A 72,089-nucleotide genomic window follows, 5' to 3' on the forward strand; every position below is an offset into this window, starting at 1 on the left:
AGTTCTAGGTACCCGAAAGATAAGGACGTAGAATATGGGGTACTGACAGAGATCAGGCTGGGATAAAAAAAGTGGGAAAACTTGAACATATTTACAATTTTATCAATATTAAATTGTAACCACTTAAAGTTTGCCATGTGGATGAAAGTCTCCCCTGCTTTCCTCCTCAATATTCACCAAGCCACATATCTAACACCTGCTATGAATTTCTAAAAGCTTCAGGATGGGAGTTCTATGTTGGTGGGCCTCATAAAATTAGTCGGGGCAGGGCCACCCTACTGTTGACTGTATACACCACCTTGATTTAAAATGTTGGTGCTCATTCAAAAGACAGGGAAGTTCTTTAAATAACAACTTTTTTTAACAAAGAGGGAAGGCTGAAAGTATGCTGTAAAGAAATGCATCTAATATCCCTCCTTCCCACAACATATTACATTTCTTTACAAAATATCTACATTTTCCAAAAAAAACCCAAAACCAAAAAAACCCAACAACCTCCCAAAACAAAAACAAAATTTGGAACATTTGGAAATTAGCAGCTAAAGAATTCAGCAGCCTCTTCTCTGTTGTCTTGTAATTCTATATCACTCTTCCTCACCCCCCTCTAACTCAGGTTACAACACAATATTTTCATTTTCTTTTCTATATTCAATCTCTCATATTCACTTGGTAGTGCTTTTTCTGGGGACAAAGAAAACTTGTAAAGTTCCTGCCCACCTTTGTAAGGTAATAGAATTTTGATGGGAGTTTTGTCTGAGTAAGGAATTCAGGATAGGGCCCAGGGCCAGTATAGTGCAGAAAAACCCTCCAAACACTCCTGGGAAACTAGTTTAGGGAACGTGTGCTGTTTGTAAGTTTCAACATTTTAAAGATTTGATCAGTTTTCTCCAGGCTGTGGGTGATCTGTTCCCTTTATCCAGCTGGCATTTTCTATTGGGAAACTAAATGTAATTAACCTTAAAACACAACTTCGTTGTTCTGGCTAATTTCAGTGAATTTAATTTGTTCTCTTGTTGTTCAAACACAAATAACTAGGTTAGTAAAAAAAAAAAAAGTGCCTGGCAGTTTTAAGGATATTGAGTTTACAGTTACCTTGGTGCCATAGCAATCGCACAACAAGATCAGGAGAAATATCCTATAAATGAGACCTATTAGATGCTAGCAGAGTGTCCCAGGGGAAGGAATATAAATGCATCAATTTGCTAAATGCATCAATTCACTAAATTCAAAACAGACTGGCAAGTATGCCTGTAGGACACAATGCTATACAACCCCTGGGGACAGGAGCAGATAATTCCAGGTCAAATGTCTATTATTCATTATCAGCGTTCAAAAGATTTAACAAACACATTTACTGCACGTATACACACCTAGTTTAGGTTATAAAATATACTTCTTCTAAAAGGACGGTCTAGTTGTCTCTGAAACAGCTTTCCAAGGGAAATAGTGGAAGCTCTATCCCTTCTGATATTTAAAACACAATGATGCATGACTCTAAAAAACCTCATCCTTTATTTCTACGTATTTTTTTAAAAAGATGACCACAGATTTCTCTCTGACACCTCATATAACCATGTCCATCTACCTGTGTGTCATGGGAACGGGCAGCTGCGCCCCCCCCCTTGTTGGTGTCAGTAATGCTGGGGGATACCCAACTTGCTGCCACAGCATTTCCTGAGGTGAGACGGCAGCAGAGAGGCAGTGGGGGCTTTACAGAGGGTTTCAAGAAGTGACAACAGCTGTCACGGGTGCACAGGACTCAACCTGCCTTTCACACACATCTTTGCTACAGTGTCCCCAGTCTGAATAGGACCAGATTTTACTATCTTTGCCTGTGCCTCTTAGTGCCCCACTCAACACAGTGATCTCTCCCAAATTCCCCGCAACCAAGCACTAATGACTCCTCCCAATTAACCCCCCGAAATAAGCCAATCAAATCCCCATAATGAATTAAACACTGATCCCCCCCCAACAAAAATCAAATCAACATCCCTCCCCAATGCAAAATATATCCTCCTGCCATTCTCCTTTACACATTCTTCTTTATAGAGAGCCTGCTGCTCAGCTTCCTGAACTCAGTGCCAACTGCAGAGACAGACTCCTTTTCACCCTCACCAGCGATCTGCCTACCTACCAGACACGCGTCTTCCCAGCAAAGGCAGAAGGTGGCTGTTATTGCCCCTGCTCACCTCCTCGGTCCTTCACTAATGCCTATATGCCTCAGCATTGCTGGCACCAGCAGAGGGAGTCAAGTAGCTGCCAGTTCCTATGCCACACAGGTAGATGTGGGATGTACCTGCCATGTGACAGGATATGAGCATTTTTTAGTTAGGCCCTGAGGAGCTTATTAAGGGGACATATAAACACTGGGGGCCTGACTTATTTCAGTAGGGTTACACCAGCATGAAATCAGAAATCTTCTTTGTTTTGGGAGGAAGTCTATATTTTTAATGGCACAGGTCAGCAATTGTAGGCTTTGCAGATATCCTGAGTTCCGAGACAGAGTTGGAAGTAAGGAAGGCAGGTGTCTGGCACACTGCAGGAAGGAGGGGTTCCCAAGAGTACTGAAGAAGTAAGTAGCAAACTGTGATTCTAGTAACTGAAAAAGCAAAAGAAAGAGACTTATATCATGATTAAAAGTACGGAAGCACTGTGTATGGTTCCTATTGTGGACTCTACTGAAATGAAGGACACTTTCACACAGTAGGCTGAACGTAAGTGCAGTGAATTAGAGCTTTATTCAACATTAGTCTAGACAGTTGCAGTTTTGCTGTAGCTTTGTTACAATGTAGCATAGATCTCCCTTTCTCGCACACATGCACAGGCCAGTGTTTTAACCCACCTTTTTCTCTACTTACCAAAGGGAGCAATTCTCAAAATTATATACACATTTCAGCTACAGATCTAATCTCCTATCATGTTTCATGGTTTAGTGGATTCCCTGTTCATGTGCATACTTGAAATGCCTAATACCATAGGGCTAAACAAACAAAACAATACAGCACAAAGGTAAATAAATATAAAACAAATGCCACAGACCTTAAAATAGAAAATTTTAAAACTATATCCTTCATAACAAAACTTTTAGAAAAGTTGTCTAAATAACTGAACTTATTACCAATACAACGTACACTGTGTTAACTTTAGTGTTATCTGTAATGTAAAATGAGAATAAAAATTAGATAGGAATAAAAAAGAACCTGTTAGGTCATTTATTCTACACAGTGCAGGACAGTTCTCTACAGTAGATTCTCCAGAGAGCCTTGTTCAGTTATTACTAAGTAATCCACTTGTTGATCCATGCACCCAAAGGTTCTCAGGAATACATACAGTGGAGGAATTAAATAAATCTATAGCATTCCTTTATATTCACTTGTGACAGAGCCAGAGTCAAAGTCTATGGCTGAATAGATCATAATCACTAAGGGCTACACTGTGACTTTGCCACAAGCCCTGAGTTATTAGCAGTGTGTAGTTATCTGGTCCCTAGTTGCCCCTTGTTCTAGACCAGAGGTAGGCAAACTGCAGCCCGCGGGCCACATCCGGCCTGCGGGACCGTTCTGCCCGCCCCCTGAGCTCCTGGCCTGGGAGGCTAGTCCCCGGCCCCTCCCCTGCAGCCTCAGCTCACTGTGCCACCAGTGCAATGGTCTGGGCGGTGGGGCTGTGAGCTCCTGGGGCAGAGCAGCTGCAGAGTCCGGCCTGACCTGGTGCTCTGTGCTGCGTGGTATGTGGCTGCCTGTCCTGGTGCAGCCGCGCCACCAGCCACCAGTGCTCCAGGCAGTGTGGTAAAGGGACAGGGAGTGTGTGTGTGTGTGGGGGGGGTGGTTGGATAGAGGGCAGGGGAGTTTGGGGCATAGTCAGGGGCCAGGGGTGTGGATAGGGGGTGGGGCGGTCAGAGGACGGGGAACAGGGGGGTTGAATGGGGGCAGAGGTTCCAGAGGGGGGCAGTCAGGAAGGAGAGGAGGGGTTGGATGGGGAGGTGGGGGGCAGTCAGGGGCGGAGGTTCCGGGGGTGGTCAGGGAGCATGGGGGGTGGATGGAGCACGGGTCCTGCGGAGGGAGTCAGGGGTCGAGAAGGGGCGGGGGGTCGGATAGGGCCACGGCTGGCTGTTTGGGGCGGCACAGCCTCCCCTAACCGGCCCTCCATACAATTTCTGAAACCCGATGCGGCCCTCAGGCCAGAAAGTTTGCTCACCCCTGTTCTAGACAGTGAGCAGGGAGTAATCTGTGCCAGTCCTATACACTGTGCAGAATCCTTCCCTCTTTGCACCAGCTCAGCTGTGCTGGCTGGCACAGTGGGGAGCAAGAGGGTGGAAGGGGGAGTCCAGGCTCTACCCATCTGCACCAGAGGAGGAGTAAGGGCTCCACAGAACAGTCTACACTATAAAGGTAACCAGTACCAGAGAGTAATGCCCTTCATGATCTTTTACTCCACTGCATGGACACATAGGATGAATTACACTATTCCTCTAAACTCGAGATGTCAAATGCAATGTAAAAAGGGGAGAGTGAAGGGAAGCTGCACAGATGTGTTTACTAAACCAAAGCGAAGTGAGTGATAGAAACCAATAAAAGGTGCAAGCATCCAAACAACACTTCCTACTAAGTACTAATGTGGCTTGACAGAAAACAAAAAAAAGCTGTATTCTAGGATAATTTTTGACTGCCACGAGTAGCTACGAAGTTTCACACACACTGTGATGAAGAAAGCTTGGAGCCAAAGGCTCTTCTGGAGCTCCTGCCTCTGTATTCTGCTCTCTTTAACTAATGACAAAAGAATGCTATATTTATAGGGCCTAAGACCCATCAAAGGAGCCTATGAAAGCAAAGGTAAACCTTAATCTTAGTCCACTCTGCTGCAGCCCAGAAGGCATATGAAGCCCCAATACCACTCTGCTAGAAAACAAACGGGGGGGCGGGGGGGGAGGAGGACAAAAAAGATACAGTTAAGAAGGATGCATACGGTGACTCTCAAGCCCTATGAAACGATGAGATCTCTTGTCTAAAGGGAGTTCCATTAAAAAAAAGGTTGAGCTTTCATTAATCTAGATACCTCCAGTAACTGCAGTATCTTCCTATCCTTAGGACAGGAGGTGCCATAATACATTAAACTAACATGGAGTAGCAAATGTAACATTTTTTAATGGTGCCCACTATGGCAGCACAAAATTGATCCCATTTCAAAGTGCAGCATCAGTTATCACAAGTCCTTGCCAAGCCGTTCAATTTCTTCAAGGAGGAAGTCAACGTCTGATTTCCTAGTAGCTGGGTTAGAAAAGACCATTCTGAAAAAATTCACTTTGTCCCCATGTGGCTGGTAGCTAACCATTGTCATTCCTTCTTCTATCATCCGTGCTTTTATTTTTGGAGCAACCTGTATACAAAAAGTCAGCCATCACAATTATTTTCCTTTTACATTTGGAAACTTTATACCCCTCTCATTACAGCCAGTCTTTGCAAGTCACAGTATAACAAAAAAGCTAGCATGATTAAAACTTCATAAGACTGTTGTCATTGACATCAGTGAGAGTTCTGCTTGAATAAGACAGAATTTCAGGATTTGTCCTTTTGTTTTTAATTTTAACATAAGATAGAATGTTAACATTACATACAGTAGGACAAATCCTGAAGTCCTTACTCAGCTTTTACTCACTCCCTACACAGGAAAAACTCTTATTGATTTCTGTGACAACATCCTTATAAAATTGCAATCCTGCTCCTTCATTTGTTATCCCTAATTTTGTGCACTTAAAATTTTAGGTGCTTCTATTCTGGGGCTTGTAGATTTTGGTTGGTAATATCTCTGAGATAATGGATGAGCAAACATTTTGATTTGCACGCAAACATGTAGCACAGTGTTGACTTGTTACTTGCTTGATTTGTGGATGTTATCAGAGATTCTCAGCACCCAAATGGTGGGAACCCAAAATCAGAGGTTAGATTACTTGGAAAATCAGGCCCATTCAGCAAAGTTTCAATTTGCAATAAATAGTGAGTTTTGCACGTGAGCTCTTCTACATCACTTTTTATACCTTAAGTGGAGTTTACTAAAGTTGCCTCCTACTCCTTTTTTCCTTATCAACTTTCATCACTTTTTAAATATGTTGCGATGAGAAAATCAAGGTGGGTTTTTTTTCTGCATCTTCATTATAGTTGGCTGTCTGATTTATGAGTTCCAACTTTCTTCTATTTGCCATCATTGCAGGACTCCTACCATAATATTGGGAAGGCAAAACAACTTTTCAAGGCCACTATCAGTGGCACTTCCTGGAAATCCTGATCATCTAGGAAAGATGAGCCCTGCACACTAACTCTGGATGCTAACATGCCCCCTCCTTATTATAATACATGTGATCTCTGGGAGTGGGAATTCTGACTCCAAATCATGTTTTGCATGGCTCCCTGCTGCTGCCACAGGGCCAGGCGTTATTTTAGCTGTGTGTAATATACATGTATATGCTACATTGTGCATTTTTATTAAGAGCTGTTGGTAGATTGTACATTTACAGAATTGAAAGCAAACATACAGAATCCTTCCATTGGGATTAAAAATGCTTGTTACCTGGACAACATTTCTGAACAGCCCTGCAGCCCAGATGAATGCGATTTGAAAACTGGAATTTGGTAGGAAAATAATCCTTACTGAGGAAGAGTGCAGAACCTTGCTTTGGATGACTGTTTGATTTGACCAAGATATGAGCATTTTAAAAGCATGTAATGATTGTGCACAGTAGATATTTTTCCCTTTTAAGTGTTCACCTAGGGCAAGTTGTCCTGTGTATCTAGGTGCAATAAAGTTAGCTTTGCTGTCATTAAACACCATAAAATAGGTCAATCGCTCCCTACACTAGTGCCTCAACTCCCAGGAATTCTGTAAGCTAAGAAAAGTCAGAGGAGGGCTGACTGACTAGACCTAGGTAAACTATATAAAGTGAACACTTCTTCATGCATCTGAAGAAGTGGTTTTTTACCCTCGAAAGCTTATGCCCAAATAAACCTGTTAGTCTTTAACGGGCCACCGGACTCCTCGTTGTTTTTGTGGATACAGACTAACATGGCTACCCCTCTGATAAAGTGAACAAGTTATTCAATTAATGTAGCCCTTTTCTCTGCTTACAGAGGGACTTGAGCCAAGATTTTGAAGAGTGATAAGTCACTTCGGTGCTTTAGAACCCACCCTCTGAAAAGTTAGGCCCTTTACACTGTCTCAAGTTGGGCACCAAAATATTTAGGTCCACTAGATTATTCGTCATTTTAAAAAAAATCTCAGCCTTCTATTTTTGCATATTTGAAATGATCTGATGAATGGTTTTTGCAGACATGTCTCGGACTGGGGATTCTTTGAAAACTATTCACTACGACTATTGATTTAGGTTCCATAATTTAACATTAGTGCTCTATGACTGGTCACTTAAGTCTCATGTCATTGTTTCTGTTTCCTGATTGCGTGATTTCCAAGCCCAAAGAGAACATTTAAGGGGGCTGCAGATACACTTGGAATAATGGTCTGTACTCATTCTTGTGAGTGGTGAGTCACTCCTACAAATGGTCAGAGAAAACTTTTCTCAAACACATTCAAAGGACTCTTTTTATTTGAATGAATGTTCATAATTTTACGAGCTTGCTGTACTCTAATTCTGACACTAAGGAGATGTCCATGACATTAAGTTTTTTCTTGTTTGGATGGAACACAAACTGTAGTATTTGAGTCCTGATTAAACAACAAGGTTGTATGAAAATATGGAATACATGAAGGCTGAGAACTATCAACAGAGACCTTATTAGTCACAACACCCTCTGAATGTCAATACTAGAAATCTTACCTGATGAAGTAATTTCTCTCGTTCTGGCCCATTTGGTATTCTTCTAAGATTTGGTGGAATGTACCAGAAACACACATTGGTGAGTTCAGGCTTTAAAACAAAGATATTTATTTCTCAGTAAACGATAATCATGATTCTGCTATTGGGTCTGAGGTCAACGAGTTTAATACCAATAGTATCTAAATGACCTAGGCATAAGCCCATTGAACATCAGTCCAATGCTTCTAAGTCACTTTTGAAAATCCTACCTTTTACTTTTAGGTCACTTATTCAAAACTGGCCCAGGTTGATAATTATCACAAAAGGTGTTACTCTGTGATGATTGTCCAGCAGTCAATGCAATATAATTTAGGGCTCACTCCTGCAAGGTGTTGAGCACCCTGGCCTTGATCTAGCAGAGCACTTATTCATGAGCTTAACAGTAAGTACAAGAATAGTTCCATGATTAAGTGCAGTATTGCCACTCCCACAATTTTTCGTGAGTGCCAGGATTTCAGGGGGCCTGGAGCTCATAGCGCGATGACATGAGAAGTCCAGATCCCTCGTGAAATTAAGCCAGCAGAGTTTCCCCCTCTGATCGCTTTTCCTCACAGGACGGGAGAGGACAGAGCAAAAAGCTCAGCAGATCACTGTAGCTCCACTTCCTTCTCCCAATTTTCCTCCTGTGCACAACGGAGCAGGATGGGACCTCTGCTCCTTCCCCTTTCCCCTGCATTAGATGACCTGGGAAAGGAGGGTGAGGGGTGAAGAACTCCTGGAACTGCATCTCCCACCCAAATCCTGGAAAGGGGGAGAGCCCTGCTGCAGCCCTCTGAGGCTTGGGAGAGAGAGACAGATGTGAGGCTGGGGGGAGGGGAGTGGAACTGATGGAGATGGGGCTGATGGGACCTATTGGGGACAAGATCAATTGCTGGGCAGGCAATAGGCAGATGTAGGGGTGAGAACTCTTGGAGCCAATACATTTTGGAGAGTAGGCAACACTAATTGGTCACGGACACTGTGGGTGGACAGAGGGAGGACAATACTCAAGAGAGAGACCAAAAAAAAACCTCCAGTAGAAAAAAAATGTTCAGTCAATTGAGTCACAAATTTTACACCCAGCTCTACTCTGCATCTTGTAGAATCAAGTCCCTAATTGCCCAGTTCATTGCTTACAACCGTCCATGCTGTCGCAAAAGAAAACCATCACCTAAATTTGGTTTGCCACCTTTGTCTGTTATCCCAGAGGCTGGATGAACACCACAGAGGATTTAAAAATACTCTGTTCATTCAGGAAATGGCTACCATGGCTAGACTCATTTCTACTGTACAATATGAATATACCTGATCTGTGAAGTGCCCATTTCAATTCGACAGGGAAAGTGACAACAGGACAATATGTTAGCTTTTTATATGGAACATCAAATTAAATGTAAAGTAGAAGGGAATACATACTGAGGAAGAGAACAGAGGGATATTTTTATACTTACTTCGGCATCAAATACAAGCTGAAAGTTCTCTCTTGAATTCAGTTCCTTGTAAAGATACTCTGCAAGTTCAAGGAATTTGTTGATAAGAATCTCAAAGCCTCGAGTGCCCTGTGGAATATCAATGGAAAACATATAGAAAGTGAGCTAAAGAGTGCTTGAGCCGCTTTAGAAAAAACAAACAACAACTTTATTGTACAGGAATGAGCTTGAAGGGGAGAATCTAGGGTACTGTCCTGAGGAACGGTATTTTATTGTTTTGGGGCACAGAACTTATCGATGCTCATTCTATATAACATACAGAACCTCATTCTAAAAAAGGTATGCTTTTAGAAGTATGAATCTACATAACTATTGAGCTTAAACCAACACCACATCAAATGAAGTCTCATTTGTCTGAGTTTTTGCATGCATGGTAGGGACTGCATTTTGACAGATCTCTAAGACCAGTTTAGTTGATAAATTATGCTCCCCCTGCCCTTTTTCCCCTTTACCTTGCCATTGGTAACGTATTTCCTATTTAGGCAATAATGGGGTTTACTCCAGTTGCTAATATAGCACCGTTTCAAAGGTTTCAGAATTTGGCTATATTTCTTGACCTGATCTTTGTTCCATTATTGTTGCAATTCTAACTTGTTTTTGTAAATTATAAATCATAAAATCAGAATTGTATATCACATCACACTATGGTTTCATGTCTCTTCTACACAAAAAAGACTGAGCATTAGGCACTGATGCTCCTATTTATCATTTAATATTTACTTTTGCTTGCAAGAACAGCTATTGTTTATGTGCTTTGTTGTTGATGTTGCAAAACATTTTTATTTTTCTGGTTAAAGCTGCATTTCTGTAGACCTTTCCTACCTTAGCTTTCCACATTAGCCAAAGTTTGAAGACATCAACATGCCGGCCACACTGAATGGTCTTGTCCCCTGTGTCGTAAGTTGTATCATACTGTTTGTCTGGTTGGAACAGATACCCAGCACGCATCTGATTACAGGCTTGCAGAAGATTCTAGAGCAGGAATACAACCATCAATATGCATGCTATATTTATGAACAAGATTCATTTTGGAATGTCCACTTCAGCTACTGAACTTGGGCTAGAATTGAGCAAATACTAGGATAATTACACTGAAATACAAACACTGTCCCATTGAAAATAATGCTACATTTAGGGCTTGTCTATATGAACAAGCACATAGTGAGCAATCGGGAGTGTAAATCTCTCTCTCTCTAGTCTGCCATGCACTAATCATCCATGTGGACCCTGCTGCTGAGCACTAAAAGTTCATAATCACTTTGATCCACACTTGTGTCAAAGTGGGGTAGATCAAAGTGCCCTAGGGAACTGTTAGTGTAATGTGGCAAGATCCACACAGAGAGCTAGTGTGTAGCAGGATAGTGCAAGGTAGATTGACACCCCGGCTTGCCGTGCACTGTGTGTACAGACAAATTCTTAGTCTTGATCTATACAATTTATTAAATAGGTCCTTTATCAGGCATATGATACTGAGCCCCATATCCTGCACATATGCAAAAAAATACAGAATGAAAAATTGAGTATGTAAAATTTCATCTAATTGCCTCTTTTATTATGCAAGAGTCATAATATTTGTGTGTTTTATGGATACTGTGTGAGCTACCAATGGTTACAACCATTGTTCATAGATTATGGAGTGAGCAAGTATATTGAGAGTACTACATTCATCTGAAGGGGAGAGGTCGTTTACATCTTGGTAATAGACACCCATATGATAGTGATTTCTCCATAAGACATCAAGCCCATTTTCCACCTGTTTTTCTTCAAAAAACGCCTTTTCCATTTTTTTTTAAAGCACTTGACAGTTTCTTCAGACTTTGTGGTAAAGATCTCTGCACAAAGCACGGCAGAATTTGATTTGTGTGCGTCTGACGAAGCAATACACTTTTTGTTCTGAATTTGCAGGCAGACAACTCATGGTGCTGCTGAAAGCTATTTCTGCTATGAAAAGAGAATCTACTACAGAGTGAGGAGATAAAAGAAACAACATAATGAAGAAAAATAGAATAAGGGCCTTTAGGTCTTAGAATGAAGGTATCCTACCAAATACCAACCAAATAAATGCTTAGAAAACTGTGTGTAAATTATACAGTGGTCTATGTTAAACATTTACTTTTTCAATGTATTTGATTTTACTGATGAAATCATGGGGTTTCCTAAGTTGCCATGGAATGGGAAATAAGGCAAATGGGAAATTTAACTGCCAGTTGGTAAATGCTGACTTTTTTATAAAGCTTCCAGTGTGTGTCTGTGAATGTACATACCATGGAAAAACCTTAACACCACAATGTTAAGAGTACAAAAAGGTAAAACTCGAGACCAAGAAAACTCAGTGGTTAAGGTTCCCACAATAACATCAACTCAGACACATCGCATAGTATTGTATGCTGAATTAGGGTATACATTTAACACAAATGGTAATTAGTATTCTATTTATTTGCAAAGATAAATTCCACTTGTCAGTCATTAGTGTGACAGATAACCTTTGATATCAAAAGATGGGTTGCCTCCAGAGAAGATATTTTTATGGGAAACAGGAATGAGTGAATTATCTGCTATTCTGATTCAAATATGTGGATAGAGGATGTTCAGAGGAACAGCTCACCAAGGGATGTGATATGATACTTCTCCATTGCTTGAAGTCTTTAAATTCAATACTTTTTTTCTAAAAAGCTATGCTCTAGCTCAACAAGAAGTTTGGGGCTTACCAAAGAAATGACTGAGTGAAATGCTATGACCTATGTTATGCAGGAGTACCAATGAGATGGTAAGAATGTCCCCTTCTGCCTCCAAAATCTATGTCTATGTATTTATAAATCCAGATCTGGATATCAGCCAGACTTACCCTTCCCAAAGGGCTATATACTCTTTTCTGGACCCCAGAAAATCCTTCTCCAAAGCTGGCCCAGACACTCTCTTACTTGTGAAGGCACCTACATGACTATCAGCCAAATAAATACTTAAGATAATGGGCATCATTAAAAAAAAAAAGTCCTTGCTATCGCCTGCTGTCTTTGGGCCCGGATGACCATTAGCCATCTCCTGACACCTTTAGGTGTGGTGGTGTGGCCACTTTCTTCCCACATCTTGCCTCTTTAGAGTGTATATGCCTGGAAGTCATATTGCCATATGATCTTGAAGAGGTTTTATGGGAGTCTGTTTCCTTACTAAGCACCAACAGGATAGGAAAGCTCTTCTTCTGGTGGTTCCATGGTCCTGCGGTCTTAGGATGTGACCTAGAACTACCTGACTGGTAGCTGGGAAACACAGACCCTACAATACAGGGCAAGTCAGGATTTTCAGATCATCAGAAAATTCAAAGGTAAGAGGGGTACAGCAACTGTTGAGGATTGCTGTGCTCTGAGGTTTCTGCTCTTTGCCTTTGTCAACTTTTACAATCACATCAGTTGGCCTTCATGCTAGCACTTTAAGTCATTACCTAAAGCCTGTTTTGACATATGAAAGACATCATTTACGGTACCTTTTCACAGACCAGGAAGGCAGAACACTGAAGTGGAACGCCCATCAATTTGTGTGGATTCCAGGTGACAGAATTGGCCCTAGGTGATAAACCAAACTATAAGGTAAGGAACATGGCAGGTGTTAAATGTAATAGGTATAAGTCTCCCCAAAGGCCCCTGCACACACATACATATCACTTTCCAGACATAATATGTGTGTCTACCTCTGCTGCTCAAAAGAGCTTACATTCTTACAGGACAATGGCTTAAGATAATAGTTCAGGGTAGGGAAAGTGAAGGAATTATTAATAAAAAGGAGAGGAGAGCTTTTAAGGAAAGATTTAGAGGAAGAAAGAGAAGGTAGATTGCGGGGGGGAGGAAAGAAAGGCTGTTCCTTGTGAAGGGAGCCATGTGATAAAGGAATGAAGCTCAGAGTGAGAAAAGGAGATTCAGGAAGAGGAAGACAAAAAAGAAATGGGGAGTGTATAAAGTAAAGGAGGAGAGAAGATCAGAAATGGAGGTGGTGGGGCAAGATTATTTAGGGATTTGTAGATGGGGCTGTGTGTTGTGTGGTAATGGAAGGATCAAGGTGTGTAAGGGGTAACATGGCAAGAACAACAGAGAGGGGAGGATGATGATTTACTCTGAATAAAAACACAGAATGCATTATGCTCACCTTTCAATGCCATTAAGTTTAAAGGAATGTTTCCTAGACATCAGCAGCCCACCTCCCCATGCTGCCTGTAAGAAATGAGACAATGACATTATAAAATAAAAACAAGAGAAGAAAAGTTCAATCCTGCATAAGAGAGTTACTAAAATATTTTTCTTCTAAAATATACAAGCTGTTAAATGAATTCAGGCATTAAATGTTACAAGAAATCTAATCTATAAAGGGAAAAACAGAGCAACACCCAGCCACACCACACAGACAATGGAGGAACAAAGTGCGTATATTCAAGAAGGTTTTCTGCTCATTGGTTGGCGTATAATAGAGTATTGTAAAGTGCTGTGCCGCAGCTGTAGTTTTATATAGCATTCTGCAAATAAGAAGTATGGATAAAAATAAGCCATATTCACTGTGCCTTATTAAACAAATAGTCCATTGGCTTTAATGTGATTTCATGCATGAATAAGAGAATAATCACAGCATTTAATAAAGACAAAGGGTAAATTTCTGTCATGCTGAAGTCCATTCGAGCTGCTGTGTGGCAGTCAGGACCTGAGCACTACCTGTGGGCTCAGGTTCAAGGTCTGTGATCCATCACATTTAATTCATTGCATGCTCTTTTAAATGCCTGGACCATCTTCTTTCTTTAGAGTAGTAAACTGAAGCCAGCAATTAGCTTGATCCACAGTGCACACTAACTGCAAGAAGAATTTCTATGAAAATCCTCTTTATGTTCACTAGAGATTAGACTGCATGAGTAAGGTTCAATATACTGAAACAACTGCATTTATATTTAACCTGGTTATAGTGGCACAGCATTGTACCTACTGAAAAAGCAAACACTTCAAAATTCAACTTATTTTTAACCAAAAATTTCCAACAAAGGTTGCCTAAAGTCAGGCCTCAATTAATATTTAGGCATCTTGATAGAACTGGTTTGATTTTAGGAAGTGCTAAGAAATCACAGCTCTGATCAATTTAAAAATCAGGCCACCAATTTAATGTGCACTTAGATGCCAACCTAAAGTTAGGCAATCGCTACTGAGAATTTGGGCTAAAATTCACACATTTTACTTCAGAGTAAAAAAAAATAATATGACTAGCTACTTATTCATTCAACTATATCAGAGACAAGAATTTGGCCTAGTGATTTAAATTCGGCTTATCTTGCCAGGAGCTGTACTTATCCCAGTGACTCTGTACTACTAAGGTGGTATTATATGCAGAAGAACTTATTAGTCATAAAAAGAAAAATATTCTTCAAAACGATCATTCATTGTATGCCAGAGAGGTGTATTATGGTATTTTGAGTTGCTCTAGTCTGACATAAAGCGAATGCATTTTGAAGCAGTATTTGTTGTATTATTCCAAGACTTGAATGAACGCTAACAAATGCCATTTACTTAGTTTCCTTTCTAAACAGGCACACCCTTCACTGCAAGATTGTATCTTGTTTGAGTATGTCTATTCATCACAATCCATTCATACACATTAGTTGTATTGGAACCCTTCAAAACAGGTGCTCTTTTCTGTGGTAAAGAAACACGTTCCAGACTTTAATCCTATAAAAAAATAATTGTGAGCAATATTTCTGAAAAGCATTACATCCACATGCATCCAGAGTCCATACTTCTCGCAGATGTCAGCAATGTTGTCAAGAGGATCAAAGGCTCCATACACTGTTGTACCAGCTGTGGCACTGACATAGAGTGGGATATGATCCTGAAAATAATACAAGATAATTCAGGCCATATTAGCTGAAGGGATAACTCAGAGAACGTGTTCTTCTTTCTTCTCATATCAGTCACCATTTCTATAATTAATGTTGCAATACATTTCCATCATCACCCCTTTTCTTCCCATTAACAACTTTCCCCAAATCCCTATTTGAGACTGAAATTTTTCATGTTTAGTTTTTGCCTGAAGGTGGTGAATGTTATGGAAAGTTTGGTCAGTATCTTCATATGAACCCAGAAAAGATGTACCTTTAGGAAGAGATATTTGTTCACTGACTCATCAAATTAGTGAAAAGTGATTTGAACGAGGTTCAAAAGGAGCAGGTGACATAAGTCCACAGGTAAGTATCAAAAAAGTGATCTAAACAGAAGGCTGAATGTTGGATGGGGGAGGGGCACAGCATGGAAAATTATAATAGATTCATAGGAACAATAAGAGGAAAATCAGTGGGGGAATTTGCTCAACATGTCTATGCTATACTCAGATGCAAGTAGTATGGGGAATAAACAGGAAGAACTGAAAGTATTAGTACATAAGATAAATTATGACTTAATTGGCATCACAGAGACTTGATGGAATAAATCTTATCACTGGAATATTGATATAGAGGGGTACAGCTTGTTCAGGAAGAACAGGCAGGGCAGAAAGAGAGGAGGTGTTGCATTCTACATCAAATTATATATACTTGTTTTGAGGTCCCGAAGGAGATGAAAAGCAGACCAGTTGAAAGCCTCCGGATAAAATAGAAGGGGTAATGTCATGGTAAGGATCTAGTATAGACCACCAAATCAGTAAGAGGAGGTGGAGGATGCATTTCTAGAACATATAAGAGAAATATCCAAAACACAAGAGCTGGTAGTAATGGGGGACTTTAACTACACAGACATCTGTTGGAAAAGTAATGCAGCAAAACACAAAATTTCCAATAAGTTCTTGGAATGTAATGGGAACAACTTCTTGTTTCAGAAAGTAGAGGACATAGCCAGGGGAACAGCCATTTTAAACTTGATTCTGACTAATAGGGAGGAATTGATAGCAAATCTGAAAGTGGAAGGCAATTTGAGTGAAAGTGACCAAGAAATGATAGATTTCATGAGTCTAAGAAAAGGAAAGAGTGGGAATAGAAGAATAAGGAGAATGGACTTCAAGAAATGCAGACTTCAACAATCTCAGAGAACTGATAGATAAGGTCCATGGGAAGAAAATCAAAGGCAAAAAGGAGTTCAGAGGTACTTGAAGTTTCTCAAGGAGGCAATATCAAAGGCACGACTGTAAGCTATCCCGATGCAAAGGAAAGATAGGAAGAGGTCAATACGGCTCCGTCAAGAGTTCTCTGATGACCTGAGAATCAAAAAGGAATCCTACAAAAAGTGGAAACAAGTTGCTAAGGACAAGTGTAATGCCAACAGACCCCGGTCATCAATGGGTGGGATTGAATCTGGAGCTTAGTGCATGAGCCTCTACCGCATTAGCTAAAAGCTAACTGGCTGTTAGCTCAGGCTATGGAGCAGACTCATTTTATCTCTCTCACTCAGTGGTCTCAGTGCCACTAGATGGGACACAACACCCCACCCAGAAGGCGTGTGGGTTACACAAGCACAAAGGACTAGCCTAAGCATGTAGGGACAAAATCAGAAAGGCTAAGACACAAAATCAGTTACACTTCACAAGGGACATAAAAGTTAATAAGAAGACGTTCTCTAAATATATTAGGAGCAAGAGAAAGACAAAGGAAAGTATAGGTCCGCTACACAGGAGGGAAGGAGAGCTAATAACTGATGACATGTAGAAGGCTGAAGTGTTTAATACCTATTTTGCTTCAGTTAATAGTGACCAGACATTCAATACAATTAATATTAACAATAAGGGGGAAGGAAGCCAAGCCAAAACAGGGAAAGAACAGGTTCAAGAGTATTTAAAAAACTTAGATGTATTCAAGTTGGCAGGGCATGATGAAATCCACCCTACGGTACTCAGAAAACTAGCTGGATCTCAGAGAACTCATGGAGGACAGGTGAGGTCCCAGAGGACTGGAAAAGGGCAAACACAGTACCTATTTTTAACAAGGGGAACAAAGATGTCACAGGGAATTATAAACCAGTCAGCCTAAATTTGATATCTGGAAAGATACTGGAACAAATTATTAAACAATCAGTTTGTAAGCACCTAGGATATTAGGGTTGTAAGGAATAGCCAGTGTGTATTTGTCAAAAAAAAGAAAATCGTCATGTGAAACCAACCTAATTTCTTTCTTTGACAGGATTACTGGCCTAATGGATGGTGGGGAAGCAGTAGATGTGCTATGTCATGATTTTAGTAAGTCTTTTGATACATTTTCACATGACAGTCTCATAAACAAACTAGGGAAACATGGTCTAGAGGAAATTGCTCTAATGCAGGTGCACAACTGACTGAAAGAACACACTCAAAGTAATTATCAGTGATTCACTGTCAAACTGGGAGACTGTATTTGTGGGGTCCCACAGAGACTAGTCCTGGGTCAGATACTATTCAATATTTTCATTAATGGCTTGGATAATGGAGTGGAGAGCATCCTTATAAAATCTGTAGATGACGCTAAGTTGGGAAGGGTTGCAATCATTTTGGAGGGCAGGATTAGAATTCATAACAATCTTGACAAATCAGAGAATTGGTCTGAAATCAACAAAATGAAATTCAATAAAGACAAGTGCAAAATACTACACTTGGGGGAAAAAATCAAATGCACAACTACAAAAGGGGTAATAATTGGCTCGGTAGAAATACTGTTGGAAAGGATCTGTAGGTTATAGTGGATCAAAAATTGCATATGAATGAATGTGATGCAGTTGGGGAAAAAGGCTAATGTCATTCTGGGGTTTATTAATGGGAATGTTGTATGTAAGACATGGGAAGTAATTGTCCAGTTCTATTTGGTACTGATGAGGCCTCAGCTGGAGTATCATGTCCAACTGTGAGCACTGTACTTTAGGAAAGAGGTGGATAAATTAGAGAGAGAGTCCAGAGGAGAGTAACAAAAATGATAAAAGGTGTAGAAAACCTGACCTGTGAGCAAAGGTTAAAAGAACTGGGCACGTTCAGGCTTAAGAAAAGAAGACCGATAGCCATCTTCAGATACGTGAAAGGCTGTTATAAAGAAGACAGGGATCCATTGTTCTCCGTGTCCACAGAAGGTAGGACAAGAAGTAATGGGCTTAATCTGAAGCAAGGAAGATTTAGCTTAGATAGTAGGAAATGCTTTCTAACTCTAAGGTTGGTTAAACTCTGGAATAGGCTTCCAAGGGAGGTTGAGGCATTTCCATCACTGGAGGTCTCTAAGAACAGGTTGGACAAACACCTGTCAGGGATAGTTTAGGTTTACTTGGTTCCACCTCAGTGCAGGGGGCTGGATTTAATGACCATTCAAGGTTCCTTCCAGCCCTACATGTCCATGATACTATGACTCTCTACTTTTAATTGTAAGACAATTTTGTAACTTAAAAGATGTCTTCTCTATAATCCAGGCAAATACTGCAGTCCTCACTCTGCCAAAACTCCCATTAATTTAAATGAGATTGCATTTGGAGCTCTGGGTGCTAAATACTTTTGAAAACGTGGTTCCTACTATTAACTTCCTTGGGAATTTCACATGAGTGAGGACTGCCAGACTTAGCTCAATATTAATATCACAAGGCTACAAACAAACAAACAAACAAACCTGTCTCTTGACTTTGAGTATTTTTGCCTCCAAATCTGATGGAATCATCTTCCCCCTAGATGATTGTAGAATGTTGGGAGGGAAAAAAAGGGGAAAATTTAAGTTATTTGTCCTGCTACTCTTGAGAATATGCAGTAGATCAAAGCCCAGTTGGGGGGAGGAGTCTTTCCTTGACATTTACCATACTGTTCAGTTGACTCTCTCCAGTGAGGTTTACTTATATTTTGCTGCAAAATATTTTCAGCCTATATAAAACAGTGGCCAAAAGACAAGGAGCCTTATTTCCCACTACCCTGCATCTTTGCAAGGTCTGTGTAAAGTGGTGTAAAGCCTTGGCAAATGAGAATGGTAGCATTTTAGACCTACTTTGCACAAAGTAAATGGCAGCATAAGGTGCAGGGCAGTTGTGGATCACTCCCAATGCTCTAACTGATGCATTTGTGGCCCTTATCACATCCAAATAAAGCGATCATTAATGTAAACAAACTCATTGAAGATTAATGTTATGATATGGGGCCATGAGTAAGAAAACTGACAATAGCAGTTTCTACCCACTTCTCACCATGTGTATGATGGCAGGATTTGGCCCATTACATTTTGAAAAATTTGGTAATACACATATTGTATGTGAGCATAATACATGCCAATTTTAATCTGTTAATAGTTTTCCCCCCTCACATACTAACCATATTTCTATTGTGCTGCTAATGTGTTATCCTCTTTCGTATCCATCTTATTGCACTGCATACTAATATACTGAAATGCTGGCTTTTTCTACCTGAATTGTTGCAAGCTTTTCTCTTCCTGTACTGCAAAATATTTCCTTTTACTCTTGCAGATTTTGCATTTCAAGTCTACAGAAATGAAGGAAGTCCTTGTAACACTGTACTCCATGAAAGAATTAGGACCAATTTTCAAACTTGGGTGCCCACTGTTAGGCTCTTAAATGCATACTTATGTTCCTAAAGAAAAGTGGCCTAATATGCAGAGGTATTGAGTAGATCAGGTCACGAAATGGGGATTTTTGCCTTACAAAATTGTGACCCAACTGGCAAGGGAGTTACAAGAATAACCGTACCCTGGTATGTACATTCTGGTCCACCAAAGACTGTCATGTGAGGTTTTACATAAGAGCTAGGGTCACAACATTAATACTATTGATTGCATAAAGAGCTATCTGAAGTCTGTATCAAGGCAGACTTGGCAAACAGGTTTTTTGTCAGACGAATGGATGTTTATTCACCTGTATCTCTGCCAGCATATAATTAAACATTGTAAGCCAACACAATGGAAGCCTCATTTTCATACATAGTCAACAGGGTGGGGAATGTGAAGTCATCAAACCACAAGAGAACAAACTATAGGGGCAGGGAGTGTTATCCTGACTCTGCGTACAAACAAAGTACTTGGGGATATTAAGGAGAAGGCAAGGAAGACACTCCTTTATCCTGCACCTAGGAATTGACTGGTCAGTGCGATTACATTCATGACAATGGATCACAACCTGCCCTGGTTGAAATGCTGCAAAGGACATTTGGGGTGAGATGATCCTCTTTAGACAGAAGGCTAGCCAGTTAAGTTATGTTTAATCTCTAGAAATCATGTTATGCTTTTATGTGTAATACTGTTGTTTCCATTATCCTCTCTCTTGAGGATATCCTAACCTCTTGAATCTTTGATAATAAAAAGGTTGTTTTCACTACAAATCTATCTAAGTGCCATGGGACTATACAAGGAGCTGACCCAGAGTTGAATCATTCAAGCAGAAGTAAAAGCGACAAAGAGTCCTGTGGCACCTTATAGACTAACAGATGTATTGGAGCATAAGCTTTTGTGGGTGAAAGCTTTCGTGGGTATAAGCATAAGCTTCCATGGGTATTCGTGGGTGAATACCCAATCTTCCGATGCATGATGACATGGTGCCACAGGACTCTTTGCCGCTTTTACAGATCCAGACTAACACGGCTACCCCTGATACTCAAGCAGAAGTGTACACTGTTCCCTGGAGAACAGAAGACCTGGTATTCCTGTGAGCGTTCAATGAAAAACTATAAAGGGGGATGCTTCAAAGTGGCTTTGAGCCTGGGGCTCACCTATTGTTAACCTGCAAGGCACAGTAAGGGCTGGCATAGTGCAAAGAAGACTGTTTGGGTGGCTAACAGACTGGTGGTGTCAGGAAGCTGACAGAGAAAACAGGCAAGTCTCCCTCTCACTGGAGGGGTGTGGGAGTAGGGCTGGGGGAGGGGGGTTAACAAGGTGACTCACAGTCCTTGATACCCTGAGAAGCATACCAAAAAAAAATTTAAAACCAAAAAAAAAATCATTTTTGTCAAAATTTTCTTGTTTTTGCCAAAAATGAAAGGGAAAAAATGTTCTTGAAAAAGGACAGATCCCATGAAAATATCTTCAAAATGTCTATAAAAAAATTTCATTTGGTTCTAGTAGTGAGGACCTGTAGCTCCCAGTGATTTTAGCTGGAGTAGTCACAAATACTCAGTATCTCTGGAAATCAGCCCACTTTTATTTAGGCTTTTACATTTCTGTGTATACTCCTAACTTTAGGCAACCCGATTTGAGAATCTTGGCCTTTACATACTTTTTGTTCAGGGAAATAAAAACACTTTTCTGTTTTTGAATCTGCCACAGTCATTGAATTATGACTACATCTGTATTCGGATATACGTGTGCAAATCACACTGAACTCAGTGAGCTGTAGCTCACGAAAGCTTATGCTCAAATAAATTTGTTAGTCTCTAAGGTGCCACAAGTCCTCCTTTTCTTTTTTCAGTAGGAACTGTGGTTTTAGCTAAGGATCCATCTGGATTTATAGCATCATAGAAAGGAAGCTACAGAGATCTAAATGGGTCTTCTACAGATTTTCTGAACAGACAAACAATTTTCAGAGAAAGGCATCAAACCAATTTAGACAGTGATGTAATTTTTGTGGAGTTGTCATGGGTTACCTATTGCCTGTAACAACAACAACAACAAAAACAGGTGTGTTTTAAAGACTTATACGAACAACATATAGATTTCTGAAAATCAGGTACTTTCAGAGATATGCTATTATATAATCATGCACTTTTATGTGCCTTGACACATTTCCTTTGAACTCACTTAACATCTCATTATCACATGTATATTGTTTACTGTTTTAAATTTCTCAATCTTTAAACTATGTAGAATAATCTTCCGCTGTATAAAAAGAAAGATTACAGCTTGGGTGCCTGTGGCTTTTAGGAGACACTGCAATAACCAGTAAAAGAAACATGAAAACAACAACAACTCCCCCCCCCACAACACTGAAGCTTAAACTTAACTCTCCCTTTGCATCCATTATGTAACAGATATCTTTTAAAAACTCCATTACCAATCTGATACTATAGTACATCAATTATTACACAGCATTATTACAGTAAAGATAATGGGTTTTCTCTTCCACATCACCATACTACAATGTTACAGTACTCCTAAGTAATAAAGAAATCAATTTTAATTTCTCAACACCAATACCTGAGGCCCAGAGGCCTCTTAACAAGAATGTATCAGACACAGAATTACAGAAATGCCCTCATACATGCCTTCATTTAGTCCCAGAGCAAAATATGGAAAAGAAACATAACTACAAACTCCTACATAGTCCTCTTCCCAAACACTAGCAAAAAAAAAAAAAAAAATTTCAACAGCCTTGCTCCCCAAGTAAACAAATAAAATGAAAGCTATTCAGGTGAAGAGATGATGGCATTAGAAAGAATAAGTTTAAAGGTGGACCAAGTTGTGGTCTAGGCCAGGGCTTCTCAACCTTTTTCTCTCTGAGGCCCCCTTGACATACTATAAAAGCTCCAGAGCCCAGTGTGGGAAGAGGGGCCTTGGGGTGGGGCCTTTGGCATAGGTGTAGTTTGACTTCTATTGCCCCGAGGGGGGGGGTGGGAATAGGGGCCAGCGGGTCTTGAGCCACGTCTGCATGGTGGGGTCCAGGGAGGGAGTGCCACCTCCATCTCAGCTCACCTCAACAGGCCACCCAGACTGTCTGGGTTGGGGCGAGGGGGGGGGGTGTTCAACCAAAAATAGTAACTCAAAGGTGGGGGGCTTAGCTCAGAAAGTTAAAAAACAGGTCAGTGTGCAGGGAGGGGGATAGCTAGGGGCTGTGTTCAGACAGGAGGTAGCCCAATGTGCAGGGAGGGGGTAGCTGGGTGCAGGCAGTGGGTGGCTAGGGGCTATGTGCCAGGCAGGGGGCAGCTCAGGGTGTAGGGAGGGGGTATTGGGGCTGTGCGTAGGGAGGGAGGTAGTTCAGGGTGCAGGGAGAGGGCTACTATGAGCTGTGTGCAGGCAGGGGATAGCTAGGGGCTGTGTGCAGGCCGGGGGGTAGCTCAGGGTGCAGGGAGAGGGGGGGTTCTTACTGGCTGCCTCTGAGAGAACAAATGGGGCTGAGCAGCAGCTTCAATCTGGGGCACCAGCAGGAGAGGAGGGAACGCTGCTGCTGCTAACTGCTCCATTGCACCAGCCAGAGCAGCAGCTACCCCGCACTGCCAGGCTCCGGCTCCCACCTCTGACCTGGCCAGGAGCCGGGGAGGGGAGATGGGGGCCGGGGGGCTGCCATGATCTTGCGCTGCAATTTGGCTGGCGGGAGGCAATGCCCTCCATGTCCCCAACTCTGCCCATGGGCTCAGGGCTTCTGCCCCGCAGGGAGCATCAGGGCTCAGGGCTCCAGGATTCAGTGCTGTGGGGGAATGCCAGGTTTGGGGCTTCAGCCCCACTGCGGGCCCCGCGGCCACCTTGAAAGGGATCATGGACCCCTAGGGGGCGGGGAACCCCCAGTTGAGAACTGCTGGTCGAGGCAACACAGGTATGAAAGGGAGTCGGATCTATCTGCCACTATATACAAGTCCTTGCACTTGGTACTAAGCATGTGGGGAAAGCCTGTTACCCCACTTCCCCCAAGCAGATAGGTGGGAAATGGGCAGAGAAGGCAGGAATGTGTGGACACTTGGTTCCACCCCACAGTACATTGGCCAGCATAGCTCAGCTGGCATTAATTTGTTACTGGCATGGGCCAGTAGCAAATTACTGTACTTTTATGAAGTTAGGTAAAATAAGGGAAGGAATTATGCCTCTCTGAGGTCCAATTTCCTTCCCTGCAAGGTGGTGGCTCAGCATGTCTTGCTCCTTAAACAGGGTTAGTAGTAAAACCTCAGTCTAACCTTACATCTGGGCCCCATTTTGAAATTTTTACTTAGAGACAGGTTCAGCCACCTTTACCCGTGTTAAATAGTATGTTACTTGGCAACTAGTCAAGTAGTATTACTATTGGAATGAAGTTTGTAGAACTGGCCCTTTAGTTTTACTCCCTGGGTTACTCAGGCACAACTCCCACTGACATAATTTATTTGTCTAAATAGAGACCGAGTAAATACTGAATAAGGACCTACAAATTTGGCTCTGTATTCGTAAGTGACCCATATTTTGCATCTAATCAATTCTGCTTTAGCTGTAGCTCAAGATCATTTTATAAAGTACAGTTCGCCTTAAGCAATAGACACAAGAGCAATTGGCACAAGAGAAGGTTAAATTCAGAAAAAAACATTTACTGGAAGACATTAAGGGGCTTACCTTTCATCACACTTTACTGCAATTACATTATCTGTCCCAATTCCAAGGACTGCTGCAGCTTTCTTAACTGAATAATGGCTCTTAAAAAAGAAAAAAGAAAAAGTTTATAAGGGAGTTTTGTTGGATACTGTGTACACAAAAAGAAAAGGAGGACTTGTGGCACCTTAGAGACTAACAAATTTATTTGAGCATAAGCTTTTGTAAGCTACAGCTCACTTCATCGGATGCATTCAGTGGAAAATACAGTGGGGAGATGTATATACATAGAGAACATGAAACAATGAGTGTTACCATACACACTGTAACCAGAGTGATCGCTTAAGGTGAGCTATTACCAGCAGGAGAGCGGGGAGGAAAAAAACCTTTTGGAGTGATAATCAAGGTGGGCCATTTCCAGCAGTTGACAAGAACGTCTGAGGTGAGCTATTACCAGCAGACCGTTATTCCTACCTACATACCTCCAGCTTTCATCCAGACCACACCACACGATCCATTGTCTACAGACAAGCTCTACGATACAACCGCATTTGCTCCAACCCCTCAGACAGAGACAAACACCTACAAGATCTCTATCAAACATTCTTACAACTACAATACCCACCTGCTGAAGTGAAGAAACAGATTGACAGAGCCAGAAGTCACCTACTACAGGACAGGCCCAACAAAGAAAATAACAGAACGCCACTAGCCATCACATTCAGCCCCCAACTAAAACCTCTCCAACGCATCATCAAGGATCTACAACCTATCCTGAAGGACGACCCATCACTCTCACAGATCTTGGGAGACAGGCCAGTCCTTGCTTACAGACAGCCCCCCCAACCTGAAGCAAATACTCACCAGCAACCACACACCATACAACAGAACCACTAACCCAGGAACCTATCCTTGCAACAAAGCCCGTTGCCAACTGTGTCCACATATCTATTCAGGGGACACCATCACAGGGCCTAATAACATCAGCCACACTATCAGAGGCTCGTTCACCTGCACATCTACCAATGTGATATATGCCATCATGTGCCAGCAATGCCCCTCTGCCATGTACATTGGTCAAACTGGACAGTCTCTACGTAAAAGAATAAATGGACACAAATCAGACGTCAAGAATTATAACATTCATAAACCAGTCAGAGAACACTTCAATCTCTTTGGTCACTCGATTACAGACCTAAAAGTTGCAATTCTCCAACAAAAAAACTTCAAAAACAGACTCCAACAAGAGACTGCTGAATTGGAATTAATTTGCAAACTGGATACAATTAACTTAGGCTTGAATAGAGACTGGGAGTGGATGGGTCATTACACAAAGTAAAACTATTTCCCCATGTTTATTCCCCCCCTCCACCGTTCCTCAGACGTTCTTGTCAACTACTGGAAATGGCCCACCTTGATTATCACTACAAAAGCCCCCTCCCCCCCCCAGCTCTCCTGCTGGTTATAGCTCACCTTAAGTGATCACTCTCCTTACAGTGTGAATGGTAACACCCATTGTTTCATGTTCTCTGTGTATATAAATCTCCCCACTGTATTTTCCACTGAATGGATCCGAAGAAGTGAGCTGTAGCTCACGAAAGCTTATGCTCTAATAAATCTGTAACTCTCTAAGGTGCCACAAGTACTCCTTTTCTTTTTGAGAATACAGACTAACACGCCTGCTACTCCGAAACCTGTGTATACGAAGTACATACAATTTATGGGTGGCACCATTATTTTTTCTGCCCTAGGGAAATATAAAGTATGTTATGGCTCAGGTGTTGTGATGACACTTAAGAGTATAAGAATGGGCATGCTGAAATTTACCAAGAGTCCATCAAATCCTGTCTAATCCTCCCATCATGCTCCTAACTGTGCTATGCTGTATAGGGAGTTTACTTCCTGATCCGAGTGGAGATAATTATTTGCCCTGACTGCTGATAGTCTGTACATTTTTTTAAATCCTAGCTAGTGTCATTAGACATGATATTCAGTAATTTACTAAGCAACTATTCTCTGTTAGACAGAAGAATGGCCCTACTAGGTCAGACCAAAGGTCCATCTAGCCCAGTATCCTGTCTTCTGACAGTGGTCAATGCCAGGTGCCCCAGAGGGAATGAACAGAACAGGTAATCATCAAGTGATCCATCCCCTGTTGCTCATTCCCAGCTTCTGGCAAACAAAGCTTTAGGAATGTGTACAATATGCTTGAGATTATTTATTAGATTTATGGCAGTTATGTTAATCATTAGGAGAATCATGTGCTTATATGATCATTGATTATTTAAGTTATGGGCTGCATGGTAAATATATTTAATTACAGGGTAAATAGTGAGTTATTTTTGTACTATTTTGCTGCCTGACCTCAAGTTTACTATTAAATAGGAAACACAAATCTGAACCAACATACAGCTACAATGATAAATAGCATTTGGAATTTCACATGTCCCATTTTTTGCATAATATTTCTGCATTGTTAAATAAAGGTTTAAAAATAATCTAGACTGTCCTCTGTTAACATCCATGTAACAGATTATTTTTATGAGAAAAATGAATGAGATTTTAAAAAACACTGAGAGCTCTACTGATTTCACTCTGTACTGCCACAGTAGCAGAGTGAACAACTTTTGCAACTGTGGAACACTCCAAATTAAATAACACAAAGCCACACCTGAGTAACCAACATCAATATTCTGCATTTACATTATGCCTCAATTCCATAACAATAGTGTAAATATAAATGTAGCTGAAGTTTCATACTGTGCATGTACAATGACAATATTCAAACTCTTATTTTTAAATTGTATATATGCACATTTGTCTGCAGACTAATCAGGGAAGAGTAGGCACCCGAGGCCTGATCCAAAGCCCACTGAGGTCCATGGAAACACTTCCATTGATATCAATCATCAGACCCCTAGAAAGTTTCACTTGGAAAAGTGCCACTGTTTTTGAGTTATACACATGGGGGAAAAAATTCCAAGGACCAGATTGTGACTTGTACAATGCACCTGCATAAGGGAGTAGGAAGGAGTGAACTTCTTCCAGATACCACCTGGGTGTGAAACCTGAACTTTGTGTATGCACATAGCAGTGAATGGGTGGTGTTCGTCCTGTTACTTGCCCATCCTCACACCAAAAGCAGTGGGTTGGAATAGGTAAGGCCGTGGCTCCATCACCCCAAAGTACCAGTGCAGGGAGTGTGATAAATTACTGCTGGTGCAGGTCAGCAGGAAATTACTATCCCTTCTTCTAAAGCTAGAGGATAACAGGGGAGGAACTGTGACTGAGAGATACATTTCTGAGTCACAATGTCTATGTCCACACTGCACTTAGACACCCCCAGCTGGCCCATACCAAATGACTAGGGCTTGAAGGGCTGTTTAATTGTAGTGCGCCACAACGCCATCCAGAACTGCCTGGTGAAAGCCATCGAACCACGCCTGGGGGAGGTCGCCATGAACTGCGCCATCCCTGGTACCGACAGCCAGCTGCGATCTGATGTCATCGTCACCAACGAGGCCCAGAAAAAGATCATCCTCATCGACATCACGGTCTCCTTTGAGAACAGGACCCTGGCCTTTTGTGAAGCCCGAGCTCGTAAGTTGGAAAAGTATGCTCCCCTGACTGATACCCTGAGAGCGAAGGGCTATGAGGTGCAGATGGGCGCCCTGATCATCAGAGCCCTGGGCGCCTGGGACCCCTGCAACGAGCGTGTGCTGCGGACCTGTGGGATCAGTTGATGCTACGCACGGCTCATGCAGCGCCTCATGGTCTCAGACACCATCTGATGGTCCAGGGACATTTATGTCGAACACATCATCGGCCACAGACAGTACCAGGAGGCGTGAGCCAGAGCGACATTGTGCATCGACTATGAGAAAGGGACCGAGAGACTTTTTCGGTTGGACTATATGAACTGGAACCAGAAACTCACTGAACGTTAAATCTCACCAAATGATGGTCAATCCATCCTCATCATCGTATCCACTCATTATACTCCACACCTGAACATAGCCATTATAAGAACAACATACCCTCATATCTCAATGTCTATACTTTGACCTGTTAACCTTTTACCCCCAATCTGGGATACTGCAGATCATGTATTCCTTATGCCATCTGATCTTAAACCGAACTTCGCACCTGTCATAAATATAAATGGAAGGGTAAACACCTTTAAATTCCTCCTGGCCAGAGGAAAAACCTTTTCATCTGTAAAGGGTTAAGAAGCTAAGATAACCTCGCTGGCACCTGACCAAAATGACCAATGAGGAGACAAGATACTTTCAAAGCTGGAAGGGGGGGAACAAAGGGTTCTCTCTGTCTGTGTGTTGCTTTTGCCGGAACCAGAGCAGGAATGCAGGTCAGAATTCCTGTAAAGAGTTAGTAAGCAATCTAGTTAGATATGCGTTAGATTCTGTTTTGTTTAAACGGCTGATAAAATAAGTTGTGCTGAATGGAAGGTATATTCCTGTTTTGGTGTCTTTTTGTAACTTAAGGTTTTGCCTAGAGGGATTCTCTATGTTTTGAATCTGATTACCCTGGAAGGTATTTACCATCCTGATTTTACAGAGGTGATTCTTTTACTTTTTCTTTAATTAAAATTCTTCTTCTAAGAACCTGATTGTTTTTATATTGTTCTTAAGATCCAAGGGTTTGGGTCTGTGTTCACCTATGCCAATTGGTGAGGATTTTTATCAAACCTTCCCCAGGAAAGGGGGTGTAGGGCTTGGGGGGAAAGACGTTTCCAAGGGAGTTCTTTCCCTGTTATTTTTGTTAGACGCTTGGTGGTGGCAGCAATAAGGTCCAGGGACAAAGGTAAAACAGTTTGTACCTTGCGCAAGTTTTAACCTAAGCTGGTAAAAATAAGCTTAGGGGGTTTTTCATGCAGGTCCCCACATCTGTACCCTAGATTTCAGAGTGGGGAAGGAACCTTGATAGTACCCCGTGATAATGTGTACATTATTCCCTGACAACCAGAAACTTCTACGCTTAAACTCTGTACCATTCACTTTTTTTTAAAACATCATCTTAACAACATTTTTAAATTTGGGCTTGAGCTGCAGCTCGAACTCTGGGACCCTTCCACCACATATGAGCTTTTTAATTGCTGTGTAGACAAACCCAGTGATTTCCAGGGCTAGTCCTGGTGCAGCTTACACCACACCACTTCCTCAGAGCTGTGCCTAAAGTCACAAGAGGGGATTTTCAAAAGAGCCTGTGTGACTTAGAATGTAAAAACAAGCACTAATGACTTGCAATGGGACAGGTGCTCCTAAATCACGTAGGCACTTTTGAAAATCTCACTCAAACTTCCTCCAGAAGTATTTCATTTCATTTCCAGCTCATATATTTCAGTAGTCTGAATATTTAAATACTGATTTTCAAGATTCAGTACTGAATCTAGCACAGCCAAGCTATTTTACATAGACATACTATAATTCTGTACTTACATGTTCAGAAACAAACAGTGCAATGTGTGGAAGTGCTGCCATGCCTTTGGTTTTAATCTCAGGAAACCGCTTATAACGAGCCACAAGAACACTGTAGAGGTTTGATATGGTCCCACCTAACAGCATGAAAAGGAAACAAATATTTCTGCTTTGGATTGAATAGCTTATTCCTCCTGGGAATTTAAATTTTACATCATTGCATCATAGGGCCAGATACTCAACTGGTATGAATTAGCATACCTCTATTGGCTTAATTTTGATTCCTTAATGACCCAGCAATTTGCAATTCACCAGCTGACTGCCCGTTTTGACTGCAGGATATGTGTATAGAATACCAGTCAAATCTTGGCCATAGAATTTTCTCCCCACCATTTAATCCCTTGTGCACTTCTCCAGGCTTCCACAGATTTGATGAGATTCACCATTAGGCGTCCCAGTTTGACTCTTAAGATTCATGCTTGTCAGGCAAATTTGATTGCAAGTCTCCTTTTCTTTCCCCCAACCCACCGTGTCCTAGTCCCGAACAGAAACAGAGGGAATTAAAAAGAAAAGGAATACTTGTGGCACCTTAGAGACTAACCAATTTATTTGAGCATAAGCTTTCGTGAGCTACAGCTCACTTCATCGAATTAAGGAGCTTGATTCAGAATTGTCCAAATTCTCATTTCTGAGAGGTTCATTTCTTTCTCTATTCTTATTGCATCACTGTACCAGAGGGTGCTTTCTGAGAATTTGCTTGATGTAAAATTGAATTTGGAGAAGCTCTGTGGATTTTTATTCTGAGAAAGTTTTCACTGTCCTATAACATTGCAGTAACCTTCTTCTTCTTCTTTATCCTGTCATTTTTTATTTACATGATTGCTATTAACAATATTTTGAAATTATAAATAGTGTTTTAAATAATTTAACCATATTATTACAAACTGCAAAAAAGTTCAGTTCAAGTTTGCTTTTAGATTAAAGGGAAGGTTCAAGTTGCTGCCTATTTTATCTGAGCTACTTTGCTCATCCCTAAAACAAACCTAATGCAGTTTTCATATGGAGCCTGATCCAAAAGTGAGTGATCTTAATGGAAAGACTCTCACTGATTTGCTTGGGCTTCAGATCAGGCCCATGGCAAGGGTATTTTCCTGTCTACTTACCAGGAGAAAATATACCATCTGTTTCCATTTCTCCCCATCCAACCATTTCATGCATTTTCTTGAGAAGGATCTCCTCCATGACAACGAACACTGGAGCTATTTCATATGTAAACCTAAAATATGTTTTAAAAAAAATAGCAACAGGCTGTTTTCAGAAATGTATTTCTATTACACAAAAGAGGCACAAAAGGAAATGAGACAACAACTTGATTTAGGAATGATCTAAGGGGTGAGATTAGACTAGCGGCCTCCTTTCCTTTTTTCTTCCCCATTACCTTCTTCTTTCTCATTCCACATAATACCCATTATCTGACTATACATTTAGGATGTGAAAATGTTCAGAGAGGATATATTTTATCTACCCTGAGATTATATTTAAAAAGTAAATACATGAGCCAGTTCTCCTCAAGTCTCTCATAAAGTTATTTTGCATGTTACTGTGGTGTGAAACTGAAATACCTATCATTTTACACACCCATCTTTTCTACATTTGCCTTAAATCAGTGGGGAATGCCATATTTAAAGTTGTTCCCAAATTCTAGAAAGCAATATGTAGTGGCTGTTACTAAACACTCAGCATGTGCCATTCTGCAGCAATTGTGTTTTCCTGCTAAGCCAAACACAGAAGGATACTGTGATTACTGTAGATACCTGAGGTGGTGAAAGTAGAGTCTTTAATTGTGCCCACTGAATCTAGAAACAGTGTTCTAGATTCTGTCTCACTTACATTTCTGTAACTGTTGACTTCATGGGATTTATCTGTTGTTTGCACTGGGATGGCCCAAAAAATCACAGCTCAGCTGATTAAAATATTCTAACATTTCAGAGTCATTCCTCAAGTGAATTTTGCTTGAAACTATAACATGAGACTATGTTACACTGTCTGTTTATTATTACAGCACATCTCAGGGGTACTTTCTAATGTCATGTCCTGAGCACAGAGTGAGACAAAGCATTTAGAAGATTCCCCAGAACCATGTATAGATGTAGAGCCAAATCATGGCCCTGTTAGATACTGGGGAGCTGCTGTGGTGGAGAGCTAAAGGAAAATATTTGTAGATGGAGTCGGAGAAGGCTCTCAAACCAAAGCGACCAGATTGTGTGCAGACAGTCAGGAAGCCAGTGCTACAAGAGCAGACAAAGGACTAGAGAGAGACACAAAGGCCGCTTATTACTCATGCACTCTCACCCGAATGCACAATTTATATATGACTTCAAACCAATTTAAAAGAAGTGCATTCCCAAAACTTCCTAGTCACTCATGTGAGCATTTATATGACTCTTAAAAATACAAAGGAAGGGAGGAAAAGCTATAACTGACTTAATTTTGGAGTGGCACAATTTTTATCTGGAAAAACTGAATTACCTAACAAGCTTAAACAAAAAAAACAAAAAAAAAATCTGGTGGTGTAGCTCCACTATTCACTATAGACCTATTAGACCTCCAGCTAAAACAGAAACAATTTTGACTGAACCAATTTTGACAGCTCTTAAATTTAGTTCAAAATGTCCAAGTGAAAGACTATCATCTGCAGTAACCAGCCAGGATAATTTTACCAAACTACTCACAGCTGTCTATGCAGTTTCCACTTAAGCATCTCCATAAACACTCCAGCTTTGTTGTAATACGAAACAACAGCAGGAATTTACTTTGGGTGAAAGAAAACTGGGTTTACACTTTCCAAAAAACCAAACAAAACTAAAACTGCAGTCAGAGTTCTACGTGCCTACTTTTAACATGTGCAATGCTCCATGCACGAACAAGTTTGACTGAAGTACACAAATTTAGGCTAATGAATGTAAACTACATTTGCATACCAGACTATCAAAGTGACAAGCCAGTTAATAATAAATTAGTGCTTGTCTAGACCGTGATCCAGCAAAACACGTAAGCACATATTTAACCACATAGGTAGTACCATTCCGGTTGGGCTACTCACATAGGTAATGTTAAGCAGATGTAAGTGTTTTACTGGATTGCATCCATAGTGTTTTTCCTAGGCAGATCTGAAAGTACTTTCCAAAGATGGGTAAGCATTATCATCCCCATTTTTAAGACTATCAGATACATACATTCTACTGTATGTGATTAAATATATTTGTAAGCTGCAAAGGGTTAAGATGTTACTGTACACTGTCATTCGCAAAAAGAAAAGGAGTACTTGTGGCACCTTAGAGACTAACCAATTTATTTGAGCATGAGCTTTCGTGAGCTACAGCTCACTTCATCAGATGTATACCGTGGAAACTGCAGCAGACTTTATATACACACAGAAAATATGAAACAATACCTCCTCCCACCCCACTGTCCTGCTGGTAATAGCTTATCTAAAGTGATCAAGTTGGGCCATTTCCAGCACAAACCCTGGATTTGTGCTGGAAATGGCCCAACTTGATGATCACTTTAGATAAGCTATTACCAGCAGGACAGTGGGGTGGGAGGAGGTATTGTTTCATGGTCTCTGTGTGTATATAATGTCTTCTGCAGTTTCCACGGTATGCATCCGATGAAGTGAGCTGTAGCTCACGAAAGCTCATGCTCAAATAAATTGGTTAGTCTCTAAGGTGCCACAAGTACTCCTTTTCTTTTTGCGAATACAGACTAACACGGCTGTTACTCTGAAAACTGTCATTCTGCACACTGTCTCCAGCTAATCTTTCCTAAGGAGCTATACAATGCATGTTCTTCTGAAATTTCTCCACAGAGATGTGTTCCGACGTTCTTGTGGATAGTAAAAATCTGCTAGGACATTTTATTTGGGAAAAAGAGACAGAAATACAGTGTGACTGAAAGCTGTTTAGGTGCATTGTTCATCTCTGTGGACACTAGTCTCTGTTCCAGTGTCTTTAATAATGTTGTCCTTTCAGAAAAGAAAAGTTTGATTATTTTCCCTCATTACATTATGAACTGCACTGAGCTGCATCCCTTAGAATGTATGAGTGTAGGACACTTGGTTTTAGGCACATGAAAGGTACATTGGCTAACTCTACCACCTCCATTCTTCCTTTCTAACCTCCCTACAGTCAGTTTCCATGAGGTGCTCCCCCTTTGGCTTTGTGATGTCTTTTCAGTAAGTACATGCACTTTATGGCTTAAACCTAGTGCTTTTCAACCTCTCCTGTCTATCAAGACCACACAATCTACTCCACATATTCTCCACAGATAAATCATCTTCAATAATCCCCTGAAGGCCTCTGCTTCCACCTCTCATTCTCAAAAACTGTCCCCTAGGTCCCAAAGCTGAACAAAACTTTTTTGTCAAAACTTTTTTTTTTTTTTTACACGAAAATGATTTTTCAAACTAAATTAATTTTCATTTTGGTCCAAATTATTGTAAAAAAAATAGAAACTGATTTTTTTATATATATGCTGAAAACTGGTGTTGCTTTTTAAAACCAAAACCATTTTTTAACAGATTTTTATTTGGGGGTATTGATTTTTGTTGAAAAAAAACCTAAACTTCCCCCACTTCCTCCACCCACAGAAAATTTGTGATGGTGGGGGTAGGGGGTAGAATTTTTCAGAATTCACTGTGGCAAATAGATATATATTTCAGTCAACTCCACTAGATACTTTCTCTCTTCCAGGAAGTATCCAGTTCTCAAATTCATTTTCTTAGCCAAGTTTCTCTCTCTCTCTCTCTACCTTCCTTTATCTCAAACACTCACCCTTAATCATTTACACTCCTTGCAGAGTAATATACAAAATTCTTACTAGGATTATTAAATGATACAACAAAAATAAAACAAATTAGAGTTTTAAAAGTTCACTATAATTGTTACAAAGTCTTATTTTATTGGAAAACGTGGCCAAATGTCCAGGTTGAAAATCTTGGAAGTATATGAATCAAATTTTCCAAAAACCACTTCTTAGTGTGCAGCTGCAACTTGATGCACTAAAAGCTTTGTCCATGCTTTCCACTCCCAACATTTAGCATACTCAATCCATGTATTTACATTTATAAACCAGGGAGTTGAGCATCTAATTACCCATTATGCAAGTGCCAATTTAAGGTTTTGTGTTCACTAAGATGTCTTGGGTGTGCCAAAAATATTTGAGGGAACAGAATTGTACATGCCAATCCAGAAGTCTGGTTTGAGGTCCCTTTGAAAATATGGCAGCATGTGCCAAAATGAAGGACTGAATGGTCAAAATGAACAAGTTTCACAAAAAAAAGGAAGATTTTGCTGTGTTATGGTTATGCTGAACATTCTGCATATACTTAATTTCATTGTGTTTTATTTCAGAAATTCTTCTAGTGAGAATCTGACAGCTCTGAAATTTTGTTATATTTTGTTTAATTCTAATACAATCAATCAGCTTTAAGTTGCGGTTGGGATTTCCTGGGAACCCCTCTGGTAGAGGCTGTGGCAGAGAATCAGTGCATCCTTTGGTTGACCTAGCCGTGTTCTCTCCTCAACAGTCATTTTGGGGCTATATTGGTCAGCTATGAGCTCCCTAGTGGAGCAGGGGATGTGTCCAGACTGTGTCCTAAAGTCCTGCTCCGGAAATTTTCCAACACCAGAGGCCTTGCACCATTGGTCACGTGGCTGTAACCTGGGACGGAATCTAGTTCTGTAACATTAACAGGGATTTAGTGATTTTGAGTTCCCATTGTTCAATGCTAATGTGTTTTGCAACCGGGGAGTTGCATTTGCAAGTGAACAATATTATTCCCTCTACTCAGTACATCTGTGGATGTTTTATCCCAAAATAAGCCTGGATAATTATTAGGGGCTCTTAAGTTAAATTAATTGGCTGATAGTTTTAAGACTGGTGTCTGCAGTATGCTCTGCTTGAAAACAACCAGTGAGTTTACATCCAGAGCAGGCATTGTCACTTTGCTGTGCAACATGGTATATCTACCTCAGTTGTCTGTAGTGCATAGATCTCTGATACATAGCCAACACTATTTATTCAGGTGTTCACTCACTTGTTTCAAAAATGGGCAGTTTGTGCTTGTTTGTTTTCAAATAGGTACTTTGCATTCCAGAAATGTAGTAAAAAAGCGGCTGGCTTTTGTTAGTATTAACTTGTAACCAAAGACTGGGATTTACAGTACATACATGTTTGTATTTGCAGTAGCTGACAGCCATTCACCAGCTAGTCCAACAATGTCAAGGCCACTGGAGAGCTGGTTGAAGTAGCGAGGATGTCCTAAAATGAAATAAAAATAAACCAGAATTTGTGTAAGAGACAGAAATACATTGTTCTTCAGCTCAGTCCCCAGTTAACTTGTGCTGACAAGAACAGTGAAATCAGTATGGAGAATAAGAGTTTCTCTTTATGTTAATGTTGGGGAAAGAAGCCTTCCTTAAAAATGGGTCTGAACTTAAACATAGGACATTCAAGTCTTTATTGAGCAAATTAAATAAACTACATTTCCCAGTTAAGTAGCTTACTTTCTACTAACACCAGAATTCAAATAATTCAAGACAACTGGTCCTTTATATTGGAATGTGGGTAACATTTTCAAAAGCATGTAGGTCAATAAGATTTATGTGCTTTAGAGCATTTTTCCATTTGTGATCAAAACCCTTTTACTATTCTGAACCAACTGTCTCTAAATCTGAGGATATTTTTGAACTCAATGTGCTATCCCTTAAACCTCTGTACATGCCAAGTCAATTCACATCTAAAAAAGTGTTAAAAATAAATGTACACGGTTGGAAAAATTGTCTAAATATTTTAGAAACCTCCCTAGTGTCATGCACTGCAAAGGGGAAAGAGAACAGAAAAACAAACAAAAATATTCAGCCCTATCTAAAATGTTGTCAGTTCCTGTACATAACCCTCTTTAATGAATAATTACATTAAATTATTTAAATAAAGAATTACATTAGTGAATAATTCATGAAAGTGTTAACTGGTTCTCTTGAGGAAGTGAATTCTCACCCCCTTGTTTCTTACTGTATCAAAACAAGTTGAGAACAGAACAATACGCACCATCCCACCCCCCACTGGAAATGCAGGGTAAGGAAAAGAATATTTAAGGAGTTATATGAATCCGGCAAAACTAAGAGTCCTGGACAAATAGATTCCAGTATGGAGAAATATCAGATCCCTAAACAATGCTTTATATGCCTGTAAAGATATGAGACAGATACATTTTTGCTGTGGGGACACTATGTTACCTGTTTTAACTCCGTATTTTAAGGCATCCCTACAGTCAACAAGTATCTGTTCCAAAGGCTCTGGCTGATCATGCAGCTCCAAGCTGAACCCTTCCAAGCCTTCCAGAAGCTGATGAGGGTGATGAAAGTCCAGAACTTTACTGTTCCCATCATAGGTTTTTTTAATATAATTCAGGAGAATTTCTACCACTTCAAGCAGGAACTGATCTGTCAATTCCTCACCATTCCTAGCAGGCAACAAGTCTAGGAAGAAATCAAGGGAACATCAGTGTAATGTTAACAAGTACTCAGGAGTCAGGTTGGTTGGAGACACTGCTTTTATTGACTTCACAAATGCTCTGTTCAGCCTCACCCTGCATAGGCTTCTGGGAATATCCAGTTCCCACTGAACATGCTCAGATCTAGTTGCTTCCATCGTTGTAACACGTTGTGGTGTTCAGTGAGCATTCAGACCCAGATCCTCCAAGGTATTTAAGAGATTAATTGCCACTGAAATTACAGAAGTCTTAATTGTTTGTTTTGAGGAAGTGAATCCTCACCGCACTGGAAAATCAGTAGAAGTTAAGCTCTTAAATACCTTTGAGGATGTGAGCTTAAGTGCATAAGGTGCTTGGGAAAGTTCTGCTTTATTCGGTGACCATTTCCAACTGACTGTGCATAACAACAACAACATGAACTTCTAGGGAGAGCCCCACCCAGACTCTTTTTCTAGGAAGCTCAGCCCTTAAATGCACAGTACCCATTACCATATTACATATCCCTACTATTATCATATAAGAGCTTAGCACATTAACCCTTTTGTAGCATTCACGGTATGTTGCACTTCTATAGCACCTTTCGTGTGTGGAGCTCAGCACATAGATGCAGATAGTGGGAAAACAGACATTTTGCTCAGTGACCCAGCTCTCTAACAAGACCTTGAAGGGCCAATTTGGATTGGAAGAGGCTAGAAGGGCAGGGATGATTTCCTACTGGTACAGAAAGGAGATTTACTATGTTACTGTTTTCAGTTTGATTCTCAGATCCAGAAGACCACAACTCCCTCACAGTCTGCTAGTGACAATGCAACTGATAGGATCAACATTTCCCTCATTCTCTTCCCCCTGGAAAGCAGAGGCAAGATCATCCATAAATCCTTGGGTCTCTGCCTCACCACCATGTTGAAAATACCCCTTGAACCCATTCCCTTGTACTCAGTGGCCTGTGAAGCAGGAAGAGAGAAACTCCTGGGTCTTCATGGGAGGGATAGCCCAGTGGTTTGAGCTTTGGCCTGCTAAACCCAGGGTTGTGAGTTCAATCCTTGAGGGGGCCATTTAGGGATATGGGACAAAAATTGGGGATTGGTCCTGCTTTGAGCAGGGGGTTGGACTAGCTGACCTCCTGAGGTCCCTTCCAACCCTGATATTCTATGATTCATTGAGCATGGGCAAAAATCCTAGTGGCTTAGCTACCCCTCCTTTGATCTATGGGTGGGGGCTACAGGAACCCTTGGTTCCTCCTCAGGGCGCATGTGTGTGTGGTAGGGTTGCTAGGCATCTAGTTTTCAACAGGAACACCTGGTCACAAAGGGACTCTGGCAGCTCCGGTCAGCACCACCGATCAGGCTGTTAAAACTCCAGTTGCTGGTGCTGCAGGTCTAAGGCAGGCTAGTTCCTAAATGTTTTAGCACCACACGCTGCCCCCGGCCCGAGCACCGGCTGAGGGGGCAGAGCCTGTGGGTGAGAGCAGCGTGCAGAGCGTCCTGGCTCCACCGCCTAGAAGCCAGACCTGCTGGCCACTTCCAGGGCCCAGCGTGGAGTCAGGATAGGCAGGGAACCTGCCTTAGCCCTGCTGTGCTGCTGACTGGGAGCTTTCTGAAGTAAACCCGTGCCCTAACCCCAAGTCCACCCACCCCCCGCCACAGCCCTGAGCACCCCCCAAACTCAAAGCCCCCTCCTGCACCCCCAACCCCTCATCCCTGGCTCCACTACAGAGCCTGCACCTGCAGCCCAGAGCACATAGCCCCTCCTGAACCCCAACCCCCTGCCCCAGCCTGGAGCCCCCTCCCGCACCCTGAACCCCATATTTCTGGCCCCACCCCAGAGCCTGCACCCCTAGTTAGAGCCCTCACCCCGTCCCACACTCCAACCCCCTGCCCCAGCACAGTGAAAGTGAGTGAGGGTGGGGGAGAGCAAGCCATCAGGGAGGGGGAGGGAGTGGGGGGCGGGCCCTAGGGGAAAGGTGGGGGGCCTCAGGGAAGGGGTGGGGCTAGGGTGTTCAGTTTTGTGCAATTAGGAAGTTGGCAACCCGTGGGTGGGGGGGAATTGCTGGTTCTTGGCCTATCAATCTGGTGGAGGGAGGAAAAAAAGGGGGGGAACTTCTACTATCAGTTTTGCCTGCTGGCTTTATTTAGGAGATATGTTACCAGATTTATGAAGATTAGAGAGAATGAGGAGTAGAGAGGGAGAGATTGGGAACAGAAAAGAGAAGACACTTCATCTTCATTGTCCTCCACCTTTCCCCACTTGTCATATAAAATGTGGTCATCAAGCTGAACCGTGACACATCTCCACAACAGGCTGTTTAGAAACAGGGAATTGCCCCAAGAGAAACACCAGACAGGATTTGTTGCCAACAAAAGGAACAATTATTGAAAGGGTTGGTTGTTCTGTTGTTTTGGTTTTTCATATTATACTTACCTGATGCATAGATATTTGAAAAATTATCCACAAGTCTCTCAGATTTAGTGTCCTTTTCTTTCTCTTTGCCTTCTTCCTGAAAGCTAGAGATATGTTTCTCTCTCAGCTGAGAAGGTTCAAGATGGACCTGTTCATCTGGGAAAATGACATCAGATTTAAAAAAGAAAATGGCTTTAAAGGATTATTTGCAATATAGGAATTGCCAGACCAGATCAGACCATAGTCCATCCACTAGTCTAGTATTCAGTCTGTGACAGTTGCCAGAGTCAGGATTTCAGAGTAACTGCACCTGTATCCTCACTCCAAGGTCCACCCAAGGAGTGTCCAGTCAGTCATCATAGCCCAGTAGGGGCCCTAGTAGGCCCAAGTCTTCTGCAAGGCGTAGGGCCTCCATTTGACAGAATACCCTGTCTATTTACTGGATCAGAAAGAAGACCCTAAGTAAATTTAAATGCAGCCTTTTTGTATCATAAACCCTTCTCTGTTGATCTCTGGAAAACCCAGTTTGAACAAGTATACACAAGCCTCCCCAGGGGAGTGGTACTTTGAAGTATTAGCAAATTGAGTGATTCACCTTAATTCCCTCACCGCCACACACTATTTTTGGTTCCTGCAGGAGTTGTGATAACCCTTCCCCACCTGAGTTACATAAAATGCCTGGCCCACAATGATATATAAACCATTCATAAACTTGTATTGGCTTGCAGTATCTGGCACAGTCATAAGCAGGTGCATCAGAGGAAAGTACAAGAAGCCCAGAGAGGAAATTTCCTCCTACAATAATCTCCATCATATAGTGGCTGGATTATTCTCTGAAACATTTATCCATTACATTTTATGCTATCTAATAAAACTGGATTTTCTCATTATCCTTATAAACATCTAATCCTTTTCTGAACCCCACTAAACCCTTGGGTTGGGTTCAATAATATCTGGTGACAAGGAGTTCCATGGATCCCTTTACAAGTCTCTTTAAATCCCTCTTTCTACCTGTGTGATTTATCTGTCCCCCTATGAATATATTGTTCTGCCTAACTACTGTCAAGGATGGCACATTAACATAGAGATTTACTCTTTCTAATACACATAGAATAGAGGTGGACACCCTTCCAAATCATCCTGGCAGCTTATCTTTTGGGGCCGACTTTGATACAAGGGGATGACTTGTGGGATAATGTGCTAATTAACGTGAGAAACGATCAAAATGTGGCCTCTAGCTATTCACCTACTATTTTTTTAAACATTTAACAAACATTTAACTTCCTTTGACAAATGCTTCATACAGCCGTTCAAGCTATTACTTCTGGTCACTCTAATTTCAAATTCTGACAGATGCTTACCTAGCACATTTCCCCTATTCCTGAGGTTTTCCTAACAGAACCTCCAAAAAGCATTTCCAAAGAATCTAAATCCTTATGCTGCATCCCAAGGGTAAGATTCATGTCAAAAGTTTGCCAGTGCAAGCCCAACAAAATAGTTGACTTATGAAGGAATTTGCCCGGGGGAAAAAAAGGAGGGAGGCCCACATGATTTAACCTATCTGACTATAAAGCTAACTTTTCTTTTGGCTTCTGTCTGCACACACTCTGGAAAGAATCTGGACTTGGAGATGGATTTTAAAAATCTCTGATTGCCAATGTGGTGTGTCACAGGAGTTAATTTGACATTTAACATCTTACTTAGGTAAACTGCCACCATAGCTTAGCAACTTTGGCTGTAGTATAATTAACAATTGTCACTGCGCTAAGGCACTTATTTAATTCTTTTTAAAGTACAAAAGCTAAGTCCTAGACTCTGTTTAATTATCAGACTGAGCTAATGCTTAAAACAGCGATCCAGAGAGGCAATTAAATTAGAACAAACCTTATATTAATCAAATAGCCATCTGTTTAGTTTAATAAAAGGAGGTTGTCAAGGTTCCTTCCCCACTCTGAACTCTAGGGTACAGATGGGGGGACCTGCATGAAAAACCCCCTAAGCTTATATTTACCAGCTTAGGTTAAAAACTTCCCCAAGGTACAAACTATTTTACCTTTTGTCCCTGGACCTTATTGCTGCCACCACCAAGTATCTAAGAAAAATAACAGGGAAAGAACCCACTTGGAAACATCTTTCCCCTCAAAATCCTCCCAAGCCCTACACCCCCTTTCCTGGGGAAGGCTTGATAAAAATCCTCACCAATTTGCATAGGTGAACACAGACCCAAACCCTTAGATCTTAAGAACAATGAAAAAGCAATTAGGTTCTTAAAAGAAGAATTTTAATTAAAGAAAAAATAAAAGAATCACCTCTGTAAAATCAGGATGGTAAACACCTTCCAGGGTAATCAGATTCAAAACATAGAGAATCCCTCTAAGCTAAACCTTAAGTTACAAAAAGACACCAAAACAGGAATATACCTTCCATTCAGCACAACTTATTTTATCAGCCATTTAAACAAAACAGAATCTAACGTATATCTAACTAGATTGCTTACTAACTCTTTACAGGAGTTCTGACTTGCATTCCTGCTCTGGTCCCGGCAAAAGCATCACACAGACAGAGAGAACCCTTTGTTCCCCCTGCCCCCACTCCAGCTTTGAAAGTACCTTGTCTCCTCATTGGTTATTTTGGTCAGGTACCAGCGAGGTTATCTTAGCTTCTTAACCCTTTACAGGTGAAAGGGTTTTTTCTCTGCCCAGAAAGGATTTAAAGGTGTTTACCTTTCCCTTTATATTTATGACAGAAGTGCTTTCTTATTTTGGTTGTTGGAATGAAATGACTGATTTACCTAGGCTTTTATTAAATTAATTTTCTTTGATGTGATTTGGGGTTAATAATTGAGGGGAGCATAAAATACAAGGATCCATGTTTGGTTTTTTTTTTTAAAGATAGAAATAATTGAAGCAAATACACCACTTTTCTCTCATTGCCCTAGTGCAGTATGGTATAGGCATAATGGGCACCACAGCTCTTGCTCACACATGTTGGATCGCCTTTGCTCTCAGTGTTCTCTGGTTATGTGTTTCAAACGACAACTTTAATAATAATAATCAGACATTTGCTTAACCAGAACAGCAAAACCAAGGCAAGAAATACAACTCTGAAATGCTGTTGTTTACATGCAAAAAGAGGTCAACAGGTGAAGTCCTTGGAGACCCATACACACAGTGTCCCTAAAATGGATATGGGAATTTCCTCCACTCACAAAGGCAATACATACTAGTCATTGGGACTACAGGGAACAAATTAATATGACCTGGACTGCACACAGTCACTGACTGGACAATCATCAGACAGTAATTTACAGTCATGCTGGAAGGAATTTTTAATTCTTGTTTTTCCTTTTCAGTTCAGAAGCAGACTCTCGTTACTATTTTAATTCCATGTTTCGTATTTAAACAAAAAAATGTACTTACATCAAATACAGTTATAAGACTTGATATTTGAACAACTTCTAATTTTGCAGTGCTGTTTTGCATGCACAAACAACAGTCACATGTCTAACTGCACTATTGTGCCTAAAATTAGACATTACCAGGTAAACAGCTAACAATTTAAGTGTTCAAAATGCACCTGCAAAACTGAAGGCTGGGATGAGGCCTCTATTAAGGTTGTGCCCAGTACTGTACTCCTTACTCCGTTACTACCAATGTCTTATGATGTGAAAGGCTCATAAGGCTCACCTGAGTGAAGACTCATAAAATATAAACCTATCTGTATTTTGTCGAATATTTTTTCACTTAAACCACAGCCTAAAGACTAAAAGTAGCAGACATAATTTTACTTGTACAATTGACTGCTCAGTAACTATGCAGTGTTCTAGCCACCGTCGATCCCAGGATATTAGAGAGACAAGGTGGGTGAGGTAATATCTTTTATTGGACCAAGTTCTGTTGGTGAGAGAGACAAGCTTTCCAGCTTACACAGAGCTCTTCAGGTCTGGAAAACTTACTCAGAGTGCCACAGCTCAATACAAGCTGGAAAAGATAGTTTAGCGTAAGTAATTAGCACATTTCAAGGTGAAGTTGGCACAACTAACCACCCCCAACAAGCAGTGGTAGCTATATCAGCGAGAGAGCGTCTTCCACCAACATAGCGCTTTCCACGCCAGCACTTCTGTTGGTGTAGCTTATGTCAGTCAGGGGTGTGGTTTTTTCACATCCCCGACTGATAAATATTTTACCAACAAAGTGCTAATGTAGACATAGCCTCAGTTTCCAAGACCTGAAGAAGAGCTCTGTGTAAGCTCTCTCTCTCACCAACAAAATCTGGTCCAATGACAGATATTACTTCACCCACCTTTTCTTACCAATAACTACAAAGATAACATATTTTCCAGTGGGTGTCTAACAACGTGCCAATTTTACTTATGATGGAAATGCACCAATTGTTCTAGTTAACTAAAATAAGTATTAGCAATTTATATAACTTCAATATCTGTAGTATTCCCTTGATAATTCCTATACATACAGTATTTTAGGTGATACCAGGACTCCAATAATTGCAGAATTTGCAGTGTTTAAAAAGCAAATATTAGACATAATGAGAAAATAGCATGCGTACTTTCAGTCAGAATAACTGTTTCAACACAGGTAAAATCAAATCCTCATTGTAACTTAATTAAATAATAAAACACCCTCTTGTTTTTCTTTATGCTAATGTAAAATGATAAAAGATCACTGTGTTCTGCTACTGAATCCTCCACAGAACTTAACTGTTCTCTCTAATGAATAAGAAAATATTAATGGGATTCCATTCGCTTAAACTATGACTGTCCTTTTGATATAAGTCAAAGCAAAGCAGTTCAAAAGTCTGACCCATTTGCTTTTCTGTGTTATCTCTCCATCGTTTACACCAATATTGGGGCAAGGACTATCTTTTTGTTTTGGTAATAGAGGATTAAGCTCTATATACTCTAGATGTATTTTGAGAAGATAGCTTTCTTCTTATACCCATTTTATACCAGTGCAACTACATTGAGTTCACAGAAGCTACTCCCAATTTGCACTGGTGCAAATGCCACCAGAATCAGCCGCAGAAACTATGCCTCTGAGTTTACGGGATATTTTCTCAGTACATATTTTGAATGTGATCGTTAGTGTGGAATGGGCTGCTGTACGGCATTATCTTCTGAAACACTCCTGATTTTTTCTTTTAAATATGATTAACCACTAGACAACTAAAGAGAATGAATGTCAGGAGAGAAAGCAAAGATGCAGAGTATAAGTAGAGACTTAATGCTTATTTGTTCTCTTCTATAAGCAGTAAAGTTTAACATCCTAATGAACTGAACACTACTTTGGGAAAGAGGGGTAGAAATTGTTTGGTTTTGCCTCAACATATCAAGCATGTAATAGCTTTACAAAAAACACCTCTAATTTTTACTATCCTTTCTTCAGACACAAAAACACTGCTAGTTACCAGCTTCCCCCTCCTACCCCCTTTTTGGCATGAACAAATAATATATCAAACTCTATCACGGAAATGTAGTCATCCCTCTTCTACATTCTCTTCTTCCTCATCATTTCATTGTATCACATCAGACAGCTATAAATCAGACAATTAAAGGCATGATTCTAAACTCACTGAAGTCAGCTGGAGTCTTTCCATTGACCTCTAAGGGGTATGAAACAGATCCATATTTGTATTCTTTCCCAGAGAAGGCTATGCAGTGATAGTTCCATTTCCCTGTGTATAGCTAAAGTCATATCAAAGACTGTCTCACTTTTTAAATTGGTTACCTAAACAAACTATTCTGATTTTTAAAATTTATATGTATATATAATTTCATACTCAGCCATTCAGCGAAGAGATTATTTAATGTCATCTTTGAACTTACTTGTCTTGTTAGCACCTGTCCTGAAATCCATGTCTATGCTTCTCTGAAGAACAGCACAGCACAAGAAAATACACGGAGCAATAAAAAGTACAATTTCGCAAAAAAAAAAAAACCCAACAAAACAAAAGCAAAATATGTGTATTCGTCAAACTATGTGCAGCTGAACTGATTTGTCACAGATACAGATTTATCTGGTGTTTATATTCTATGTATTACTCAGAGTTTCTGGGCGTTCCTACTAGTTAAACTAAATGGGAGGGGCGGTATGATTTTTCTCCCCCCCTCTCTCTTTTTTTAAAGTAGCTAGCACCAGTTTGTTTTTAAAGCAATAACCATCTTTTTCAAGGCTTCCTTAGAAACCTCTAATATAATTAAAGTAGTTTGCATGCCTGCCAAAATTTCCCTTTAATATTTTCAACTACTTTGTGTATCTGTGGCCCAATCTTGAAAGGTGCTAAGTACCCTTAGCTTCCATTGACTTCAATAGGAATCAAGGGTACTCAGGAACTTGCAGGATCAATTCCTTGCTCTGCGGGACTTATGGGACTCTCTCGTTGATTTTGCTGTGTGGGGGGAAGAGAAACTGAAGCAATGTGTGTGCAGTCCAGTATTAGAGCTGCCATTGAAGATGGAATTTGTTTTTTTAATTTTCACCTGAAAATGCTAACCTGTTACTCAGATGTGACCATTCTCACCAGCTGTTTGCACTTCTTCCTTGTGGTTTCCTCTTTCTTCAACTCAAAAGCGTAGAGCATGAGTTTCTCTTTTAAAACGAAGCAGAGAAAGACAGGAGTTACTATTCATCTTATTTGAAAGTGCTCTTGGTGCTTTGAAAAGTCTTTAATCTAACATAATTGAGGGCTGAAATCTTGCATTAATCTAGTCAAGCCCCACCCCATTTTACTTACCTGTAGGCTTATGAAACTGTGGTGGGTGTCTCTCAGTCTTCTCTCTGGCTAGCCGCTTTCTCTTCTTGCCAAGCTAGGACTTCTCTGAGGACAAGCTGTGTACTTAATTGGGACTGGGGGATGGTTTTCGTAGGGTATAACTCATTTAATGCTGGTGGAGATTTGTACCACAACGAGTCCTGCAGCAGAGGGACTCTATCAGGTGATGGAGGTAAGCGGGTCTCCAAGTGTGGAGGCTCCAAAAATGACAACAGATTTGATGCAGAGGGAGAAAAGAGTTGATGCATGCTCGGGCTGCAGAGCCAAAGTCTCCTCCCCTGACTTTCTGCTTTATTGGAAATTGAGACTCAGCTCCTGGTAGTGGTCTCAACCTAGGCTCCACCCAACTGAAAGCTTGCAGGCAGGCTGTTTAAGTAATTAAAAAAAACACTTTTTTAAAAATGAAAAATCCTGGCGTTGTCCATCCCAGAGCAGATCCCATCTACTATCTCTCATGATTCTACATGTGTCTCTCTTGTTATTGTCATGGTGGATTGTCCAGGCAATTGTGGATATTAGTAATATACAGAGCCCTACCAAATTCACGGCCATAAAAAATACGTCACGGACAGTGAAATCTGGTCTCCTCCCATGAAATATGGTCTTTTCTGTGCTTTTACTCTATAATATACAGATTCTACAGGGGCAATCAGAGTTTTTCAAATTGGGGGTCCTGACCCAAAAGGGATTTGCAGGGGGGTTGCAAGGTTATTTTTTGGGGGGAGGGGTCACAGTATTGCCACCCTTACTTCTGTGCTGCCTTCAGAGCTGGGTAGCAAGCCAACAGCCGCCACTCTCTGCCAAGCACCCAGATCTGAAGGCAGCACCCCGCCAGCAGCAGTGCCAAAGTAAGCATGGCAATACCATACCATGCCACCGAGGGCCCAGCTCAGAAGGCAGCAGCACAGAAGTGAAAGTGGCCATACCTTGCCATGTCATCCCTACTTCTGCGCTGCTGCTGGTGGCAGCTCTGCCTTCAGAGCTGGGCTCCCGACCAGCAGTCGCTGCTCTCCAGCTGCCCAGCTCTGAAGGCAGCACTGCCGCCAGCAACAGGATAGAAATAAGAGTAGCCGTACCGCAACCCCCCCTACAATAACCTTGCAACCTCCCCCAACCCCTTTTTGGGTCAGGACCCCTACAATTACAACACTGTGAAATTTCAGATTTTAATATCTGAAATCATGAAATTTATGATTTTTAAAATCCTATGACTGTGATATTGACCAAAATATACTATGAATTTGGTAGGGCTCTACTAATGTATGATGATAGACCTCTTCAGTTATTACCTTACGAATGCTTGTTTTGATACTGGTGAGCGAGGCTAAAGGGCTGTGCATGAATGACCAGGGCAGTCTCATTACTGGCTTTATTTAACTCTATTCTGTTGAGCCTGTATACCTGCTATACTTGCTTATATCAGTTATATGTAAGAATATAACAAGTGGGATTAAGGGAGTTTCATATATTCCATTTTCTAAGGTGGCTGGCAGGCAGCAATTTCTACAAATGGACATCCACAAATTCACAGGAAGCTGCTAGACATTCTAGTTCAGTATAATGGTATACCACATTTTTTCATTCTTGCTGAAATATCTTCCACAGACAATATCATGGTCAAAGTTCATATTTATTAGGTTTGATGTCTTTGAGAGGTGCTTTTGTTCTGTCATAGTTTCTGTTTCCTGTATTGGGCAATGTCTTGAACACAGTTGAACCTCAGAGTTATGATTTACGAACCAGATTTATGAACTGACTGATCAACCACACACCTTATTTGGAACCGGAAGTATGCAATCAGGCAGCAGTAGAAACAAACAAAAAGGCAAATACAGTACAGTATTGTGTTAAACAAAAACTATTGAAAAAATAAAGGGAAAGTTTTTTTTTAAAAATTGACAAGGTAAGGAAATTGTTTCTGTGTTTTGTTTAATTAAAATTAAGATGGTTAAAGGCAGCATTTTTCTTCTGCATAGTAAAGTTTCAAAGCTGTATTAAGTCAATGTTCAGCTCTAAACTTTAGAAAGAACAACCATAACGTTGTGTTCTGAGTTATCAACATTTCAGAGTTATGAACAACCTCCATTCCCAAGGTGTTCACAGCTCTGAGGTTCTACTGTATGTAGTCAGTGGTGTATTAATGCCTAGGCCAACAAATGTGCAGGGGCAGCAAATTTAGGCTGCTTCCCCTGGTGCAGGTTTGTGCCCTCTGCCCCCGGCCCCGCCCCAAACTCCACCCCTTCCCCTCCCCCATTCCCTGCCTCCTCCCTGCCCCTATTGGTCCCCTTCCCCAAATCCCTGCCCTGGCCCCTCCTCCTCTCCTGAGCGCACTGCATTCCCCCACTTCCCCTCTCCTTTGCGAAGCTGTTTCGTGCACAAGCACTGGCAGGGAGCGGGGAGAAGCAGGATCCGGAGGCGCGCTCAGGGGAGGAGGCGGAGGCGAAGTGGAGGTGAGCTGAGGCGGGGAGCTGCTGGAGGCGGCAATTATTTCAGGGCTTAGGAGCGGCAAAATCATTAATCCGCCACTGTATGCAGTAGTATACAAAAGATACAAGGATAGCATGCCCTTGTGGCAGGGTTCATTTTATGTCATCATTACAGATAAGTTTAACTAATCATACTAGCTAATGCTGGCCCAAGGATAGAGTTGGAATCGTGCAGAAAACATTTGCGAGGTTGTGGTTTGGTGACTGCTCAAAGTAGAGTGTCTTCGGGGTTTAGGGTTTTTGTTTGTTTGTTGCTATGCTGAAGAGATCTTTTTTAGAAGTGATGTGAAAAAGTTCCCTGCAGTTTCCACTTTACAAAATGGTGTTTGAAGAATCATGGTGTCCAGCCACACTTCTCACACTGTTTGAATGAAGAGCACCCACATTTGAGTGGTTTGTATGTGGCACCCTCAATTTTCATGTTCCTTGCACTTGGAAGAAAAAGCTACTCTAACTCCTATGCTGTAGAAGGAGAGGAAATAAGGTCAAATCAATGTATAGTACCTGGCATAAGCTTTGCTCTTGTTGTCTGTGTTCTGTCCTAGTGCTGGTTTTGTTTTACAACCTGTTCCTGTTACACTTGGGGAAGAAAAAAAGTTTCTGGTTGATTTTTTGTTATTGCTCACTTTACCCTAATTTTAATTAGGTAAGATACAGGTTCTATAGTTTTTGTTTCCAATAAAGGGTACAGATTATCGAGAATTTTAGTTGCTGCATTCAGTCATGTCTTCATATTTAAATATCAGCTTCATTGAACATGTCTACACTGCACTGGAATCTATAGTGCAAACTAAGTTTACAAGATCCTGTTTCAACATACAATGTGGCTAGTGTAAATTGTGGATGGATTCTTTGGGAGTGGGCCTCTTGTCAGTTGTTTTCGAGTGAAGTTCATCATTCTGGAGAGGATCAACATAGAACAGGTAACTTATAAAAAGTGGCAATCCTTGTCTCTTACTTCCTGGCCACCTTCCTGTCAACTTCCTTCTGTTACTTCATATAAAACCAAGAGAGGAGCCAGGGAAAGAGGAAGCCTATTTCTTAATTAGCTCAATTGATTGCTGCTGGGCCACACAGCGTGTTCTTTTCCACCTTTTATTGCTCTGGGAAAGGAGAAGATGACTAGCTAGATTTTCTGCACAACTATATAGACCTGCTGGGTGGGTTACCAGACAGGCTTCTCAAGGTCATTTTGAATGCTTTTGAACTTAATTGTGGCAGGTTGTGCAAGATCCAATGAAAAAAAATGTGATAAAGTGTGGCAAAAAGAGGTAGACAGACCAGTATGGTTTGATCTCACTGGCTTTTAGGAATATGTTTAACGAGGTTGAGGCAGTCTCTGAAAGTAGTGAAAGAGAGCAAGAATGACTGGATGGAAGATTTGTTTCTGAGATCACATATGAGATCACCTAAAGAAGCTGCGCAAGTATTGTCATGAAATCTACCATAAGAATGGGGAGGTAGGCAAACAGTCTTTCTGTAACATGAAAATTGGAGTCCAGAATCCAGGACTTTCAGATCTGTAAATGCAAGTGTTTATGACAAAGGGAAGTTGAAAATGACATTCTGCTTTTTAGATATTTCTTCATAGTGAGACAGGTTGATTCTGAACATCTCTGAGTAAGCAGGATATGTAGGTATTGCAGAATAAGTATTAATGACTACCCTGTGTGCTTATGGCTACATGAATAATAAATCTGGTGGGAAACAAAAATACTGAAAAAAACTACTTTGTAGTATATGAATATAATTAGTTTTCTGCTTCTGTTTCTGCACCTTAACAAAGTGTCTCAAAGGGTTAACAGGCCAGTGTAGCTCAAATTGTGAATGTGTCAAAATAATCACACTTTCTCAGTAGATCTGAATAAAATGAATGATGATTACTAATTCATATTTTCTGCCCTAATGCATATTCTTGGATTGCAACCTTTAAAAGATATTGCTGAAAGCCCTGTAGCTAGGACATCAACATGGGGGCAGGACGGATGGGTTAGACTGCATGACAAGAGGGGCAGTTGTGCTTGCCTTCAGAAGTTCATATAGTTAGTGAAAAACAGTCTCAGCCAGAAGCCTCTTTAAAAACTTTATAGTTGTGAAATCAGGAAAAATAAGTTACACATTTGTGATCATTCAGTATAAACCTATACAAGCATTCAAAACATTCAAACATTCAGAAATATAAAAGTATAGCTCTTAACATGAAATTGCTGTTATGTAAAGATTGTTCATAGAAACTTGAAGTCTTCTTGGATAACAATATCTGAATTCTTCTTCAAAGATTTCTAGGTCCAGTTTTGAAGTCACTTTTGTATGACAGGAGAATTAGTTTTCTCTTACTTTCATTGAATTGATTGCTCATGCTCATCCTTTAGTGAGGCAAAATTATTTCCAAACAAGAAAAGGAAATCTCACAAGCTGCAGTTAATGCTCCAAACAACAAGACTGCAATTGACACTTCAGAAACAAATTGGAAAGACTCTTTTCCTTGGCAGCATCTAGAACAGTGGTGGGCAACCAGCGGCCTGTCAGGGTAATCTGCTGGCAAGCCACGAGACAGTTTGTTTACATTGACTGTCCACAGGCACGGCCGCCCGCAGCTCCCAGTGGCTGCGATTCTCCATTCCCGGCCAATGGGAGCTGCGGGTGGCCTGCTCCTGATAAGTGGATCTGATTTTGGGAATGGCTGAAGCAAGTTGTTGGGGGCAGGAGGGTTGCAGAAAGCAGGCTTGTCTCCCACCACATGCCTAGTCTAAGCGACAGAAGAGGCTGTTGATAGACTCCCTTACTTCACGTGAATCTCCCTCAGAGATCTCCAGGAAACTCTCGCGGAGATACTGGGCAATCTGCTTCTGCAGGTTCCTCAGCAGAGCTGCTTTGTTACTTGTCCCATTAATGGTAACTTTCCCACGCCACTTTGCTATCATGGAGGGGGAGACCATTGCTGCACACAGGCGAGCTGCATAGGGGCTGGGGAGGAGGCCGCTGGCTTGGAGAAGACCCTCCCTTGATTCCCTGTTCACCCTCTGCAGTGAGATCTTCCATAATGATCACATCCTGTAGAAAGTGTGGGGACAGGAATGATTATCAGGCCCCCCCTACAGTGATGGCTCTCCCCAAGAGCCGTGTGCCCAGTGCACAGCAGGGTCTGGGAAGAGTGATTTACCCTGACCCTGCAGCTACTCACCATTTTGGGGGTCTTGTGGCTCATGTGTGCTTGCCTGGGGTTAGCCAATTAGTGACAGGTGTGAGAGTACTGGCTGTGTTTTAAAGCACTGAATCAGTGTTGTCTGTGTTGCAAACAATACTGCTCCTATAAAATGTTGCATTTAAACTTCACAGAGATGACCTTGGGAGCCCAGCCTCCCTCTTTGCTAGCGGTGGCGGAACGGCTGCGGAGAATTAGAAAGCGGCCAAGGAGAACTAAGGAGAACTTTCTCTGTGAGGTTATGATGCACTCCGCTGCCGAGAAACAGCAACTGAAGGAGTGGCGGGACAGTGAGAAGAGGGACCAAAAGGAGAGTGTGGCACACCAGAAAGAAGTCACAGAGCGGCTCTTAAACATTATGGAGTGCCAAGTGGACACGCTCCAGGAGATACTAGCTCTTCCAACCAAGCAAAAAACTCTTTCCCATGTGCCCCCCCACATACACACACTGCCAACACACTCGTATCAACCTCTTGGCTCCAGACTCTACGCGCATCATTCCACTCTGCCCCCCTCACAGTCCAGCACTGCAGACTCCCACTACCCACTGCAGTCAAAGACCCATCCCTCTGCAGTTTGACCCTGCTGAAGTACAGCACCTGCTGCACTGTACTCCAAAGGAGACGGTTGGGTATGATCCCTGGACATAAACAAATCTGTAGCTGTCCCTGGACCCCTCCTCCTCTTGAGACCTTCGCTTCCCTCTTCCCCTCCCTGCTGATGAGTTTGTTTATTTGACTCTCTCCTCCAGTTGTCGTCTTTTAATAAAAAGAATTGTGGTGGTTTGAAAGCAATCTTTATTCTATTAAGTGAAAGCAAAAGGAGCACTGCAAAGCAACATACAATTATGTTAAGGCCCCTTCTTGCATCATGTGCACCAATCACCTCCTAGCATTACAAGCACTGCAATCTCAAGCATAGCAACAAATATTAGTCACTTTCAGCTTCAAATTGCTGCCTCAAGGCATCCCTGATCCTTATGGCCCTGCACTGTGCCCCTCTAATAGCCCTACTCTCTGGCTGTTCAAACTCAGCCTCAAGGCACTGAGACTCTGCAGTCCAGCCCTGAGTGAAGCTTTCACCCTTCCCATCACAAATATTATGGAGCGTACAGCACGCTGCTATAAGCATAGGAAAATTGTCATCAGCAAGGTCCAGCTTCCCATACAGGCATTGCCACTGGGCTTTTAAGCAGCCATATGCACACTCAACAGTCATTCTGCACTTGCTCAGCCTGTTGTTGAACCGCTCCTTGCTGCTGTCAAGTTGCCCGGTTAATGGCTTAATGAGCCACGGCATTAAGGGGTAGGTGGGGTCTCCCAGGATCACAATGGGCATTTCGACTTTCCGTGGTGATCTTCTGGTCCAGGAAGAAAGTCCCTGCTTGCAACTTCTTGAACAGGCCAATGTTCCGAAAGATGCGTGCATCGTGCACCTTTCCAGACCAGCCTGCATTAATATCTGTGAAATGCCCATGGTGATCCACAAGCACCTGGAGAGCCATTGAGAAATGCAGTTGGTGGCTAGGTAGTCTGGTGCCAGAATTGCAATGTGTGTGCCATCTATCGCCCCTCCGCGATTAGGGAAGCCCATTTGTGCAAAGCCATCCACAATGTCAAGCACTTTGCCCAGAGTCATGGTCTTTTGGAGCAGGATGAGATTAATGGCCCTGCACACTTCCATCAACACGACTCCAACGGTCAACTTTCCCACTCCAAACTGGTTAGTGACCGATGAGTAGCAGTCTGGAGTAGCCAGCTTCCACAGTGCAATCACCACACACTTCTCCTGCAACAGGGCAGCTCTCATTCTCATGTCCTTGCGCTGCAGGGCTGGGGTTAGCTCATCACACAGTCACATGAATATGGCTTTCCTCATGCAAAAGTTCTGAAAGCCACTGCTCGTCATCCCAGATGTGCACCACAATGTGATCCCACCACTCAGAGCTCGTTTCCCAAGCCCAAAAGCGGCGTTCCACTGTGGTCAGCACCTCCGTGAATGCCACAAGCAATCTTGTGTCATAGCTACTACACGTGGCAAAATCAATGTCGCACTCCTCTTGCCTTTGTAGTTTACGGAATAACTCCACTGCCACTCATGACGTGTTGGTCAGAGCGAGCAGCATACTGGTCAGCAGTTCGGGATCCATTCCTGCTGCCCGAAAGAGGCAGGGTGTGCAGTAGACAAACCGCTGAAAGATGGCGCCAAATACGGACGGCAACACAGGGATTGCTGGGATGCGAAGCAATGCATCATGGGGCATTGGGACAGGACCCAGGATGCCCTGCGACCCACCCCCCATGCCTTCCCACAAGTCTTAGTGGCAAAAGAGAAAGAGGTGCTCTGTGGGATAGCTGCCCAGAGTGCACCGCTCCAAATACTGTTGCAAGTGCCACAAGCGTGAACACGCTATTGCGCAGGCAGCTGTCAGTGTGAACACACAACAGCCATTTCCCTTCTGTGCTCTCTGAGTGGTGCTGTAACTGCCCGGCGCAGCAACTTTGCCAGTGTACACATTCCCTAAGTCTCTCTGTAAAAGGTGGAGGATAATAATTCCCTACTTCATGGGGTGTTGTGAGGTTGTTAGGCCCTCAGGTAATCTGAGCTGTATAAGTACCTAAGATAAATATCATCACCAAGCACCATCAAAACTTTTTGGGTGTGTTCCATGTGGTTTTACTTTCCCATTTTCTAAATAACAACAAATTTCACTTCAAGTTATGATTGAAAACGAAACAGAAAACTGAAAACAAAATCTAGCCAAAACTGGTCCACTTACATGCAAAACTGCAGAGCTTGTTTGGCTTGGGAGTGAAGCTATCAGTTAGTCCAAGTTTGCCAGAAATATTCTTTAACTTTTCAACTAAAGTGACCTGAGTTCCAAATTTGTAATGAAATCTGAAACTGGGTGAATTTTGCAGGCCCTCATCGCCTGGTGAAAACATTTTCCAGAGCTCTAATATCAACCAGCTTAAGAACAGACTTTTTTTAAAAAGGCTTTTTAAAATTTAGATTTGTTACTGACACCTTAAATCTGTTATAACAACATTGCCCCCTTTTGACCCAGAGTATTAAAAACACAAAGAACAAAGATCCCTAAGTAATACATTGTTGTAAGAGAAACATATCATTTACTTGTGAAAGGTTCTGGGAGGGCTATTTTGGGGTGTGTGCAGGAACTGTAAGTCTCCAATTTAATATTTAAGTGTAGGAAATACAAGAATACTTGCCAATAATCCATAAGCTTTTTCACAAGTTGTTTCTGGTTTGCAACAGACAAACAGTACAGTAAACTTCCTAATAATAGTGCACTGTTACTCAAAAGATGAAAGGTAGAACATACACTTAGCAATTAAAGCTTGTCTGTGAACAGCTCCCATTGATTTCCGTGGGATTTGTGGGCGCTCACCACTTCTGAAGAGTGGGCCACTTTTATTTAGATATCTAAATGTGGCTTTCAGAGCCTAATGTTTAGATACCCAAGTTAATAAATTCTGGCTATTGGGTTCACAGATAGCTTATTTTGGAGATGGAAGATTGTCTTCTATGATGCACTTAATCCATCTGGGGCCCATAGAGGAAAAAGAGGACATGAGGTAATCAAACTACAGCACCCACAAATTTCCATTTTGTTGAAAACCCAATATTGCATGAAAAAAGAGTTTAAAAATTAAAAATATTTGACCAACCCTACTGAGGATGATATAGATTATGTGACTATGGCATTTGCTGAATACAGCGTTGTTTGTACCCGTAAGGGTCTGCTCACAGAAGTTGGCACTGAACCTATTGGAAAGGTGTTTGTATATGTTTCTTGGGCTAAGATTTGGTGAAATGTATCAACTCCAGTTTGGAAAAAGGTTCCAAACCTGAAATAAGGTTCCCATATAAAGTGAACCCATCTTAATTTTTGGTGAGTTTGGGTTTTGTACGAACCTATTACACAGCCATGGGTGTATTAGATCTCCCTCTGCTAACTAGATTAATATATTTAGTGGCACATTTGAGTGAGAGGACCACGTACAAAAATGCACATGAATTAAACTTCTATGGTTACATAAATTATTTCATCTTCTAATTATACATTTTCACAGGCATTTCCATCAATTTCACCCTCAAATGAAGATATGTAAGTGTGTGTATATTTTTCACCATTTGTCCATAATTTGACTCAAAGGGCTAGGTTTTCATCATGTACAAAACGTGACTGCAGTTACAACACACCGCAGTTGCACATAGATATTAGTTTTAAGATGTCCACATACTTGCTTGTGCACCTACTGTGGTAAATGTATGTGCATTTGCAGGAAGTGTGCATGCAATTGCAAGCCTATATATTGTAGACATGCCGATTTTTACAGACTTATTGTTTTTTCAACTTCCATTACCACTCATAGGAGTTATGCTTATTTATCTGAATATGGAATTGTGCCCTTATTGTCTGTATGAAATGCGTGAAACTAAAAACATGAACATTTACTAACTTCTAGAATTAAACCGTTAGTCACTTATTTCACTAACTTGACTCACAGCTACTTCGCCTTCTAATGCTAGCTTTATATTAGGAAAGTACAGGTAGGTCAGTCTGGACCCCACATTTACATTTGTTGTGTGAAAAGGCAAAGTGAAAAGCCAGCTCTCCTTGAGTAAAAAAACTAGCATTTGGATGCCAGCTGCCAATTTTGGTTTTAAAATGGATGGATGCTGAGTGGCAAATATCAGCAAGAAGAGGTCCTGGACACATTTTGAAATAGTATCAGATTTTAGCCAGCTAAATGACAAAATACATATATCTTATAATTTGTTAATTATGAATGTATTAGTTAAATTACTTTATAGGTTATTAGCAGTTGAAGGTTATGCCTTATCTCACCAGAAGGGCAAATAATTTTCCCCTAAATTTGCAATAAATCTAAGATTTTATCTGCAAAAAGAAAAGGAGTACTTGTGGCACCTTAGAGACTAACAAATTTATTTGAGCATAAGCTTTTGTGAGCTACAGCTCACTTCATCTGTCACTTTTAAGATCTGATAAACAACTTCAAAAGATTAGGCTTGAACATCCCAAACCACCAGGAGCTGAAAGTTGTGCCATCTCTCTTTGTAAAGTTAGTTTTCCCTAGATTTGCATTTTTAATCAACTTTTTCCTCAACCAGGTACCTCTACTAGTCTATAGCCAATACAGTCTGAACAAAAGATGCCCAGCCCTGCATCAGTGTGTATGTCGTTGCACACCCGCTTCCTTACACACTCTGCAATGGTGATGCAGCAGCCACATTTCTGTAGGCCCCAGAAGGTGTTGTGTTACTACTATGCACTACTCAAAGTTTCCAGTGGGTTTATGACTCTATATCACAGGGCTGTGTCTTCAAGGCTCAGTTAAGCTTAGTACTCTTGAGGAAAATCATTAGTAGTATGTCAGATTTTGCTCAGACAACATGCTATACTTCTGGCAGAAAAATGAAGCAACTGTGAAGCCAAGAGGTAACATTTTGCCCTCACTTAAACCCATACAACCCCATTGAAGTCAGTGGGGTTGAAGAAGTGAAATGTATCCAAAGTGTTCATTTTTGATGTGATTACAGATCATTCCTGAAGCACAAACTGACACACTGTTAATGATAGCACTATGATATAGAAAAAGTCAGAAAGGTTCTTAAAGCAGCTGCTTGCATTCTCTCCTTTCATGGAGGGAATTCAAGATGAGGACCATAATAAAGCCTGCCACAACAATTCTGGAAGATGTAAAAGCTTCATTTGCCTTTCAAACAGCTCTTTGAGCATTGTGCGTTTTGTCTCTTAAATTTGAAGACAAAATTAATCTTACACATCTTTTAAATTGGTCACCTGTATTTATAGATTAAGGACAGTGACCTGGTGAATCCAGCCTCTCTTGAACTGCAACCAGTCAGAAGGTAGCAAATTAATAAAAGTGCTCCTGTCCTTATTATAGTACCCAATTTCTTAAAGCAGATTGTCTCAGAGAGGCTAACTGAGATAAGTATTTATCTACTTTAACAGTCATTGGTAAGTTATTTTATGATGTGTTGACACTCTGTCTCAATTTCTCCACTGTAGTGCAGCAATCTAGTGCTGTACCATAAGCTGAATTGATGACATAAAATTAACATAGCTGATGGCAGGAGGACCCCCCACAGAAAAATCCTCTGGTTGTGTGGCAGCCATTGGAGCACTTATGACAGCCCCTTCCTGGATCTGAAAGTAGGGGTCATGTGGGAGAGTGGGGGAGGAGAAAGAGAATGGAGCATGGCTGGGACTGTTAAAAAAAGAGTGCCATATAAAAAGATATATGTGTGTTCATACATAGATGTGTGCACACACACAGTGCAGTTATGATTTACAGAGCAAAAATAATAGAAGGGAAAAAAATGGATCTGACATGAGGAAGTCAGAGTAACTGAATTTTGACAATGTGTGCTGTGGCCTATAGACTAGACCTTCTAACTTGGCATTTGAGTTATCACTTTCAGAGTGTGAGTGTGAGTGAGAGAGATTTATGTGACCAGCTCTGCCAGGTGCCTTGATGATTCCCAGATGCTCTATAAAGGCCTTATCCAAAGCCAATTGAAGTCAACAGAAAGACTCCCATTCATTTCGGACTTTGGATCAGAGCCTAACCCTCTTGGGGAAGTTGTACCTTATACTTGTCTGAGGGGACTGGCTTACACACAATTCTCCTAGGATCAGGACAGTACAAAGAACACTTAAAAGTTAAAACCAGACTTTGCAAATCCTTCCATACCCATCCTGATTTGCATGATACACTACTCACCCTTAGCTTATGGATGCATTTCATAACACTGACAGAGTAGTATTTATTCAGTTCAACATCCATAGGAAGTTGGTTTTTCTGCAATGCTTCCGTGCTTGCACAAAAGCAGCTGATTTACTTATTGAGGAGCTTCTATTTGCTGATAACTGTGCATGGTGTTGCTCACTCGACCAATTTATAACTAATCACTTTGCTTGTGCAGTTAACAGCTTTGGTTTCACAATTACCCTAAAGAAAACTGAAAAATTGTACCATCCTCTGCCAGAAGATGCACATGTCCACCTAATTATTAAGATCAACAACGCTCCACTCAAGTCCGTGGAGAAGTTTTGCTATCTAGGGAGCCATGCTCTCACAGAATGCCAAGGCGAGCTCCCCATTTGGCATGTTCCACGCTGCCTCTGGAATGACAGGGGTTTCAAAATAAAACACTCTGCTGAACGTCTATTGGGCAGCTATGGTAACAACACTTCTATATGGTTGTGAGACATGAACAACACATCGCCCCCATATCAAGACACATCATCAGTTCCATATGTGAGGTTTCCTGGCAGTTTGTACAGTCAAATGGTGGGACAAGATTCCTAATGTCAAAATCCTTACTGGATGGATGTCTGCATCCAAAGCATGCTCATAAAATTCCAGCTGCATTGGTCTGGTCACCTCATTCATATGCGGACTCGAGACCATCCAGCACCATATTTTACCGTCAGTTAAAGCAAGGCACTGAAGCTCATGGTGGTCAGTACGAATTATATGAAGACACAATGAAGTCAAGCTTGAAAGCATTTCAGGTCAATCCAAGTATCTGGGAAGCAACAGCCCTCGACAGAGCAAGGTGGCAGCAGATTTGTCCTGTTGCTATTAGCAGCTTTGAAGCAAGGCACACATCGAACACCTTATGCAAAAAACATGAACTGCACGAAGCAAAGATACAACAGTCTGCAACGGTCATGGATAGCCGGTCTGTCGCTCAGGCAGCTATGGTTGTAGTTCTTGCATTGGTCTCTTCTCCCATGTGTGTGTGTGTTCATTAATAGTGTTTTCTGAAGTCTCGTACCTGCCCATCATCCTGAGACTCCATCCATCTTCCTTAGCCAAGGATCGGGGCCTTTATTTTTAACTGGGGAATGCTGGCCAACTTTCCAGAAAACTAATCGTCTGATCAAAATTCCATTTGGTAAAATATTACCTTTTGAAATTGTGATGACATTGGCAAAGCCAGCATTCCATCCTCATTCAAATGGCTCTGAAAAACTCACATCTACTTCAAGACCCACAAGAAGACGGTTTATAAATAAATACAGAATATATCATGATCTTCTCTGCTCTGTCTTTTTAGGTTTTTAGCTCTGTGGGGCAGATACCCTTTATGTCTCTTTTCCAAGGCTAGTCTGTCATCACTTAACAACTAATAGATAAGAAATATTCAGGGCCAAATTTTTTTTGGAAAAAAAAATAAAAAACCACAACAACAAACCCTCTAATTTGTGATATTTGCTCTCCCAACACAGAACAGATGCAATTTTGTGGACACAATAATTTAGGAGTGAAATAAAATTTAGACAACTACCTGAATTGTGGGCACAAACACCATTTGTATCTGCAAATAGGAGACACTTCACTATGGTCTATTTAAGCTTGCATTTACTAGTGCTTAGAATATTGTACAATTGATGGCCAATGAAAAAAGTAGATAATAGACGGAGTCCCCTTTAAAAAGTCTGGCCCTCAAGCTTTTGTGAAGTCACCAGAACCTCTCCGTGTGAGTCCGCATGAGTCTAATTTTTAATCAGCATTTTGTGCTGATACTGGATATGCCATTACAACAATCCCAGAAGTGAACGCCTATTTGTTTATTCTGATAACCTATTTTTCAAATAAAAACCAAATGTTCAAAGGTTGAAATGAGGTAATCAAAAGCAAGAAATGAAAGTTCAGGGCCAGCTATAATTATTCATGCCTTGACAACTCCCTCTTATTATCTGGTAGCCACTCAAACAGAAATAGCTAGTGAACATTTAGCAGTCCCTAATATTTTGCTGCCCTAGGCAACTGCCTGTCTTTTCTACATGACAGATCAAACCCATAAAAGATAGCCACTTATCTCAGCCCAACATTAAAATGGCTTTTGTTATAATCATTAGATAATGCTTCAGACACAAATACAATTTTTAATGGAAACATTATACTCAGAAAGAATTTTAGACAAAGCTCCACATCCCAGGAGCAACAGCAACAAATGAGCAACAGCAATCAAAGTGGATAAGAAAGTGAGCGATAAAAAGCCGGACACAATGTAGAGTAATAGGAGATAGAAATGAATAATAAGGGAACAAGAGTACAGTAAACAATAAGTAAAAGTACAGTCTTTATAGAAACAGGAGGACTAATCCGGGAAGTCCCGGATGACTGGAAAAAGGCTAATGTAGTGCCAATCTTTAAAAAAGGGAAGAAGGAGGATCCTGGGAACTACAGGCCAGTAAGCCTCACTTCAGTCCCCGGAAAAATCATGGAGCAGGTCCTCAAAGAATCAATCCTGAAGCACTTACATGAGAGGAAAGTGATCAGGAACAGTCAGCATGGATTCACCAAGGGAAGGTCATGCCTGACTAATCTAATCGCCTTCTATGATGAGATTACTGGTTCTGTGGATGAAGGGAAAGCAGTGGATGTATTGTATCTTGACTTTAGCAAAGCGTTTGACACGGTCTCCCACAGTATTCTTGTCAGCAAGTTAAGGAAGTATGGGCTGGATGAATGCACTATAAGGCGGGTAGAAAGTTGGATAGATTGTTGGGCTCAACGGGTAGTGATCAATGGCTCCATGTCTAGTTGGCAGCCGGTGTCAAGTGGAGTGCCCCAGGGGTCAGTCCTGGGGCCGGTTTTGTTCAATATCTTCATAAATGATCTGGAGGATGGTGTGGATTGCACTCTCAGCAAATTTGCGGATGATACTAAACTGGGAGGAGTGGTAGATATGCTGGAGGGCAGGGATAGGATACAGAGGGACCTAGACAAATTGGAGGATTGGGCCAAAATAAATCTGATGAGGTTCAATAAGGATAAGTGCAGGGTCCTGCACTTAGGACGGAAGAACCCAATGCACAGCTACAGTCTAGGGACCGAATGGCTACGCAACAGTTCTGCGGAAAAGGACCTAGGGGTGACAGTGGACGAGAAGCTGGATATGAGCCAGCAGTGTGCCCTTGTTGCCAAGAAGGCCAATGGCATTTTGGGATTATAAGTAGGGGCATAGCGAGCAGATCGAGTGATCATCCCCCTCTATTTGACATTGGTGAGGCCTCATCTGGAGTTCTGTGTCCAGTTTTGGGCCCCACACTACAAGAAGGATGTGGATAAATTGGAGAGAGTCCAGCGAAGGGCAACAAAAATGATTAGGGGTCTGGAACACATAAGTTATGAGGAGAGGCTGAGGGAACTGGGATTGTTTAGTCTGCAGAAGAGAAGAATGAGGGGGGATTTGATAGCTGCTTTCAACTACCTGAGAGGTAGTTCCAGAGAGGATGGTTCTAGACTATTCTCAGTGGTGGAAGAGGACAGGACAAGGAGTAATGGTCTCAAGTTGCAGTGGGAGAGGTTTAGGTTGGATATTAGGAAAAACTTTTTCACTAGGAGGGTGGTGAAACACTGGAATGCGTTGCCTAGGGAGGTAGTGGAATCTCCTTAGAAGTTTTTAAGGTCAGGCTTGACAAAGCCCTGGCTGGGATGATTTAATTGGGTATGGGTCCTGCTTTTGAGCAGGGGGTTGGACTAGATGACCTCCTGAGGTCCCTTCCAACCCTGATATTCTATGATTCTAATATCTGTAAAGGCTCAATAGATGACAAGTATTTCAAAGTACCAGTAGGTAAATAATGGTGAGACTATTATATGAAAAGAAGAATATCCAAGATAAATATTTATGCATTATAAAGATTTTGCCAAGCCTGAATTTGGTAGCTAACCTTGAGCAGCTCCCTCTGAAGCCCACTTACACCACGTCTGAATCTGGCCTGAGAAGTTGATGGCATGCGGTACACTATGAATCCTCAAGAGAAGTAAAAAACACAAGAGTACTCATTCTCTCTCTGATGCACAGAACTGTCAGAAGGTATACATTTTAAATCACATGAGCCAATCATTTTCATATCATTCAGTTAAGTGTGACAGAAGCAACCCACTTTCAGGAGCCCATCAGAGGAGAGGGTATTGCAGCTAAATACAAAAAGTCTGAAGTCTGGCAATGTTCAGAAGTGGAAAGTGGACTAGGCCACAGTTTATGATATAATGAAATGCTTCCATCAGCACATACCTACAAGCAGCTAGCGGAAAAAAAACAAACAAAAAACTAATTATGCATTTTAAATTAATAAGCTGGCTCATTTTACACCCATTACAAATTAGCTATGACCTCAGCCAGCAATAAGAAGCAGAACAAGTGAATACAGCATGTCTTCCGGGGCAACTCTGCACATTTTAGATTTTGCTTATAGTTATAGTTCTCAGATATCGTAATAAAACCTGACTAGTTTTTTTAGAAGGAATAAATTACTTTCTGTCCATGGATGCTTATTTGTTGTAATAATCCATTCTGTTTTGCAATCACTGAAATACAGACACAATATATGTGATAGCAAATCTTCTTTTAAAAGCCCAAAGTAGTGCTGTGGAACATTTTTGAAATTTGTTTTACCATAAAACAATCTGGAAGTTGTTTTTCCATAGAAAGTTCTGTATCAGATGTAGCACAAAGGTTGTTCTCCCCCCCCCCCCCCCCCCGGTCATACAATTTAACACACTATGACTTTGCTAGAGCACACTCACAGACTTTACAGTCAGAAGGGATCATCATAATCATCTAGTCTGACCTCCTGCACATTGCAGGCCATGGAACCTCACCCACCCACTTCTGTAATAGATCCATAACCTCTGGCTGAGTTACTGAAGTCCTCAAATCATGGTTTAAAAACTTCAAATTACAGAGAATTCACCATTTACACTTGTTTAAACCTGCAAGTGACCCATGCCCCACGCTGCAGAGGAAGGTGAACCTCTCCCCCGCCCAAGATCTTTGCCAATCTGACCCAGGAGAAAATTCCCTCCTGACCCCAAATACGGTGATCAGTTAGACTCTGAGCATGTGGGCAAGACCCACCAGGCAGACAGCTGGGAAACAATTGTCTGTAGTAACTCAGAGCTCTCCCAATCTAGTGTCCCATTACTGGCCATTGGGGATTTTTGCTACTGGCAGTTGTGATGGGCCACATGTTGTTGTAGGCAGTCTCATCATATCATCCCCTCCATAAACTTATCAAGCTCAGCCTTGAAGCCAGTTAGGTTTTTTGCCCTCACTGCTCCTCTTGGAAGGCTGCTCCAGAACTTCGCTCCTCTGAGGGTTAGAAACCTTCACCTAATTTAAAGCCAAAACTTGTTGATGGCCAGTGTATCCTGTTGTTCTTGTGTCCACACTGGCGTTTAAGATAAATAACTCCTCCCTCTCCCTGGTGTTTATCCCTCTGATGTATTAATAGAGAGCAGTCGTATCTCCCCTCAGCCTTCTTTTCGGTAAGACTAAACAAGCCAAGCTCTTTGAATCTCCTCTCATAAGGTAAGTTTTCCATTCCTTGGATAATCCTAGTGGCCCTTCTCTGCACCTGTTCCAATTTGAATTCATCTTTCTTAAACATAGGAGACCAAAACTGCACACAGTATTGCAGATGACGTCGCATCAGTGCCTTGTATAACAGTATTAACACTTCCTTGTCTCTACTGGAAATATCTTGCCTGATGTATCCTAGGACTGCACTAGCCTTTTTCACGGCCACATCACATTGGCAGCTCATAGTTGTAGTAGAAAGAGTCTGAAGCATGGTCCTGCTGCAAGGCCTGAACCAAAATGAGCAGAAGTTATGCTCCTAGCAACAGTCAGGCCCTGTCAAAAGCAGATGCTTGCCTGCAAACCATGTCCGGAATATGGACTTGGCACCAGTATGGCTAAAACACACTGAATATGTAAACACATTCCAGCAGGCCAGCACAAGAACCCCCAACCTAGCACATGATAAAATGGTTTGACAAAAAGTGATGAATAGTGATATTTTGTCTGACACATCAGGAATAAAAGTGGTGAATAGGAATGTTTTGTCTGAAACATCAGGAGGAAAGTACAAGAGGAAGTAACAAACATGGCATGAAATGCGTAAGATAAGTAAGTTGTTTAACCCAGATTGTTTGTCTCAGTCTATAAATGTTGGGATTCCTCTCTTTAACCCTTCGTCCAGCCTAGGGGGCAGTGGAAAGTCCCGCCACTGATTGAGCTGCGTCCATTGTCATGGGCGTACATGTCTTAGTGTACCTGCAACCATTGAGCCTGGGCATTAGCGCTGTGCTTTGTCGGCAGTAAATCTGTCTGGATGCCTTCACTACAAAACCAAGTCCAGTGGTCTTACTGGGCAGTTCGATCGGAGCCTGCTGTATGGTCTATCTGGCCAGAGCCAGTGCAGCATGCATAGAGAACACACGCAGGCAGTCATCCTGTGATCAATCAACCAGTAGTCATCCTGTGATCAACCAATACACCCAGGTCTTTCTCCTCCTCTGTCACTTCCCAGTTTATAGCAAAAATCCTTCTTGTTAGTCCCTAAATGCATGACCTTGAACTTTGCACTATTAAATTTCATCCCATTTCTATTACTCCAGTTTACAAAGATATCCAGATCTTTTCATGTGATATTCTGGTCCTCCTCTGTATTGGCAATACCTCCCAGCTTTGTGTCATCCGCAAATTTTAATGAGCGCACATTCCCATTTTTTAACAGAAATGTTAAATAAGATTGGTCCCAAGACTGACCCCTGAGGAACGCTACTAGTAATCAGTATGACCCATGTGTAGTCTCCCCTTTAACCTGTTCTTTATCCACCTTTCAATTCTCATATTAATCCCCATCTTCTCCAATTTAAGTAATAATTTCCCATGTGTAACTGTATTAACGCCTTATGGAAATCCAGGTAGGTTAGATCTACCGGCATTTCCTTTAGCTGATTTTTTAGACATCTCCTCAAAGATGATCAGGCTGGATGGCACAATCTACATTTTTTAAAACCATGATTATTTTATCCCAATTACCGTTACCTCTATGCATGGGTGGCGAGTTCTATGGGCCCGTGGTGCCTGGGCATCAGGAATATTTCTAGCCCAGAGGTCCAGCTCCAGCAAAGTTTCCTGCCTGCACACCCTCCGCCCCTCCCCCACGGCATGTCCCCTGACCCCGCCTGCCGCCCCCAGGTGATTTAAAACAGCCCAGGGGCTCCTGCTGCCACCCGGCAGTGCAGTGGGGCTGAGCGGCTTCCTGCGCACTCGTTCCATGTGGCTGCCGGCATGTCCTTTCAGCCCATGGGGGAGGGAGAGAGCCTGTGCCACTGCGCGTGGCCCCCACCCTGAATGCCCCTGCAACCAATGGGAAGCTGTGGGGGCGGTACTTGGGAACAGCAGCGCACAAAGACCCCCTGGCCTGCCTCGCCTAGGAGCCTCTGCCAGAGGGGGTGCTCCACGTAAGCACTGAGCCCCCCATCCACTTCCAGAGCCTGCACCCCCACCCTCTCCCCACACACACCCTCCAGCCCCAAATTTCCTCCTGCACCCCGTCACCCCAAACTCCCTCCAAGAGCCTGCACCCCTCACCCCACCCCCAGCACAGAGCCTGCAGCCAGCACACAAACTCCCTCCCAGAGCCTACATCCCAGACTACCTCCCCAACCCAAACTCCCTCCCAGAGCCTGCACCCCAATCCCCTGCCCCAGCCCAGAACCTGTACCCAAACTCCATCCCAGAGCCTGAACCCAGACCCCCTCCCACACCAAACTCCCTCCCAGAGCCCGACCCCTCACACCCCCTGCTCCCAAACTCCCTACCAGAGCCTGCACCCTGCATCCCAATCCCCTGCCCCAGCCCAGAGCCTCTACCCAAACTCCATCCCAGAGCCTGTACCCCAGAACCCCTCCCCCCACCCAAACTCCCTCCCAGAGCCTTAGGCAGGTGGGGGAGGGGAACTTGCAGGTGGGCGGTGAGGGCAGGTTCTGGGTGTTCTGGGCATCACCAAAATTTCTACAAACCTGCCGCCCCTGCCTCTATGTCCTTAATTACTTTCTCTTTCAAAACTGTTTCCAAGACCTTGCATACAACTGAGGTCAAAGTAACATGCCTGTAGTTTCAGGGATCACTTTTTTCCCCCTTCTTCCTTAAAAATAGGAACTATATTAGCAATTCCCCTGAGTTTACAGATTCATTAAAAATCCTTGCTATTGGACTAGTAATTTCATGTGCCAGTTCCTTTAATAATCCCTGGATGGAGATTATCCAAGCCCCCCCGATTTAGGCACATTAAGCTATTTGAGTTTGACTGCCATCTTGGATGTGGTTATTTCTACCTCCATATCCTCATTCCCATTACCCACCCTGCCATTACCCCTAAGCTCTTCATTAGACAAACACCTGTCAGGGATGGTCTAGATAATACTTAGTCCTACCATGAGTGCAGGGGACTGGACTAGATGACCTCTTGAGGTCCCTTCCAGTCCTATATTTCTGTGATTCTGTTAGCCCCATTAAAAACTGAGGCAAAGTATTTGTTTAGGTGTTGGGCCATGCTTAGATTATCTTTAATCTCCACCCCATCCTCAGTGTTTAGCAGTCCCACTTCTTCTTTCCATCTTATTTATATGGCTATAAAACCTTTTACTAGGTCCAATGCTGCTGGGCTTTTGGGAAGTTCTCACTTTATCCCTACACTTTCTGACCTCAAAGAAGTAGTTTTCCTTGCTGATCCCTCCTATCTTCCATTTCTTGTAGGTTGTCTGCTTTCTCTTAATCACCCGTTTGGGATGCTTGTTCATCCAGCTTGGTCTGCAACACTTCCCTACAAATTTTTCCCCCTTGCTTGGGATGTAGGTTTCAAAGATAGCTTTTGCAACTTTCAAAGTAATTCCAAGCCTCCTCCACATTCAGATCCTTCAGTTCTATCCATGTCCCTAATTCCCTTAATTTTTTAAAGTTAGTTCTTTTGAAATCAAGGACCTTTGTTACAGATTTTTTTTTTTTTTGGTCCTTCCACTTAGTTTAAACTGAATGAGCTCATGATCACTCAAACCACGGTTGTTCCCCTACAACCAGTTCTCTTATGAGGTCCTCACTACTCACCAATACCAAATTTAAAATAGCATCCCCTCTTGTTGGTTTGGTTCAGCAACTGTTTGGTGAAGAAATCTATCAGCTATCATACCCAGGAAAATCTGGGCCCTACTATTAGTAGTAGCACTTATCCTCCAATCTATATCTGGGAAGTAAAAGTCTTCCATAATCACATAATTCCCCAGTAGTATTTATTTAAAACGTTAAAGAGGTCTCTATCCATAGCCAAATTGGATTCGGGGGGGGTCTGTAGCACACCCCAAGCACTAGCCCAGGGGAAACTCTATTAGCTTTCTTCCCCAAAGTGATTTTGACCCCAAACAGACTCTGTCTTATCCATTCCATCACACCTAATTTATTTACAGTCCACCTCCTCATGAGTATACAATGCTACTCCACCACCCTTGCCTTTACTTCTATCTTTCCTGAACAGCACATACCCTTGAATACCTGTATTACAGTCATGACTACTATTCCACCATGTTTCTGTTATCCCTATAATATCTAGTTTCACTTCCTGCACCGATAGTTCTAGTTCCTCCATTTTGTTGCCCAGGCTCCTCGCATTCATGTACACACATCTTAATTGCTGCTGCTTGGCTTTTCGCACATTCCTCACCCGATTGGGTACAGTTATTCTACTGCCAGTTCCACCTATATGACTATATCTGACCTATATCAGCAATATCCTTCCCCTTAATGTCCGTTCTCCTACCCACTGCTGTTCCTTTCTCCATTGCTGTATCCTTTCTTACTTGATTTTCTTCCCTCTGAATGTTAAAATTAGGTGTGGCGATTACATGAGCACCTACCTACTGTCTCCCCCGAGTTCCTAGTTTACAGCTCTGAATGAGTTGTGCCAACCTCCATCCCAGAAGTCTATTTCCCTCCCGACTCAGGAGGAGTCCATCCCATGAGAACAGTCCTCTGCCCATGAATGCCTCCCAGTGGTCGAACATCCCAAAGTCCTCCTTATAGCACCACTGCTTGAGCCATCTGTTAATCATCAAAATCTTGTCTTGCCTTCCTTCTCCTCCTCCTCCAGCAGAATCCCACTGGAGACACCTGAGCCTCCATTTCATTTGGCATCTTCCCCAGCCTCACGTAGTCTCCCTTGATATGCTCCAGCGAGAATCTAGCTGTGTCATTTGTTCCCACATAAAGGACAATCAGTGGAGTCTTTCCTGCTCCCATTAGGATCCTCTTCAGCCTTAGGTCCACATCCTGTATCTTAGCTCCCAGCAGACAGCACACTCTTCTGTTCTCCAGATTAGCTCTGGTGACAGCCCTGTCTGTTCTTCTTAGTAGGGAGTCCCCAGTCACATAAACCTGCTTTTCAAGGTGATGGTGTGACTCTCTGGCCTCCTGCCTGTTCTTTCTGGCTGCATGTCCTCGTCTTTTATTCTCTCTTGCAATCATCTGCAAGTCATCCTGTATCCTCCTGGGGTTCTGAATTCTGGGCATCTCCACTGGCTCTTCCCTTCATACAGGACTAGCCGCTCTTCTCTTTCTTGCCCTCCCACCTTCTGTTACTGCCTGCTGTGCCCCTTCTTCATTTTCCAACTCAGCAAATCTGTTCCAGAGCTTTGTTTTTCCTTCATTAACCAGTCTTTTCCTTTGCCTGATTCTCCAAGTCACATGCTTCCACTGACCACTTTCATCACCCAGCAGTCTCCCCTCCAAGTTATTCAGTCCAGCTTGCATCTGCAAGTCCTAACCAAGGGTGCCAGAACCTTTGTAGAAGTGGGCTGGGGGGGGGGGTGGCAATATGTCTTCAGTGGTGCACAGTTCATAAGAAATAATGAACATTACAAGGCTATTTGTTTAGCTGTCTGAAGAGGTGAATTTCATGAGACATCTCAACTCTAAATGAGATTTTTCTGAAGATAAAGTGTTGTCCTGAATGACAGTTTAAGTCATGGATCCTATGGTTATTCCTTCAAGAAGCATTCACTACTGAAAACTGGGTCCTGAACCTTAAACATCAACCTTATTTTGGTAAGGCCAGTTTTCTTTGTCTCATTATAAGCAGTTTATCTTCCAGTTCACACAGTGAAAGTTTCCTTTATTTTAATACTTGGATTTGTGTTTGAAAGTATACCTTTATACAGTATACTTTCCATGGCTTTAAAAATCATGTCTCATAGTCCTATCAATTGTTACAAAGACTTCATGTGTTACTTTTATTCAGTATTTTGTGCTGGCACGATATCTTTCTAAGCAGTATCAGATCAAAAAGCATCCATATATTTTATTCTGCAAATCTCCAGTGTTATCAGATATTTGCTTTTCTAAAAGCATAACAACATACCCTTGGTGAGAACAGAATGTTCCTTTAAGACCTTTCATCTTCCTTCAATGACCAAAATTAGATCAAGAGTGAGTTATCATAGCCTAAAGTAAAGATCACTTCTTTAGTTTTCTTAATTACTCCATCTAGTCAGTCAAAGCCAAATTGTTGTATTTGGCTACTGACCCAAGTAAGAGGCAGAGCACAATTGAACTTTACTATGGCCCCATCTCTTCCCTGTTTGTCCCCCTCAAGATAATCCTATGTTCCCAGGAGCAGTTCCCAAGTACAGGCACTGTAGTTGTGACAGGCCCTTGAGTGGCCATGACAGGACACAGGGGGAGGAGAGGGCTGAGTGAGGAACTACGTAGACATTGAGGTGGTGCAATGGAGTGGGACTTGGTGGGCAAAACTGTAACTCAAAATCATGATAAGGGGAAGCTTTGCAACGGATCCATGCCCACATTTTTAGCCTCTGAGCTGAAATACCAGCCCTGACCCTTCCATACAAGCTGTGTGGGAGTTTGTGGTTATTTGATGTCCACTGATCTCTCCCTCATTTTCCCATAACATTCCCTTCCACACCAATATTCAGAACCAGCTCATAAATTGTCTCCCCAGTGCACAGATGTGTATATGTTCTTCCTATGCAACTAATCTAACTGTCTACTCCCCCGTGCCGAGGTACTGTGGGGAATCATTGGTGTAGGAAATCTTTTATGGGCTTTCTGCAATAGAGCCCTGGTTCTGAAAAGCATACCTAATCAGGAGAGCATTTGTGCTTAAGTCCACCAAAGCCAATCGCTCCTGAATAGGAATAACCTTAAGTGCTTTCTTGAATAGTGGCAAAGGTTAAGTTTACTTGACATCACTCTAGGAAAGGATGGATAATTAGCTGCATTTTTTAAAAATTATGAATAAATTAAAATGGAACCCAGTCCTTCTTTTTTTTAGTTTGTGTTCTTAGTGCATAGATATATGGCAGACCGGAAATATTCTGAGAAGAGATTCAATTTAAAACCAGTGATTTACCCTTCATCAATAGAAAAAAAAAAAAAAAGAGTCACTGATAATACTTTAATGAAGTACAACCTGGATGTCTCTCAGGGAATGTACAGAAGCTTCTGTCCCAAAAGGTGGTTTGTTCATCATCATTAGTTTCTTCAGTAACTGCAGGGCTCTTTAATACATTACTTCAAAACTGCTCTCTCATTTTTTATCTGCCAACAAAATTAATGAACCCAGGGGCCATTCTAAAAATATTCCAAGCACAATTTTCTCTTGCTGTGTTTAGATAACATAAGCTACACTTACATTCAAATTTGTGAGGGGTTTTATTATTATTAGCAATACTATTTATTTATTTACACCACCTGGGTGAATTCCTAGCTTATGATAGTTCAGCAAAATACAAATAAAAGATTCCTCCAGATTTTAAAGCATGACTGGTCTGTCTTTCCACCC

At 41.7% G+C, this 72,089-nt stretch overlaps 1 protein-coding gene across 1 annotated transcript; it reads right to left on the reverse strand.

The window, feature by feature from the left end:
* Positions 1-2,709: 2,709 nt before the first annotated feature.
* On the reverse strand, positions 2,710-45,854 carry LOC125631043 (glutamate decarboxylase 1-like). The gene is made up of 15 exons (XM_048837225.2): positions 45,714-45,854; positions 39,893-40,027; positions 37,215-37,457; positions 36,147-36,237; positions 31,080-31,192; positions 29,938-30,053; positions 24,506-24,585; positions 18,896-18,950; positions 15,067-15,183; positions 13,468-13,532; positions 12,812-12,890; positions 10,153-10,302; positions 9,292-9,399; positions 7,823-7,912; positions 2,710-5,373 (listed from the first exon to the last, which is right to left on the reverse strand). Exons 1-15 carry the CDS (start codon positions 45,742-45,744, stop codon positions 5,200-5,202), a joined length of 1,647 nt encoding a protein of 548 aa, XP_048693182.2. The 5' UTR covers positions 45,745-45,854; the 3' UTR covers positions 2,710-5,199.
* Between the last annotated feature and the right edge of the window lie 26,235 nt (positions 45,855-72,089).

Source organism: Caretta caretta, chromosome 2, assembly GCF_965140235.1.
Source record: "Caretta caretta isolate rCarCar2 chromosome 2, rCarCar1.hap1, whole genome shotgun sequence".
In the NCBI taxonomy this organism is placed as follows: Eukaryota; Metazoa; Chordata; order Testudines; family Cheloniidae; genus Caretta; species Caretta caretta.

What these genes read in the sequence shown, in the direction of transcription:
- LOC125631043 (XM_048837225.2), bottom strand. Translation starts at nt 45,744, where the DNA reads ATGGATTTCAGGACAGGTGCTAACAAGACAA. An exon ending in AAACTTAATGGCATTGAAAG is followed by an intron (nt 12,891 to 13,467) that starts GTGAGCATAATG and finishes TTTATCACCTAG; the next exon opens with GGCCAATTCTGTCACCTGGA. An exon ending in AGCTTGTATTTGATGCCGAA is followed by an intron (nt 7,913 to 9,291) that starts GTAAGTATAAAA and finishes TTTGTTTTAAAG; the next exon opens with CCTGAACTCACCAATGTGTG.